The sequence below is a fragment of the Populus nigra genome, chromosome 8 (assembly GCF_951802175.1).
Source record: "Populus nigra chromosome 8, ddPopNigr1.1, whole genome shotgun sequence".
NCBI classification, from domain to species: domain Eukaryota; kingdom Viridiplantae; phylum Streptophyta; class Magnoliopsida; order Malpighiales; family Salicaceae; genus Populus; species Populus nigra.
The window spans coordinates 21,077,264-21,138,211 of NC_084859.1; the positions used below are offsets into that span (position 1 = coordinate 21,077,264).

Sequence of the window (60,948 nt, forward strand, 5' to 3'; positions counted from 1 at the left end):
CATCAGCCCTCACACACCATCTTTCACCACTCTAAAGATAGCTTTAACATTGTCAATGGGCAAATCACTAATTCCTTCATTAATCTAGAAGTTTGTCTGTGCTTTTTAAAAATTAAAACAGATGGTACATAAGATATTAGTCCATATCTAATATACCAAAATATGTATATATAAAATTAAAGCATAAAAATATATATATAAAAAAGTTAGATACAATACTCAGCCGAACAAACAAATAAAGCTTTATTTATAAATCCCCAGTAGAGTTATTATTATGTCACATGTATACGGTATTGCAACAATCATCCTCCTAAATTTAGATTGTCGGAAATAATCTGGGTGGAAAGGACAATGAAATATTATTCTATATTAGTAGAAAAAATAATAATGAAAATCGTCATTTAATATTTTAGTCACTATAAATGGCTTTAACTGGTCTCAAAATCTAAGTAACAGGATTGATTGTCTAAAGGAAAAGTATTGACACTCCTACTATGTCCTACATGAGGTAAGTTGCATTATTTATTTATTTGATATAAACTAAGAAAATATTGTGTTTTCTAACTATTGGTTTATCTAAGATTTAAGAAAAATCTTTCTCAATAAAGAAATATTTATTTTATCAGGTTAAGAACTTAACAGTTCTAATGTCAATATAAAAAATAAAATGAATTGTTTTTTTTTTTAGTATCAGGAATATATCTTACATATAAATTTATAATCTTGTATATTAAAAGAAACAAAAAAAATTATTTTGATATTTTTGAAATGTAGGCCAAAATCTTTTGGGATTTTACAAATTTGTTGTAAAATCCAACAATATTTTTTTAAAACATACAAAAATATTTTAAATGCTCTTTGAAAAAATTACTCAAATAATTTTAAATTTTATTGGCCATATGCAAGCAAAATGTTTAGGCTTTGTTTGACAAAAACTCATTTTTTCTTGTAATAAAACTACCCAAAATAAGTCAAATGGGTGTTTACCAAACACATCCTTAATCTCGAAAAATCCCATAACAAAAATAGTAAACCAAACAGGGTACAATACCCTTTGACCCATATTTTTTTACCTGGCCCGACCGAGTTGACCTGACTGGGTTGACCAGAAATTTTTGGTTCCATCAGAAACCAAACCAAAAATATTGGTTGACCGAAAAACAACACAAAAGCAAAACCAAAGCAAAAAAAAGATAAAAAAAAATACAAAAACTTAAAATTTCTTGAACAAAACAGATAAAAAAAAATAAAGAACACGAAGAACACTTAAAACCGAACCAAGCAACGTGGGTTCCAAATCAAACCAGATTTGGTCACAACAAAGACACATATATGTTGGAAATCATACAATGATCAATAATCTAGCATCTAATCACTTCAATTATCACTAAAATATCATGATTTTATCAAAATAGATTTTAGTTCTAAACCAAAACCTTAGGATTAAAAGTCATTGAAATCATGTTATTGATGCAAATAAACACTAGATTATTGGTTAATCGTGCATAAGGAAGGTTTCTGAGCAAATAAATGAAACAAAACAAGTCAAAATCATGTAAATAAGATAATGTTCTTGGGAAAAAACAAAGAACAAATGAAGAACATTCAACAGGAGCCCAATAATGTCGCTCTCAAACCAGACCAGATATAGGCAAACCAAAGACATATACTGGTCGGAAATCATGTAAGAATTAATAATCTAGAATCCATTCATTTTTATTATCAATGGATCATTTTAATTTGGCCAAATGAGTTTCGGTTCAAAATCAAAACCCTAGGCTTAAAAACCATTTAAACACGTAATTGATGCGAATATACATTAGATTATTGGTTAATCATGCAAAAAAAAAAGTGTATGCATAAAGAAATGTACCAAAATTGGTTCAAATCTAGGGGCTAAGAAAATATTCTTCTCAAGAACATGGAGATTATTACCTAACCAAAAAAAAAAACTCAGTCAAGCCCAAAAATGGCAGCCATTGCCAAGCCCATAAATGAGAATTTTAGCTTCTAAAACATGCTTTTTTTATCTTAAAAATTCACAATATCATACACAAAAATATTTGAATAAAAAAACTAACAAAAAAACATCAAAATCAAGCAAAAGATACTAAATCCAAAAAAATAAACTCAAAACAGATTATATGTTCATGCAACATGTTTTCAAAATTGATTTTCTGAATCCATTTTATGGATGAACAGACCTAACCTAGGGTAAAATACTTTTGCTTTAACATTCATAGCTTAAGTTAGACAAAAAAAAAACAACATTATATATCAAAAACAAACTTAAACAACAACTTTAATGTATTAAAAACATAAAAAAACTTCAAAATAAACACCATTAAATAAAAACACATGAACAAAAAGGTGAATACAACATTACTTGTTAAGTATTCAAACCTCTTTTCGATACTTATAAACATAAATATAAAACAAAAGTAAATAAAAAAAATTAGAAGTAGGCCACAAATGACCTACTTTTGGATAAAAAAAAGTATACATAAAACAACTACTCTCTTTTTGTTTTCTTTTGGAAATTTTTACCTCTTATAAACTTGTATAGCTAAGAAATCTTTTTTTAGGCTCTTAGACCTCTATACTCATGTTTCTTATTGATATTTCTCTCCTCTCTCTTTTCTTTTTCTCATTTTCTCTCTTTATCTTCTTTTTTTTTCCTTTAAAGTTGGAGGGGTTTTTATAGGGTTTGCTAGGGTTTTGAATTCATTTGTAACCTCTTAATCTTGAAAGAAAGGTTGTGAGCCCTTGATAAAAACCCACTGATGAGTCTTAATGTGTGAACACACAAAAACCAAATTATTTTTTGCATGATGGTTGCACTGTCAAGATTAATTGAGTTGCTCACTTTCGAGGTCTCGTTGGAGCAATTGTGATGTCATCATCACCCGATACCACCTGAAGTTTGCAGAATGGATGCACACCTTTTATTTGGACCTATCCTTATTCAATTTAGAGGTTTATAACTCCACATTCATGCGTTTGAAGTTGTTAACATGATCAACATAAAATCTAAAAATTGAGTGATAGCTGATCAAGGATAAGATGTTAGAAACTTCTATAGATAAATTGGGATGTAAACATCTAATTTTCATGTAAATATGGTTGTAGAGGGGATTTTCTTCTTCCATTTGTAAAAAAACTCATGTCATTTGGATGTCTAGAATTTCACAGCGAGCTCTTGGAAGGTGTCAACCTAATCATTGTGAACTACTAAGAAAGAAAATGAACAGAGGCTGAACAACCCGTCTTTTGAGATAAACCCTCGAAATAAGATTTTTTAATTTGAGATTTGAAAAGGTTTCAATTTAGTACTTGTTTTTCCAATTATGGCAAATGCACCCTTAATTGAAATAAACCTTTTTAATTTTATGTAATTTTACCCCTGCCAAACTCAATTATCAACCCCTAAGTTGGCCCCCATTTCCATTTTGGTTTTTGATTCTGAATTTATGTATTTTGACCTTCAATTGACTAACAAACTTCTATTTTCTTCAATTTGACCCTTGATTTGATCAATTTCAACCCCTATATTCTCATGTCTTTTCCACTTTGATCCTCGATTTTGGATTTCTTCAATCAAGTCTTTAATTTCCCATCAAATTTTAATATTTATGCAATTAAGCCTCTGATTTAATCAAATTAACTCCTAAAAATTATAATTTGACCCCTAAACTTTAATTTCTTCTGATTAAATACTAAATTGACTTTAAAAATCAATTTTTCTTGCAATTAAGCTCTTAATAAATTTAAATAAACCTTGAAAAATTCTAATTGAGTCCTTAAATGTTTAATTTTGAAATTTACTCCTCAAATTAAATTTTCTTTGCTAATAGAACCTTCGTAAATAGAAAATACACTGCTAAATTTTTTAATCTTGTGTATTTGATCTTTCTCAACTAGTATTCAACAATTTCCTAGGCATTCTATTATATTCTTCTTATTGATATATATATATATATATATATATATATATATATATATATATTGTTTTCTTCCAGCATTTGTTTTTCAATTTTTTTTGTATTTTCTCTTTTTTTTCTTGATTTTTTGTTTATGTAGGGCCCAAAATGGGTAACAAAACACCGTGGAGCAAGAAACACTATATTGTGGATTGCTATAGTGCAATGATGTTTTTGCTTTTCATAATGTTAGTCAAAGATGTGCAAAGTAATTAAGGGCAAAATATTCATTTCAAAAAATTCAATTGATATTAAATAGTAAAAAGATTTAATTACCTTTAAAAAGGAAAAAATAGGCTTGCATAAGAGGACCTTTTGATCCTTTTGTTTTTTCAAAATAGTAAAATGGTGGTTTTACCTTAAAATCAAGCATTTACAGAGGGGCTTTGTTATTTTTTCATTGTTTTTTGAAAAGTCAAATGATGGATTCGTCCTTAAAAAAAAAAAAAAAAACTAATGTTGTTGTCACAATGGCATTTTCATTTTTTTTTATGGTTTTTTTTTATTATTATTACCGGTTTTCAGTTAGGGATAATTTGGTAACTTAACAAATACAAATATCATAAAAAAAAAGAAAAAAAAGAAGGAAGTGGTACATCTTGCGCATGTCAGCCAGTGGATTTACATTTCTTTGGATGAGAGTGTGCTGTCGTGTCTTTTGTCTAAAAATGACCAAGCATCATGCTGTCCAAAGCTTCCAATGGCGCCGAAGTTAATGGGGGCGGCCCGTGTGTTTTTCTTTTCTTTTCCATGCTCTTTAGTTTTTCTTTTTTTAAAAAAAAAAATTGTTAATTTAAATCGTTTTTTCTCAGCCTCAGGTTAAAGCGAATATAGGTTGAAGCCCAAACTTTTACTAAGAACTCGGTAAAATAGAGGTAAGGCCTTAAGCTAATCAATGGACGGACTGACATGGGCTAAAAGATTAATAACAAGTTTATTTAAAATGTAGTATAAAAATACGATATTATAACTTTAATAATCAAACGTCCAAATTTAAAATTCTCCATTCTTATTTTCTATTAGTAAAAACAAAAATACACATAAAATATTAATGAATTGTACTTATTTTAAATTTAAAAAGTTTTAATTTAGAAAAATATATTAAAATATATTATAAAATCATTCACTTAGTATGTGTTTAGTAATGTGATATAAAATATTTATTTGTACAACATGAGTGTGTCTACAACGCGTGAGAGAACAATATTTCCCCATCATTTTAAAAGTATTTGTTAATAAATAAAATCTACTGCTCAGATAAGTCGAGCAATATGCAAAATCTGTACTCATGCAAAAAACAAGTTCTCAATACTATTGGAGTACACTTATACAGTATAGTACAATATATTAAAGGATCCAGAAAATTCTTCAGAGGCCATGGAGCCTGCCCATGCTTAAATTGCTTCTGCAGGTGTACCATTATAAAGATGAATTTAATGAGTGAGAAACATCGAACTTGAAAACAGAAATCTTTTTACAAATCTAAGAAAACTATGAGATCCCCACTTGGAATTAATTTCTCAATTCATTCCTCTGTGTATTAGACTTATTCGAGATTGACTTGAAAAAAAATTTAGTTAATGGGATAGTATATCAACTTGGATTAATTGTTTTAATTAAAATGACAATGTCTTGTTTTTTTTTTCCTAGTTGACAAGGCCGTGTTTTAGATTAAGTCTGGTTGAGTTCTTCGAGTTGTTATAAACCTAGCTAGATCAAATAGTTTTATTAAATCAATATCTTATATAATTCAATTAAAAACCTAATATAGCTTCAAAATTTTCAAATCAATCCACCACACTCATTTAATTTTATCAAAACTATAATTGAAGCAAGCACAATGAACTTGAATATTAATGGAGGGCTTATGACCACAATCTAAGCTTCGGTTATTGCAATTTTCTCCCTTAAACAATGGAAACCCCAGTTTCCATGGAACAAAGTCAAATTCTATTTTAATTAATCCATGAGACCAAAAGGAGTTGAAATAACTTCAAACATAATTATCACAACCTAGCTCTTCTTGGCACATAATGTCAAGCTTGCTGTGCCCCTCTTTTACTTCATGGCAGTGCAAACTCTCATCTAATGCCATTTCTATGGCTAAAACCACCGATACAAACATATCTGTTGGGATTTTTGTATTGTTTAAAATTTGTAATTTAACCTGATTTTGAATTAGATTCCGAGTTAAAACAAAAAAAAAATTGATTAGTCAAAACCCAATAAACCCAATAAGATTTTTAATAACCTCGATCCAAATTTTATCAAGTACTAAAAATAATTGACGTATTAGCCCAGGATAGGATATCGACATGATAACAGAATCAACTAGATGCTTTTCCAATTCCGTCTCATGACATTGTAACAACTATGATTTTCAGTAATGTCAGTCAACGAATAGCTCCTGTTGATGTGATTTTGTACCATGGTGGTTTTAATTGATGCAATAAAAAGAAAGAAGAAAGGAGCAGGCAATCATGGTAGTTGCCCAACATAAAAAGTCTTGGGAGGGCAGCCCACCCACCTAAAGAATATCATGCATGGTGTTTCTTGCAGATTGCATGTGTACAAGCTAGAAGAAAAGGGAAAAACGATATGGAAGATCTAACATTCTCAGGGACTATAATGAAACTTGTAATCCTCAAAGACAAGGACAAATTGTATTACGACTACAGAGTACAGACAACCATGTTGGTTCAACAAACAAGAAATAAAGTAATGAATCACTCCACCACAAGAAATGTTCCGACATGAACCCTACAAGAGGCGGCGTGTGTTTATTTAAACACAGTTTGCCGCAAAAAAACATCATTTCTTAATTACAGTTTGAAGTGCAATTGACCACCTACACAAAGCAGTATGTTTTTCAAGGCAAAGGGCATCAAATCAAGGAGATTCTTAGTGAAGATCTCTCCTCTGTGTTCTTCTCTAGCTTCATCTTCTGGACGTCACTCGAAAACTTCCGCAGAAGTCCAACATCATTCAATGCATTGTGCCCTAGAAGGCCAGAATTCACTGAACATGAAGCAGAATTGTTTGTGCTTGCTCACTCATGCTGTTAACTATTCAAGATGCTTGTGTTCTTACTAAAGGCACTTGATAAGAGGTTCAAACTGATGCTCAGGGTTTTCAAGTGATCAATTCAAACTTCTCAGCTTCACTGTCAATAAAGCTTATCACGCACAATTTCTAACCTTTTGTCTTTAACTAACACTCTTGAATAAAGAAATGCAAGATCATAAGAATCTTCAACTAAGGACAAACTTCAGCAAATTCTTAAACGTACAAGACAAAGACCATCACTCGTATCTACATCATCTCTTTTTCTGAGGCAAGGTAAATGAATTTACGAAATGTAATTCAGAAGCTCTAGACCTGGTAAGCGAACACAACTGCACTACTATCGATCAAGCATTTTGAAGGCAGAGAAAGAATTGAGAAATACATACGCAAAGCACGTGAGCCTACCATTCAAGTCCACAGCAAAAGGCAGATGTAAAACTCAGCTGTTTGCCACAACCCAATACACTACCCCGGTAATTGTAGTCCCCCAACTCCTACCAGCTGGATCAAAATGCCATGACAGGAAGAAAGATAATTTGAAACGTTTTTCCACATCATATGCATAACTGATAGGAACTAAGAGTAGATGGCATAAATTTTCTACGAACAGGCAGACTTCCTTGTCGTTTCAACCGCTCAAAGGAGTTTGACAAGGAGCTGTGAGATTATAAGTGCAATGATGAAGATAAAATTATAGGAAATAATCACAACAGACATCTGGAAGGAATGAAGAGGACATTTCAACGGGCCAAGCATGTTATGCAAATCATATGATAGAGGAACCCAGAGACGGTATGAAACATAATAGCATTATAAAAATTACAGGCAGTACAAAACTCCCAATTAAAGTGAAGAAATCGGCAAAAGGATGACCAAAATAATAAACCAAAAAATTCAAAATGAAACTAGAGATTTTACTAGGCCTCAATTCCTATATAATTTACTGGAAAGTCATCAAAAGAAGAGACCCACTGCAAAAGCCAACAATGGCTTCACTTACATTCCACACCTGCTTCAGCAGCACGACGAGGCTTGCTTTTCCGCCTACTTCCATTATGACGAAAACCATTAGACTTGGTTGAGTCATCAGTACTTGATCTGGTTCCAACACCGTTTTCTTCCTTTACTGAATCTGGTTTCTCCCTTGCCTGTGAATATCGCTTCCTCTTCTTTCCATTTTCTGCTGCTGTTGGACTTTTTGAATCTTTGCTTGTGATGTCAGTTTTTCCTTTCTCTACATCTTCATCTTCAATTTTTTCAACTTCCTCCTCATCGATGTCATCTTTCAGCGGTTTTTGTGGCCTTCCCCTTCTCTTCTGTGCTGGAATTTTCTCTTCCTCGCCACTTCCAGTATCATCATGATTGCTAACAGTCAACTTCTTTCCTTTTCCTCTGCCTCTACCCATAATTCTATAACTCCGCGAAAGAAAAACTCATGCAGATGAAGAATATTTCTGTCAAATCAAAGAAACAAGAGTTAAGCTTTTAAAAAAGAAATTTCAATGGCAAGAAGCACACCCATGGTTTCACAACAGTGAACCATCTGAGCAGAGTTCATGTATCATGCCAGCCAACCAGAAACATGCATTACAAAGCTTATAGAGATTTCTATTCTATGATCAGTGGTGCTTCATAAAATGAATAATTTCAAGACTAACCAGCCCAACTCCACTGCTAACATTAACATAAAACCTTGCGTCTGAATCCAGACATGTTTCAAAGATGACTTCACACTACCTTCCAATTAATTAAATAATAAATGCATGACATCATTTATAGGATTCCAAATGCTTACATGGTTTCACTTATCTTATATTCATAACTTAGTGCAATAGCTCCCTTCCCTTTAATGACCTATTATACACGCATAATGGATTACACAAAGAGGCCATATGCCATTTTCTCGGCTCGAAAACCCCAAACAAGAACAGAACTACAGATATGAAGCTGATGACTCATTTCATGTTAAGAACATAGTCTTTACCCCCTATTTGGTTGCAAATACAATACAAAGGACCAACACAATCACAAAGGTTTTTCCTATCAAATGTGTGCTTGAAAGTTAAAATACTCAACTTCTAAAAGATCATCACTTTATCAGAATCAAGGGAGTAAAAACATAGTTTTCCATGCCCATTAACAATAAGTCATGTGACTTGCTCTTTTTTCATATATTTCCACTACAGCTAAATGCAGAATGAGGAACATCCATTTCTATATCCTCATCAAAGCAAACAGAACCTGAGGTATTTTAGACAAAAGGATTGAAACAGATATCACATAGCTTCCAATAGCCAGAAACATAATAACATAAATAACAGTGAAAGTGAAATCAAGAAGAGAAGGCACATCTATATACCAATAACTCAAAATTAAGGGTCACTAATTTGATATCTTGAAAACTGATGAATCAAAGAGTCCAGACTCACAATACTTTAAAAAATCGCACAAAATCTCCTTAAACCAGTTCAAAGCAAGATCCATGAAAAGCATAAAAATCTCAACTTTCACAATATATAGACATAGTAGAGCTAAATTAATCATCAAAAACAATCTCAAGTAGCTCCTCAAAAGCCACAAACATCAAAAACTAAAAAACCAATACAAATACACAACAAAACATCAAAAATATCTCAAAAACAGAACGGCTAAATGAAACCAACCTGATATTGAGCAAACCTTATTTGCAACTTCAACAAGAAACCCATTACTTTGAATTTGTTAAAGAAAGCAAAAGGCACTCAAAAAGACCAAAACCCAGATAGGTCTTCCTCTTATAGTGACAAAAGCAAAGATTTTTAACACTAAACTATGATCTAAAGAAGAAACACTTGATGCCCAGATCAAGAAACATTGAGATTCCAAAATCTGAAAAAAGAAAACTAAGTACAACTACAAAACATGACCGAAATGAAACACCAAGAGATGGAGGAAGAGACAGAGAGAAGAGTTGATAGATATACGTTGATTGGTTAGTCTATGTGTGTGACTCTCTGTATACTTTGCTGTGATGTAATCTCTCTGTGGGAGTAGGGAGGTGAGTGTAAGGAAAAATGAATTGGAAGGGTATTATGGTAAATGTGGGTCCAGTGTTTACTATGTTAGTTAGTGGACATACTTTTATTAACTTCAAACTTCTTCTGTCTGATGTTTTATTCAAACTTCAAAAACATGGAGCTCTTGTCTGCCTTGTTTCAAAACGTGAACAGGCGGGCAGGTCGATCCATCTTAGATTAGTTCAGATTAAAAAAATAGAAAAACAAAATAGTTCATCCGGTTAAAATCTTGGGGTAGATTCTGTGTCATGAGTTCATCCGGTTAAAACTATGCTTATCTATGCTATATATCTTTCTTTTTTTTAATGTTTGCAAGATTTAGAGATCACCCATAACACGAATTTTATCCTAAATTAATCTTTAAATTGAATTTTAAAACTATGCTTCTCTATGCTATATATCTCTTTTCATGTGCTTGTTCCCTTAAAATCCAAAACACCCCCACCAGATTCTTTTAATTTTCTTTGATTTGTCATACTAAAATAATAATAAAAAAAGAAATCTTGGAGAAGTTGGTTTAAATGATAATGAAAACAACCTTTGTTGTTCGAGAGTTAACTTCATAAAAATATTTTAAGATTTGATCTCGACATTAATACTGTGAAATCTCTCAAAACATAATGTTTTTTTTTGGATAGTATATATAATCAATTTATTGTATAAACACATTAGTAGTATCAAAACAAATTTAAAAGAGAAAAAAAATATGACATCCTCCCAAGAATTTGTGTGTATATCCATCAATAAAAATAAATCTAATAAAGTTTTAAACACTTCATCTGTATCTAAGAAAATTCTCCCAACTTTTTTTAAATAGCGTTTGTTTACTGATAATTGTGACAATGAAAAGTGAAAACATGCCCTTTTTTAAATATTAAACCCTTTTTTTGTCATTTGCTTAAAGATGAAGTCATAATTTGTCATAATTGTAAAGGCTTTTTGATAGATTAAGCAACTAAAAGGATTCCTATCCCCGATCTCTGCATTCAAGCAACTTCAAATAACTCAGAATTCTATAAGCAATATCTCCTTCTTCTTCTTGTTTTTTTTTGTTATTTTCGATTAGGAAATTGATTAGAAAAGAATTTAAGAAGTTTTTAGAGTTTTTATTTTAATTTGATGATGAAACGATTTAAGAGTTTTTATTGATGTTTAGGGTGTTAATTTTGACTAAAAACGAACATATTAAGAAGTGGAATTATAGGTTCTAAAGGAATAGATTAATTGTTTAAGGAATTGCAAATTTAAAAACTGGCTGATTGGGATTCTGAAAATTTTGATCAATTAACTGACCAGTTGGCTAAACTGGTTGATATATTGATTGGTTGTTATTAATCGATTGGTTGGTTTAAATCGGCCAACTAGTTGGCTTGTGGTAGTGATTGATCAAATTGGTCATTTTGGTCGATCGATTGACCTAACAGTAAGGGTTAATCAAATCTATTAGGTTTGATCAGTTTGAGTTATATTCAAAATCGATCAGGTGAATTAGTTTGTCTTTAAAATTACATTTTGGTCTCTAAGTTTAGAATTTTAATCTTTTATATTATCTTGCTTTGAGTTGTTTTTTAGTGTTTTCCGTACTCGTTATAGGTTTTGTTGATATTTCTTTTAACGATCTTTAGTAGTCTCCAGTTCTATATCCGTTTATATTTTGCTTTAATTTTCTGGGTGAGTGAGATAATCTTTAATATGCATGTAATATAAATAATATATGTATGTTGATTATATGACGAGTACAAATAGTTATTTCTTGAATATATATATATATACACACACGCGCGCGCGCGCGTGTGCGTATTATGTATACCTAGCTAGTGAGAGAGGCATCAGCCTTTGGCAACTGATCCTCCCACAATGATCACTTTTGGTCATAGTTTTGAAACCCGGCCTAGCAGGTCGACCTGAGACCTGGTTGTCCGTGTCTGGAACCGGGCCAGGTTTAAGAAAAAATAGGGAAAGGCAAAACCCGGCATGACTTGGTGGGTTGACCCGACAACTGGTTGACTCATAAGACCTAGTAAAAAACCCAGTTGCAACCCGTTGACTTTTACTTCTTTTTTTTTTACTAAAACAATGTCGTTTTGATTTTTTAAAAAAATTGACCCGAGCGACCGGGTCACAACCCGAAACCCAGGCTTTGGACCGGGTTGAGTTTAAAAACTATGCTTTTGGTTGTCATCTGATCTCTGACATGTATTCCATTATTTTATATTAATATGTTTAGTATGTAAATCTATATCAAGATATATATGACTTGTAAACTATGAATATCTAAGATGTATATTAATTGTTATTCTCTCACTAAGTTGGTTGAACTCACCTCTCTATTTTAATATTATTTCAGGTTTTTAGCTTTAGTTAGTAGGTTGAGCTTTGATTGAGAGTTCCTGCCACTTTATTTGTTGGTATGCCTTGCTTGTTTTCGCGAGACTTTTCTTTTTTTTATGATTCAATGCTTTAAATGCTTTATGTTGTTTCATTAAAGTTTAGATTTTTTTTTCAAAGATTGAATTTTATTTAATGTAATAAGTATTTTGGATTTTGAATTGTTTTATTGGTTTTGAGGAATATTTAACATAATATTAGAACCTTATTGACCAAATAATCACGAGTCTGAATTTCATAACCTCATTCTAATTGATATAAATTCACTTGGGGATATGTTAAAAAATAATATAAATAATATCTTATATGTACTTTTAAAAATTTTATGATAGGGCAAGCTATTCTAGTTTATGGAATCCAAAGTTTATTGAATTTTTTGTTGAACCAAAAAATGTGTCGTGGTATGATGTGTCGGTGTCCTAATTTGGATGTGAATGTCCAACTCGAGAAGAACTTAATCCAGTCATGCAAGCTCATAAATATTATGATGGGAGGAATGAAAAATAAATTTATTGTTATATAATAAATAAAAGATATTTTGTGATTTAATTTCTGTTTTTTTTATATATTTTATAAGTTAATTTTTGTGTTTTAAAATATTAGATAGGCCAGAGAGATATTGGTTGGTTGAACATGAAATTTCCCTAATATAAGTACAAAACTATATATTTATCCTCTAGTTACAAGTCTATCCCAATCAGGCACCTTTTGCTCCTCTCCTTTGATTTATTCTTACTCTTTAATATATGCCAGGAAAAAACTAATAATTATGAAGTTGTATATAGAGGATAGCTTAACAAATCAACAGCTTAAGAAAGATTTCTGGGTTCAATACCAAGAAAACAGAAGGAAAAAAAAACTTATCTGAGCTAGGAGAAGAGGATGTACCCTTTATAGAAGGTTTTTTTTTTTTTATTAAAAAAAAAGAGAAATTCAAATATGTTTACTACACATTTTTTACAATCATAATGCACAAATTTTTCTTTCTTTTTCTTTTTCTTTTTCTTTTTTATTTTGTGCCCACAGATCATAATTTCTAAAAGTGTCCTTAAGATTAATAAAGCAAGGAATTGTAAACAAGAAGTAAATTCTCTCTTAATCTTGAATGTAATTAATTAATCAAGAGGTGTCCAAACCCATATGAAATTTAATTAAGAATTAAACTCATCGATCACAAAGGGAATATTAATTTGTCAAATATGAGAGGTGTCTGAACCTATAGTATCTAGCAATAGCCACATATTTTAGACGTGATTGGCAGACAAAAGTCTGCACCTAGCTTGACATTTTAAGTAAAGGATGACAGCCAAATTTGTCGAAAGATTGATAAAGAAAGTCTTAATCTTGACAGCTCTGTTCACCATGTACAAGGGTGCATGCATATTCTATTTCATAATAATTTCAAGACACTTCTAACCCAACCTTTTGACTTTCGTTTTAGCTAGCCCTGGCATGGGTGGATCGACTCGGGATAAAGCTTGGATTATTAGTTCAGAATATTGATTTTTAAATTTTTTTTTAAAATAATCATAACATTTTGTTTTGATAAAAAGATTTTTTTTAAAAAAAGTTAAGAATAGATTTTAAATAAGTTAGGGATGGTTAGACCGGATTATAAGGTTAACACTAATTCAACTCTTTTTTTTTCAACTTGAGACTATTTTAAAATTACCAAGTTCCAATTCAACTTTTACAAATATTAGCTAGTATCAAGAAGGAAAAGTTATTCTAACAAAATTCAAGAGGAGAAAATGTGAAAAACTATGATTTGAGAAATAATTTTGCTTAATTTTATGTTTAGTATTCTATCTCTTACTTTTTTCAATCAAGTGTATACCATATATGTTGAAAGCAATTAATTCATATAGAATTTGGTAGATGATTGAACGAAAAACAGAGAGTTGAATACTCCAACAACAAGCATCAAGAATTGAAATACTCCAACGAAAATAATAAATTTTGGGTGCTTGATTGGTTACAAAGAGAAAGTTACAATACTTGTTTGAAGAAAATCAAGAAAGTTTGTGATTAAAAGTCCATAAAAGAAATATATCTTGAAAAACACTGAAACTCTAATTATGACACTATTAATATAATAAAAAAAATTCCATAAAATAAATCCAACAACATAAAAAAAACTTCAATAATAAACTGAATATCAAAACTTTGATATTCCTCCTTTGTCTTTGTCTATCTTTTTTTTTTTTCATTTTCATCTCTTCTAATGTGCAACTCATTTCATTTTTTTAAAATATTATTATTTTGAATAGCAATATCCTATAATTTTTTTTAAAATATTTTGCCAATTCTTATTTTTAAAAAATGCTAATAAGTAGAAATACCATAAAAAAGGGTGGAGTCCTTTTTCTTTTATCTTGTTCTTAAATAAAAAAAATGAATTCACATTTTTCATTAAAAAACAATCCCCATAATTTATTTTTCATAAAAAAACGTTCTCTTTTTTCACTACCAAGGAAAAAAAAAACCCTGTTCTATGATAAATTTTGGTAACATTTTATGCTTGTGGACCTCACTACTAAAACTAAATAATGCACATGCTATTAAATGGTCAAGGAAAACCACTAATATATGGACCCCTAGGCCCTATCCTTTGAGCACAACATTGATGAAACATGATCTCTCCATTCTAAAATTGACCACACATTTTCTTGCTTCTTTCCCGGCAACTCAGAGCTCTGCTACTCTTTCAAGTTCTGTCAAATCACCTAAATATTTCACTAATAAAATCATGGGCATGATTACAAGATTAATATTGATGTAATGCTACAGTAGCGTCACAGGATTAATAGAACATATAAAGCGTGCAGATGTTTTACTGTTTTGATAACTGTGTATGCATAGTGCTTTTACTGTAGAAAATGACGGTGTGGTGGAAAAATTGTTCTTGGTCTTTGGGTTATTAACATAAACATGTTGAAGCTGTCTGTATATCTGGTGTTATTTTGAAAAAAAAAAACAATTATAATCCGTGATGAAACATGAGTTTCATAACTAAGTATATGTATATATTGTTTGTAAGAATAAAACCACATCAAATGTTTAGCCAATACATTTATTTATTAACAAAATAAATAAAGTAAAGTTTAAGAAAAGGTTTAAACATGTTAAATTTTTTTAACAAAAAATAAGTATTATTTTTTTTATTTAATTATTGAATTAAACTGGAATTTCGCTGGAGTGTTATATAGACTCTGTTTTATGTTATGGGTCAGCAAACTATTATCCGACCAAGTTTTTTTCATGCCCGGATTAGGTATAGAAAATGCTTTTTTTTTTTAACTTTTAGTTAATTATATATATATATATATATTATTTTCTACTTAGGTCAGCTTAATATTTATTCAAACAACCAAGTAAGTTATTTTAGAAAAAAATATTTTTTTACACTTTCAGAATTTATAAAACATATATTTTCTTTACATATTCATCATGTTGTGAAAGAACATGTAGCAATTATTAATGAATATTATAATAATAAAAAACTAGAATAAATATAAAATTTAATGTGATTCAGCAATGTATTTATATCCACATAAACGATGAGTTTTTATTTTTATTATATCAAAATATAATTATATGATAAGTATTCATAATAGATCCTAAATTATCCGAGTAATCGAGGTAATATATGATAAGTATTCATAATAGATCCTAAACTACCCGAGTAATCGAGGCAATTCAAAGAATTCTAACCGTTCAATAAATATTAATAATTTTTTATAATATGTTTTTAAACAAAACAGATCAAAAAAATCCCCACAGCCACAAACTACGGCACAATTAATATTCTTGCAAATGATAAACATCCTAAGATATTACTATAAAATTTTGAGATTCATGCTGCAGAGTATTAGAGTATAATCATATATTTTGGCTAAATTCCTATGTTGATATATACACGAATAACAATGGTTTTTTTGTTGTCAATACTAAAGATGCCTGGGAACATTTTTCAGTCCATATTTCTCTTTCAATCTTTCTTTTTTCCCCAGGTATTTTGTCTAAAATAATTCGTCACCAACAAATTAATCGTGTTAAATTTCTTAAAGCCTACTTGATCATGACTTGAAAAAAACAACAACTATATTTTTTGTTCTTTTTGTACCTCATAGAACATTGAGTGAAAGTTACTTTAGGTTTGCGAAGTAGTACAATTTTTTTTTTATATTTCATATATATTTATAAATAGTGGAGTATCTAATCTATGAATCTCTTTAAATTACTGTATCTAATCTTTCATGATTTGGTAAGTAAATGGAGAATTGCATTTACCGTTGTGAATGCTAATTGGGTGTTTAATATTATGGTGTAGGATATTTTTTAAAAATATTTTTTATTGAAAAATATATTAAAATAATTTATTTTAGATTTTTTTTTATTTTTGACACATCAAAATAAATAAAAAAATACTAAAAAAACCATGAATTTAAGCTAAATGTACTTTTAAAATATAATTTCAAACGCAAAAATTAATGTTACTTAAACCGAGTCTTGTATTTTAAATTCTGATAGAACTGCAAGTTAGTTTTGTACCTATTTTCTTGAGGAAATTTTACTGAGTTTTTGGATTGGGATAAAATTTGAGAGATTCAAAGTTACAGGCCCAACTCGTAAGGAAATTAATGAGCATAGCTTGTGCTCAAAGCAGCAAGCTTTCACCTAATGACTTGAACATATATATGATTCTAAGAAGTTGAAAAGAAGTGAGAGAAGAAATAGAAGATGCATGGTCTTAACTTGACCTGTCGAGTTAAGTAAATAAAATTGACTTTTATATATATTCAAACTAAATTTTAACAAAATTGACCTGCCGAGTTAAGTTAATAACCACGAACAAACTTTTTTATGAAAATCGAGCCAAGGTGGTCTATAAACTTGAAATTCTTTTTTTCTCGGCCTTCTTTATTAGGACTAGCTACATTATGATAAATAACTTAAGAAACAAACATACTATTTACACGGGTCAAGTCTATGAGAGTTACACCGTTTAAGATTGAAGCACTGGTTAGAAATTAGTTATTAAGCACATATTTTGAATAATAATTATTTGATTCTACTTGTTGCTCTTGAACATGGAAAAGGAAAAAAAAAAGAAAAAGGATGCAAGTATTTGAAGCCTTGTTGTGCATGTTGTAACACATGATGTTTAATTTTCTTTCCAACCAGATAGAGACTCAGTACCTACAATCAATCTGTTACTCAATTGGACAAGTTGAAGAAATCATCATTTGACGTGAAATTTAGAATACGAACCCAGAAGATGATCTAGACATGTCTGAAATGATAGGAACTACAGATTATTCAATACATGGTAGATAGGTTACATTCATTGGGCTTAGTTCCTGGATATATATATGTGTACAAAAAGGATTTAGATTGTGCTGATAAATAATGAAGAATGAGGAGGAAAAGAAACTTGAACAGCTCCTTCCAGCATCTGCACAACTTTTTCATTCCAGGTCTTAAAGATGGATCATCCTAAATGCACCAAATTGCAACCATCACAAACCTCTCTATCCTTTTCATGTCTTCAGTATTGAATATGTGCACAGATTGTTTTGGCTTTTGCTTACAAGTAGAATATTGAATTGCTCACAGTAAATAATTAATACAGATATCAGTATTCTATATATATACAAAGCCTACATAATCTATTCTTGACAAGGAAAGCTTAAGTTAAGGATATGCTGCGTAATGGTTACAGAATTGAAAAAGCAAAGTTAACATACACAAATAATTTTCCTTTTATTTCCTAGCTGTTACATGCTTGATTGTTGGCAGATTTGTGACTTATGAGATCTGCATCATGATTCAAGGAATCATCCTTTATATTCAGTTGCCTCTTCATCTTCTTCTACTAAAAGGTCTAACTTTCCTTCTTTAAGGCAATCACACGCCCAGTCTGCAAGAACTATCTGATGTTCTTGCATAGCATTAATCTCAAAGTTCTTTCTACAGCATACTAGCTCCAGCAAAAGAATGCCAAAGCTGTAGGTATCTACTTTGGTTGTGACAGGCAGGTTCTCGAACCATTCAGGAGCTACATACCCTATGGTCCCCCTTATTGCTGTAGTTGTTTTAGTTTGGTCCGTCTTCAACAGCTTGGCTAGTCCGAAATCAGAAATCCTTGCATTAAGAGATTTGTCGAGGAGGATATTTTGAGGCTTGATATCACAATGGATTATCTGGGAGCTGCATTCTTCGTGGAGGTAAAGGAGCCCTCTGGCTACACCGAAAGCAATTTGCATTCTTCGGTGCCAACTAGGCCTTGAATCTCCAAAGAGAAAATTGGCCAAAGCGCCATTGCTCATGTATTCGTAGACCAGAAGGCGATGTTGCCCTTCGTTACAGAATCCAACAAGTTGGACCAAATTCTTGTGATTTGTTCTTCCAATAACGTTCACTTCTGTATTGAACTTCGGTAAGTAAGCTCTTTCATTCCATGCTGTCTGCCGGTCACTGAGCTTGCGAGAAAGAAACAACTCTTTCTCTAAAGTAAAGCAAATAACGCTCTCGAGAGAAAGCAGCAAGACGCTGACTGGCTCACGATCTCAGCAATCTGAACCTGTGTCTGATTGTGCAGCATTCCTCAGATACCTTCACGGCGGTCCGAGATACTTGAACGGGAAGTGCAGATGGTGCATAAATTCTATACGTCGCCCTCCCCGGCCATCTTTTCTAATTTCTTTACTGCAATGAGCGGTTTGTCTTCGTCGGCTAGTGCCCCTCTGTAAACAATTCCAAAAGCACCCCTACCAAGTTCTTCCTTGTATCCTCCTGTAGCTGTTTCGAGCTCATTGTAAGTAAAATTCTGCAGATTCATGTCCGGCATGACATGGTGTTGTGGAATCATTTTTTGTTTTCGTCGGTTCCATCGAGAAAAGAACACAGAGATTCCTAGCAGTGAGAGAATGATTAGAAAGATGTAGCAACCTAATGTTATGATCAGAGTTGATCTATCATTCTTCTTCGAGCTTGAACCTGTAGTGGAGTTGCCTTTCCTTACTTTTATCAAAGCCTTTCCACCTGTGCTTGGATCTATTCTCCCATTCGAGAGAGGAATTCTCTTCTTCAAACAATCTCCATTGTTAAAAATGGCAACAGCACAATAACAGTCACTTAAGCAAGCCTGTCTGCACCAATCCTCGTCCACTGAACCAAACATTTCATAATCATTAAATGGCCAGTTTGTGTTAGGCATTTCCTTGATCTCAAAGCTATCTATTTCTTGCGATGGATGGTCACGATCCTGTGAAATAAAGTTTTTCTTGCATCCCTTCCTCTCATCATTTGGATCAAAGAAAGTGTAACCCGGAGGACACTTGGATTTAGATTGTGCTTATAAATGACGAATGTAGAAAGACAATGGTTTCTGCAAACTGTAGTTTTTCATGTGTGTTGTATTCTTCTCCATAAAGGAGGAAATATATATACGCACAGTTACAAATTCAAATAGGCAACAATCTCCTCCGAAGCAGCGGAATATATTTTTTCCTATATTAACATACAAGATTGATTTGTTTCCTATATGTAATTGGATTCCTATTATGAAACAACTACTATATTTATAATAGACTTCTCATGCCAACACTCCCCCTCAAGTTGGAGCATAAATGTCGATCATGCCCAACTTGTCAATTATTCCATGAAATACCTTTCCTGAAATTGCTTTTGTAAGTATATCGGCTAACTGATGTTCTGATTGAACAAACAGAAATTTGATGAGGTTCTGATCTAACTTTTCTTTGATAAAGTGACGATCAATTTCAACATGTTTTGTGCAATCATGTTGGATAGGATTTTATGCAATTGTAATAGCTGGCTTATTATCACAATGCAGACTCATAGGGTGTGTGTATTGTGCCCCTAAATCTGTCAGGATGCGTTTGATCCATAATAATTCGCATACACCATGAGCTATACCTCGAAATTCAGCTTCTGCACTTGATCTTGCAACAACTTTTTGCTTTTTACTTCGCCAGGTAACGAGGTTACCCTCCACGAAGGTGAAATATCCAGACGTAGATTTTCAAGTTGTTTGATCTCCTGCCCAATCGGCATCTGTATATCCCATAATGCTAGAAACACCGGTTTTTGAGAATAATAATCCTTTTCCTGGAGCACCCTTCAAGTATCTTAAGATGCGGTTCACCGCATCCATATGTTCTTCGCTGGGGGCATGCATAAATTGACTTACAACGCTGACAACATAAGCGATATTTGGCCTTGTATGTGTTAAATAAATTAACCTACCAACTAATCGTTGATAACGGCCAATATCTGTTGGAACTTGATGGGGAAGAATTCTGAGCTTGTGATTAGTTTCCATAGGTGTTGATGCTAGTTTGCAAGCAAGCATTCCAGTTTCTGTCAATAGATCTATCACATATTTTCGTTGTGATAGCGAAATCCCTTGAGCTGATCTTGCTACTTCAATTCCTAAAAAATACTTAAGTTGTCCAAGGCTCTTCATTTCTAATTCAGCAGATAAATATTCCTGCAACAACTGCATTTCACCGGGATCGTCGCCTGTCAATACTATATCATCAACATACACAATTAAAGCTGTTACCTTCCCTCCTTTGTGTTTTATAAACAGAGTATGATCAGCACCACTTTGCTTATAACCGAATGTTTGCACTGCAGAGGAGAACCTCCCAAACCAGGCTCTAGGAGATTGTTTCAGGCTGTATAACGATTTCTTTAATTTACACACTTTGTCTCGATTTAAAAAACTGCACTTTACGCCTGGTGGTAAATCCATGTACACTTCTTCCTCCAGGTCTCCGTCGAGGAATGCATTCTTAACGTCAAATTGTTTCAATGGCCACTCCCTATTTGCTGCTAGAGATAGAAGAATGCGTATTGTGTCAAGCTTAGCCACTGGTGCAAAAGTCTCTTGGTAATCCACCCCGTATTTCTGTGTATACCCCTTCGCAACCAACCGTGCTTTATATCTGTCAATGCTGCCATCTACTTTGAGTTTCACAGTGAATACCCATCGACAGCCGATTGTCCTCTTTCCTTCAGGTAGTAAGACAAGTTCCCACGTAGAATTCCTTTACAAAGCTTTCATCTCTTCATTTATAGCCGTGGCCCAATTAGGTTCTGTCAAAGCTTCCTGCATGCTACTAGGAATGGAGACATTGGATAATTGATTCAGAGTAAGTGTATATGATTCAGATAACCTATGGGTAGAGACATAATTGTTGATTGGATATTTAACAGTGACGCTAGGATCAGGTTCATATTGTTTCTTTGGGATACCTTTATTTGATCTTTGTGAATATCTTGGAACTAAACTTTCAAGAGGGACAAGAGTTTTATCAGAAATAACAGTGGACTCATTAGATGTGGGATTTAAGAGTACCTGAGGTTCAACATTCTAAGTGGATTCATCAGGTAATGGTGTTAACAGAGGCAACTCAATATTTATCGGTGACTCCTCACAAGTGTGACTTCTTCCAAGCATTTCAGTTACTGCTTCTAGTTCTGAAACATCATCTGTCCCCCTGGTAACTCCTCAAGTGTACTACTGTTGCTAAGCCTCTCAGTTATTTCTTCTAGTTTAAAAAACTCATTATTGCTATCATCATTGCCACCCTCTAGCAACACATTTCCTTGACTAAAATTCTACCCCTAAAAAGTAATGGTTGGGAGTCCTTTAGAATAATATGGTTCAGATTCACGGAAGGATACATCCATGGTTACGTGTAGCTTTTTGGTTTGAGGATCATAACATCTGTAGCCTTTCTGTAAATCTGAATAGCCAACAAACACACATCGTTTGGCACATGGATCAAGTTTAGTTCGCAAGACTTTTGGAATATGGACATAGGCTGTGCAAGCAAAAATTCTGGGTTCAAGATTCAGGAGATATGGAATGGACAGTAGGGACAGTAGTCGTTGTAGAGGTGTCTGAAAATCTATCACTCTGGAGGGTGTCCTATTGAGTAGATAAATTGCAGATTTCACAGCTTCTCCCCAATAGAACCGGGGCATGTGCATGCCAAAGAGGGAAACACGAACCACCTCTAGTATTTGTCTATTCTTTCTTTCCGCCAATCCATTCTACTGTGGAGTATAAGTACAAGAAGTTTGATGACGAATGCCATAGTGATGTAGATACTTTTGAATAGAGGTATCTAGAAATTCCATGGCATTATTAATTTGCCAACTACAAACCTGTTTCTGATATTGAGTTCCCACCATGCTATGAAATTCCTGAAAAGTTGTAAAAACATCACTCTTTTTGTGCATTAAAGATATCCAAGTCATTCTCGTACATTCGTTTATAAACGTGATGAAGTAACTGGCTTTGGAAATGGAAAGGATTTTTGCAGGGCCCCATACATCAGAATGTATAACAGCAAAGGGTTCTGAACTTTTATTCAAACTTGGTAAATATGAAATACGGTGGCTTTTGGCCATTTCACAAATATTGCAATTAAATTCTGAATCATTGACTACTTTAAAAAGATGTGGCTGTAGTTTTCTAAGATATCCAAAAGAAAGATGTCCCAATCGTCGGTGCCATAACCATATAGCTTCGCGATCTGTATCCAAACTCCTCACCTAAAATGCATGACTGAATTTCTGTCCTTCAGTCTCTGTTAATTCCAAGTAATAGAGTTTGCCTCATTTAACACCATAACCAAGAATCTTCCGGGTCAGAATGTCCTGAAAAACACAAAATGAAGGCCAAAAAGTTACAGTACAATTAAGTGCAGAGGTAATTTGGCCGACTGACAAAAGGTTATATTCAAGAGAGGGGACAACGAGGACTGAGTTTAATGTAAGAGTTTTAGACAGGATGACAGATCCTTCTCCAGCAGTAGGAGAGATACTGGCATTAGCTGTAAAGATAAAGAAGTATGTAGATGAATTAAGGGACTGTAGCTGACCAGAGTCTCTAACCATATGATCTGATGCACCTGTATCAATAATCCAAGTATTATCCTTAGAAGTAGCAGAGAATACATTTGCCTTACCACAAATACCTGGGTGAGCCACATTAGCTGTAGGTTGTGATTTGTCTTCAACCGTAGGTTGAACTTCATTGGTAACTGTTGTCACCATAGCTTTTCCTGCAAACTTCTTTCTTGGTTTTTTTTGAAAAATCCCACCACTCCGGATAGCCAATGATCTCGTAACATCTTTGTTTTGAATGGCCTGATTCACCACAATGTCCACATATAAAATTTGTATATCTTCCAGCGGTTTGATTATTGCGATTCTTCCCAGATGACAGCCCTTGTCCGGTTTGATTTGCTATCATAGCAGAGTGCTCAGGAATTGAGCTAGAACTCCCCATAGTCTGTCTTTATTGAAGTTCTCTCCTCACATATGCGTAAGAACTTTCCAAGTTCAGCTTTGGGTCTTTTCGCAATATTTCTCCACGAACTTGGTCAAAATCAGAATCAAGTCCACTTAGAAATATGTGAACTCGAAGTCGAGTTATTGCTGAATGTAGCTGGACTACTCCTTCAACTGTTTCTTCTTGAGAAGCAGTTTTGTGATCAATTTCTTGAAAGAGAGCAATAAGGTCATTGTAATATGCTGACAATGATCTACCATCTTGCTTGATAGAGAAGGACTTTTGATTTAATTCAAAAAGACGGGTCTCGTTTGATCCATCATAAAAGGTTTTTGATACAGCCTCCCATATTTCCTTGGCTGTGGGGAGACGAATAAACCGCTGCATGAGTAAAGGACTCATTGAATCAATAAACCAGCTTTTCACTTTTTGATTTTCAGTGATCCATGTTGTAAACGTGGGATCTTCATGGTTGAGTTTCTTCATTTTGCCAGTAAGATATCCAGCTTTGTTACGAGCGCCAATGCGCATCTCCATAAGTTGAGACCATAATGGATAATTAGTTTAATTCAAGATGATACCTATAGGGAATGTAGAGTTGTCTTGGTGGATGATAATTGGTGTGTTATTTGGTGGAACTGGAATAATACTGGTGGGATTAGCCATGTATTATTTATAAGTATTTAGCTTAACGAATAACAAAAAGAACCGTGTGGTATGAGATTCGTGGTTTGAGCAACTCTGTAATTCTACAACCTTCGCTCTGATACCATGTAGAAAGACAATGGTTTCTGCAAACTGCAATTTTTCATGTGTGTTGTATTCTTCTCCGTAAAGGAGGAAATATATATAGGCACAGTTACAATTCAAATAGGCAACAATCTCCTCCTAAGCAGCGGAATATATTTTATCCTATATTAATATACAAGATTGATTTGTTTCCTATATGTAATTGGATTCCTATTATGAAACAACTACTATATTCGTAATAGACTTCTCATGCCAACAATGAAGGATCAGGAGGAACAGAGATTTGAACAGCTCCTTCTAGCATCTGCACAACTTTCTTCATTTTAGGTTTTAAAGATGAATCATCATGAATGCACCAAATTAAATTACAACCATCACAAACCTCTCTACCTTTTTCATGTGTTCCATTGCCTCTTCATTGTCTTCTACTAAAAGGTTAACTTTCCTTCTTTAAAGCAATTATATGCCTAGTCTGCAAAAACTATTTGACCTTCTTCCCTTACATCAAGCTCAAAGTTCTTTCCGCAACAAACTAGCTCTAGGAAGAGAATGCGAAAGCTGCAGGTAACCTTGGTTGTAACAGCCAAGTTCTTGAACCATTCAAGAAGTACATACCCTTTGGATAATAATGCGAGATGCATTCTCCATGGAGGTAAGGTAATGGAGCCCTTTTGGAAGAAAATTAGTGTAGTAATTTATTATGGATAGTAATGTTAAATTGAAAGGATAAAGAATAAGAAGAAATTTTTAGAGTAAAGTATGTTTTATTAAGTTTTTTTTTTCTACGCTTATTTTATGTTTATGATTATAAATCTATTTACAAAAATAGAGTTTTAGACAAATAAAAAATTAAACTAAACAAAGAATAATTTAATATGATAAGAAAACGTAATTTTTCTGACATAATTGGTCATACAGTTCTCAACCAGTAGATTGGTTTCAGCTCTATTTCAACCGGTCGACTAATTTTTCAATTTAAAAAAAACCAAAAATTTAATTTATTTTCAACATTCCCCATTAAATTTGATTTTTGATAACTCTTAGCATATCTCTAAACTTGACAAAAATATCATGTTTTAGTGGCCTTGTCAGAATATTTGCAACTTAGTCTTAGGTTTTAAGACTTAAATTTTTTTAATTGCCTCTCAACTTTTAATTTTATGCAATTATATTCTTATCAAACTCAATAATCAACCCCAAAATTTAGCACATTTCCCAATCAGGTCATTGATTTATGAAAACTGACTATCAATTGACTATCAAATCTTCAATTGTCTTTAATTTGGCTTAAAAAACCAAACTCATTTATTATCTAAACTAAACCTAAAAAATAAATATTATTATTTAAAATTAAATTATGTGGAATAATAAATTATAAAACCCTTTTGCTTAATGCTAATAAATATATGATTTTACTTGTTACTCTTTAATATGGAAAAAAGAAAAGAAATAAGCGCATGAAACTTTAACGTGCACGGTACAATTAACACATGAATCAATCCAATTTGAAAGTCACATTGCCATCGACTACGTGTCATACATAAACAAGACAACAAATGCAACGACTAGTCTTTTATATTGGTCTAAAATTGTCCTTTACGCCAAAATAAACCTTTCCTTCCTATCATTATTATAATGGACTGGTCCACTTTTGTCTGCAATTACTAAATTTCTCAAGATATTAAACAAACCATTCACATCAAAGATATTAAGCCCGAACTCGCACATGACCCAGCCAGGGTACTGTTGGCATATTGTCATTAATGGGCAACAACCTTTGCAGCCTACCCTAAGAAGTAGGGTTGCCATTGTCAAAAGGCTACAATGGTAGTTGCACCAACCATTGACAAAATGGTGCAACCCATTTGCAGCCACCATTACTGAACATAAGTTGGAGCTGGTGGCACCATTCTTGTCTATAAATAGGCACCGAGAGAGAGAGAGAGCAGAAAGAGAGTGAGTGAGTGCAGAATGTGAGAGACCAAGAGAGAAAGAGCTGCTGTAGTAAGTGCAACAATGAGAGCTGGAAGTTGAGTTAGAGTGAAGTGATCCTCCTCCTCCATGTATTTGTATTGTATCATTTCTCTATCTCTAATAATATGGACCTCTCTCCCGTGGATGTAGGCGATTTGCCGAACCACGTTAAATATTGTGTGCTAGTGTGCTAAGCCTCCAATAGGCAACTATCAGAACACCACCGGTTCGCGCATAGGAGAGTCAGAATCCTCAACAATTGGTATCAGAGCATATGGTTTAAAGTGGTGTTTGATTTTTGCCCAAAAAAATAAAAGTTGTCAAAATTATGTTTTGACCATACCACAGTGTAGAGGAGAAAGAGACGAAGCCACTGGTGAAAACGGTGCCAAAATCGAACGTCGAACATGACTGCATGCACCGATACGCGCCGACGAGGTGGCTGTCCATGCGCGCAGACGCGCCTCATGCGTCTTCTTCACTTAGATGGGCTGACCCGACCCGAATACCAGACAACCCGAAGTATGTGCATGACCCGAATAAGGATGATGTCAGCATGACATAATTATGATGTCAGCATCCAGCCAGCTGACACGTCAGCAAAGTGGGACCCACCTGCCACGCCATCAGCCGCGAGCCTAGCCGAGAAGGGCCGAGCTGAGTGTGAGCCAAGCCACGAGCCAAGGGATAGGATCCTATGTAGCGGATTCTACGTGCAACCGGATCTAAGATTGAATCTGGGCTGTTGATTAGGCTAGAATTGTTTTGATCAAATCTTAGCCGTCTAAAATGCGATTTGGACGATTTCAGACTTTTTTCCAGCTAATTTGATCATTCCGGATGCAATGGTACGTTATGATTGTTGATATTCACACTGAAAGTGGTGGTGGTGAATTATTGAAGAGAGATTGCCCGATCAGAGGCATCTGAAGGTCATCATGGTGGTTGTTGGAGATGAAGAAGAAAAAGTCTCACATGTTATCCCAATTACATGTGTTGAACTATTATGTGGGGAAATTATAATTGCCTTGAGGGAAGGAAAAATTGGGACACTCTAGACACCCGATCATGTGGACAATTAGAGGTGTGGAGTGAAAATTGACGAAGACCAATCTTGACGAATCTAAGCACTGGTAGTCTCGCCAGATGTTGAGAAATCAGGTATAAAACCTGGATATTCCAGATCACTTGTAAAAGGAAAGCCGCAACAAATCTAGCAAATGGTTGTATATATGGAAAGACAATACGATGGATAGATATGGCCTAATAAGTTCTGTCTAGGAGATTGGGTTTTAAGCGGGACCGGTGTGACCCCTCCAATCTTTCCTGGGAACTTGCTCAGTGGAAGGATTATCCATACGGTACTATTTTTGTATATATAGCAGTTTGTAATGAAACGGTTGAAGACTACCAAGATGACGACACAAGGAACAGTTGAGTTCCGTATGTTAAAGGATTTGATGGAGTGGTGATTTCTCCAAAGAAGTTAGATCCGGTGACTATGATTTCTCGAGGGGAGAATTGATGAAGACCCTGATAATGGAAGAGAAATACAGCAAGGAGATAAAAATTAGCAACCCTATTTTGACTTGGACAGGTGTTGTGACAGGATGAGCTGCTGTCAAACATAAGCAAGGAATATGGAGAAATCTGGAGAACAGAAATTGCACGAGGACACACCGGGATTGTGCAGGAGTACCCGTAGGATCCAATGAGGTACTGTAATGAGACAACAGGTACAAGGAGAAGAAGAGTTCCCAGATGAAGCTCAGAGCAGAGACTGTGTGAAGGTTGTACAACAGGAAGTCTTTTGTGCTTTTGATGAAGACAATAGGCGAAGACCTTTCCAATGCATGCAAGGATGGAAAGAGAGTTGTTGTAGAAGCACTTAATTGAGGGGGTGAAAACGCCTGTGATAAAAGGCGACCGCCTATGATGAAAGACGAAAACACCAAAGAGAGTTGGTAGGTGGAGTTGTCAGTAGAAAGGCACAGAAGCTTCAAACATAGAAATCGAGATGGAGGATTGAGGAGTGTACCACAACTCTCTCTTTCTATGTGATCAGTGGCAGTGATCTCTCCCATAGTCCACATGGTGGTAGAGAATTTTTGGAGCCACTTTGAAGCATCTCAGTTGAAGGAGGATGCAACCACCTATGAAAGGCGAAGACACCTTAGAGAGAAGATGTGAGGGCCATGATAGGAGCCCCAGTTCAAACCGCCTTATGAAAACAGGCGAAGACACCTTAGAAAGAAGGTGTGGAGGCCATGATAGGAGCCCCAGTTCATACCGTCTTATGACAACAGGCGAAGACACCTTAGAGAGAAGGTGTGAGAGCCATGATAGGAGCCCCAGTTCAGACTGCCCCATGACAACGGGCGAAGACACTTTAGAGAAGGTGTGTGGGCCACGATATGAGCCCAGTTCAGAACGCCCCAGAGCCAATGTGATGGCTAGATATAAGTGGACGAATGTATGGATAGCCAATGAAGTGGCTATGATGAGTATGAAGACAAATGCAGGATTGACTTTCATGGATATTGCCCCCATGCTAAAAATCAATGAGCTAGAAGACATTTGCCTTGGACAATAAGTGGGTGACTTGTGGAGCATTAAGACGCGACTGCCATGTAGGAGCAGAGGGTATGCGCAGGTTCCTGGAACAAGTTGACTCTTGTCAAGGTGGTGAGCTCGGTGAAGGCATTGTAATACTCAAAGTATCAAGACATATATGGATCAACCTTTAATGGGCTACCCCCATGGGTAAAGGTGGAGAGCTACCTGAATTCTTAGGACTAAGAGTGAGAGACTCACGGAGAAGTAAGGCGTGGTTCCTAGAGTGGAACAGAGGGCAGACGCAACTCCTGGATGAGTAGACTCTTGGAAGAGTGGGAGCTTCTGATCATATTGAGATACTCAGATAATGACTATCGCACTTGGAAATAGAAATTTTCGTTTGAGGGGGTGTTGTAAGCCTTGGTGTAAGGCTTGATGAATCATTCCGGACCGAGCATGGTTGATAAGCTTGAAGGGAAATGTTGTGTCCTAGAGACAAGCGTTAACACTCTTCAGATGTGATGTGGCAGACCATCTGGTTGTAGTGATCCTTTTGTGTGAGAAAAGGTGTGCTTTGGTGACTCTGGTGATTGAAAGGTGTGGCAAGTACTTGTAAACTTGGCCACAGACGCTCTCGGAATGGTAAACTTGGAAGAGTTGCAGGATGCAAGCTTGTGCTGAAGAAGCAAGAGGAAAGTTGCCCCACATAAATGACAAATGGGGTGATTGTTGGGATATTGCCATTAACGGGCAACAACCTTTGTAGCCTACCCTAAGAAGTAGGGTTGCCATTGTCAAAAGGCTACAATGGTAGTTGCACCAACCATTGACAAAATGGTGCAACCCATTTGCAGCCACCATTATTGAACATAAGATGGAGCTGGTGGCACCATTCTTGCCTATAAATAGGCACAGAGAGAGAGAGCAGAGAGAAAGTGAGTGAGTGCAGAATGTGAGAGACCAAGAGAGAAAGTGCAGCAATGAGAGCTGAGAGTTGAGTTAGAGTGAAGTAATCCTCCTCCTCCATGTATTTGTATTGTATCCTTTCTCTATCTCTAATAATATGGACCTCTCTCTTGTGGATGTAGGCGATTTGCCGAACCACGTTAAATATTATGTGCTAGTGTGCTAAGCCTCCAATGGGCAACTATCAGAACACCACCGGTCCGCGTATAAGGGAGCCACCAACAGGTATGTTAAAGATTAGGGAGGTTAATTATTTTATTTTTTTTAAAAAAATTAAAAATATATATATATATATATATATATATATATATATATATATATATATATATATATATATATTTTGATAAGTTAGTGAATTACCTGTCAAGTTAATCTAATAATCACAAACAATTTTTTTTTTATGGAAATCAAGTTAAGATAGTTGTATTTCAACTAAATTAGTTGAATTAAGTTGGGTTTAATAACTGAGGTATATGATCTTGGAATTTTTTTTCCCGACCATCTTAATTAGGACTACATTACGATATATAACTTAAGAAACAAACATACTGTTTACACGGGCCAAGTCTATATATGAGAGTTACACCGTTTAAGGTTGAAGTACTGGTTAGTAATTAGTTATTCAGCACATATTTTGAATAATAATTCTTTGATTCTACTTGCTACTCTTGAACATGGAAAAGGAAAAAAGAAGAAGAAGGATGCAAGTATTTGAAGCCTTGTTGTGCATGTCGTAATTACACATGATGTTTTTCTTTCCAAGCTGATAAAGACTCAGTCCTTACAATCAATCTGCTACTCAATTGGACAAGTAGAAGAAATCATCATTTGACTTGAAATTTAGAGTACAACCCACAAGATGATCTAGACATGTCTGAAATGATAGGAACTACAGATTATTCAATACATGGTAGATAAGTTACATTCATTGGCCTTAGTTTCTGAATATATATATACATATACGTGTATAAAGAGGATTTAGATTGTGCTGATAAATGATGAAAGATCAGGAGGAATTGAGACTTGAACAGCTCCTTCAAGCATCTGCACAACTTTTTTCATTCCAGGTCTTAAAGATGGATCATCCTGAATGCACCAAATTGCAACCATCACAAACCTCTCCACCGTTTTCATGTCTTCAGTTGCCTCTTCATCTTCTTCTACTAAAAGGTTCAACTTTCCTTCTTTAAGGCAATCACATGCCCAGTCTGCAAGAACTATCTGATGTTCTTGTATAGCATTAATCTCAAAGTTCTTTCTACAGCATACTAGCTCCAGCAAAAGAATGCCAAAGCTGTAGGTATCTACTTTGGTTGTGACAGGCAGGCTCTTGAACCATTCAGGAGCTACATACCCTTTCGTCCCCCTGATTCCTGTCGTTGTTTTGGTTTGGTCTGTCTTCAACAGCTTGGCTAGTCCGAAATCAGAAATCTTTGCATTAAAAGATTTGTCGAGGAGGATATTTTGAGGCTTGATATCACAATGGATTATCTGGGAGCTGCATTCTTCGTGGAGGTAAAGGAGCCCTCTGGCTATATCCAAAGCAATTTGCATTCTTCGGTACCAGTTAGGCCTTGAATCTCCAAAGAGAAAATCGGCCACAGAGCCATTGCTCATGTATTCGTAGACCAGAAGGCGATGTTGCCCTTCGTTACAGATTCCAATAAGTTGAACCAAATTCTTGTGATTTGTTCTTCCAATAACTTTCACTTCTGTATTGAATTCTTTGTCGCCCTCTCCGGCCATCTTATCTAACTTCTTCACTGCAATGAGTGGTTTGTCTTCGTTCGCTAGTACCCCTTTGTAAACAGTTCCAAAGGCACCGCTACCAAGTTCTTCCTTGAATCCTCCTGTAGCTCTTTCGAGCTCACTGTAAGTGAAATTCTGCATATTCATATCTGGCATGAGTCGGTGTTGCGGTATCATTTTTTGTTGCTGTCGGTTCCATCGAGAAAAGAACACATAGATCCCTAGCAGTGAGAGAACAATTAGAAAGATGGAGCTACCTAAAAGCACCGAGCCTGTTGTGATCAAATTCGATCTATCACACTTCTTTGCACTTGAACCTGCAGTCGAGTTGCCTTTCCTTACTTTTATCAGGGCTTTTCCAAAAACACTTGGATCTGTTACCCCATTCGAGAGAGGGACTCTCTTCATCCAACATTGTCCAGCAGTGTTAAAAATGGCAACAGCACAATAACAGTCACTTAAGCAAGCCTGTCTGCACCAATCCTCGTCCACTGAACCAAACATTTCATAATCATTAAATGGCCAGTTTGTGTTAGGCATTTCCTTGATCTCAAAGCTATCTATTTCTTGCGATGGATGGTCACAATCCTGTGAAATAAAGTCTTTCTTGCATCCCTTCCTCTCATCATTTGGATCTAAGAAAGTGTAACCAGGAGGACACTTGCAACTTGGTCTTTGGTCATCTCCTAATCTGCAATAGCTGTTGAAACCGCAAGCTCCACCGCCTTCTTGTCCCGTAATTTTCAAGCAGATATTTGATGGTATGGAGTTTGACAAAGTCGTCCAGGCCATAGCCCTGCTTCTGCTACTGGAATCAGTCTTTGGATGAACATATTGCCTAAAAACTCCATCATAGTCCAGGGTTGCCCTCAAGTAGAGATCTTGCATTGATACTGAATTAGAGAATACAGGATTAAGTACCGTACCATTTCTAGCTACAAGGTACATATAGCCAGACTGGTTAAAGATCACCTGATAACCGCTACCTATAGAACTTTGGGTTGACCAATAAGCAAAATTTGAGGTAGTTAATGGATAGTGTGTGGTGTACAAGATGAGATTCCCATCAGCTTGTAGAATGAACTTGTATCTTCCTTCTGAATAATTCTTTTCCAGGTAGGGAGCAATAAGTTGAGCACCCAAATTCAGATTTTGTGACGGCAACAGGGTATCTGTTGGTTCATCAAAACTCTGCCACAAATTGGCACCAGCTTGGCTTGCTACCACGAAGTTTCCCGAGTCAAGCATGGCTGCATAGGCGGCTCCACTTCCACCCGATTGTGGACGGATCCATATTTGTCTGCCTGATTGATCATTTAGAACCAACTCACCATCTGCCGTAAGTTGTACTCTTGATCCCCCCTGAACTAGATCATTTCTATTAGCTGACCAGACTATGGTTCTTTCGGGTATTTTGTTGAACCATATGGCAAGTAGGTAGCCAGCATCACCAACTTGTTGGAATCCAAAAGAAAAATCCCCAGATGGTGAAGTCCAAGAAAGGTTATCACTTGCAGCAGTGAGAGATGACCCCAAAGATATGTTTCTGTAAGTCTGACCATTGATGGAGAATGGCAGAAGCAGAAGAAGAAGGAAGAAAAAACAATATGGTAGTTGAAAATCCATGATGTGAAGATACTGTTTTTTAAGACATTGCATGATTTAGGGCACAAGCCCTCTTCTCTATTTATGCTGGGTATTGCCGTTGGAAGGAAATATGAGTCTCCAACTATCCGCGTATGAAATGAAGATGGCAATCATGACTTTCTTTATGTGACTGATTTTTCCCTTCTCATAAAGAGATTTCAACTAATTTCGAATCTTTTTAATGCATGAGAATAAACTATGTTAAAAACCTTCCGCGTATCACATGATTTAAGCATATTTAGGATTGTTACATTAATTATTTTTTAAAGTATATTTATTTGAAAATATATTAAAATAGTATTTTTTTAATTTTTAAAAATTAATTTTGAATTTAGCATATTAAAATGATAAAAAAATATCAAAAATATTAATTTTAAATAAAGAAAAAAATAAAAAAAATTAAATTTAAAAAAAAATACTTTTTAAACATAAAAACAAACAGTATTTTTATAAAGAATTTTTTTATTTTTAAAATTTTTTATTTTTGATAAATAAATTTTACCTAACATCAAATTTTCCCAGTTGTTAAACGGTCAATGCATTCATCTGCCAACCCAAAACCAAACTTTGGTTAGTTTTTAAAATAAACTAATTAACATTTCCTTAATTAAATTTAATCAACTTAATAAATTTATAAAAAAACTGAAATAAATTATCATTTGACTGGAGGAAAAAACATAACAGCTTCCTGTTTACTTCCTCAGAAAAGCTTATCCCAGCATTAATGAGTCAAACATTAGGTGATTGTAATTTTCAATGGTCAACTATTCCAATATATGTTAACGCGAAGAAAGGACTGTGTGATAAACCCATGCATAAAAAGACATGTTATTAGAGCAATAGATAATGTCATTGAAATTAATCAGAAGCTTCCTTCTTTTGACCACTTCAATTATAAAAGTTTTCTTTATTGAAAATCTCTAAAATCCTAACAATTTATATATTCTAGATTTTTTTTTAGAAAATTCCACTAAATCTTGGAGAGGAAAAAATAATAATTGAAAGCATGCGTTTTAAGCCTTATTGCCCTGAAATGATAGGAACTACAGATTATTCAATACAAGGTAGATAGGTAACATTCATTAGCCTTAGTTTTTGAATATATATATGTGTACAAAAAGATTTAGATCGTGCTGATAAATGATGAAGGATCAGGAGGAACAGAGACTTGAACACTTCCTTCTAACATCTGCACAACTTTCTTCATTCCAGGTCTTAAAGATGGACCCTCCTGAATGCACCAAATTGCAACCATCACAAACCTCTCTACCCTTTTCATGTCTTCCATTGCCTCTTCATCTTCTTCTACTAAAAGGTTCAACTTTCCTTCTTTAAGGCAATCACATGCCCAGTCTGCAAGAACTATCTGATCTTCTTGCATCGCATTAATCTCAAAGTTCTTTCTGCAGCAAACTAGCTCCAGCAAGAGAATGCCGAAGCTGTAGGTATCTACTTTGGTTGTGACAGGCAGGCTCTTGAACCATTCAGGAGCTACATACCCTTTCGTCCCCCCGATTGCTGTCGTTGTTTTGGTTTGGTCCGTCTTCAACAGCTTGGCTAGTCCGAAATCAGAAATCCTGGCGTTAAGAGATTCGTCGGGCAGGATATTTTGAGGCTTGATATCACAATGGATTATCTGGGAGCTGCATTCTTCATGGAGGTAAAGGAGCCCTCTGGCTACACCGAAAGCAATTTGCATTCTTCGGTGCCAACTAGGCCTTGAATATCCAAATATGTAGTTGGACAAGGAGCCACTGCTCATGTACTCGTAGACCAGAAGGCGATTTTGCCCTTCGTTACAGAATCCAACAAGTTGAACCAGATTCTTGTGATTTGTTCTTCCAATAACTTTCACTTCGGTTTTGAATTCTGTGTCGCCCTCCCCGGCCATCTTTTCTAATTTCTTTACTGCGATGAGCGGTTTGTCTTCGTTGGCTAGTGCCCCCCTGTAAACAATTCCAAAAGCACCCCTACCGAGTTCTTCCTTGAATCCTCCTGTAGCTCTTTCGAGCTCTTTGTATGTAAAATTCTGCAGATTCATTTCTGGCACGAGACGGTGTTGCGGTACCATTTTTTGTTGCTGTCGGTTCAATCGAGTAAAGAATATATCAAGATTATGTTTTTTTTATTATTTTTTAAAAAATTATTTTTAATATCTGTACATTAAAATAATATAAAATAATATAAAATATTAAAAAATATTAATTTTAAAAATAAAATTTAAATCTTTTAAAAACACGAATTAAACCACGTTTCGAAACTAGCATGGCAAAGACTTGCTTTATGTTATTGTGATTTTTTCCTTTTTGATAAAGAGGTTTCTACTAATTTCGAATTTTTTTTCATGCATGAGAATAAACTAATGTTAAAAACCTTCAGCCTATGGAAAAGACTTTCTTTTTGTCTTTATGATTTTTTCTTTTTGGTAAATAAATTTTAACTATATCCAATTTTTCCGGTTATTAAACGGTCAATGCATTTATCTGCCAACCCAAAACCAAACTCTGGTTAGTTTTTAAAATAAACTAATTAAAATTAACTTGGTCGGATTTAATCAACTTAATAAAAAAGCCCCGTGACCCAATCTTGTTTAATTTTAAAAAATTAAAATAATATTATTTTAATTTTTTTATAAAATAACAAAATAATATTTTTATAAATTGATTCGTGCTATATCACTAAATCCTGGTCGGTAAAAATATATCAAGATTAATTGTGGTAGCGGTTGCTGTTTAAAGTATTTTTTACTTAAAAATATTTCAAGATTATGTTTTTTTTTGTTTTTTTAAAAATTATTTTTGATATTAGCGCATTAAAATGATACAAAATACTAAAAATTATTAATTTTAAAAATAAAATTTAAATTTTTTAAAAACACGAGTTGGAATGTGTTTTCAAATAAGCATGACAAAGACCTGCTTTATGTTATTGTGATTTTTTTCCCTTGTGATAAAGAGGTTTCAACTAATTTTGAATCTTTTTTTCATGCATGAGAATAAACTAATGTTAAAAACCTTCCCCCCATGGCAAAGACTTTCTTTTTGTCTTTATGATTTTTTCTTTTTGATAAATAAATTTTAACTAATATCGAATTTTTCCGGTCAATGCATTTATTTGCCAATCCAAAACCAAACTCTGGTTAGTTTTTAAAATAAAATAATTAAAATTAACTTTGTCGGATCTAATCAACTTAATAAAAAAGCCCCGTGACCCAATCTTGTTTAATTTTAAAAAATTAAAATAATATTATTTTAATTTTTTTTAAATAACAAAATAATATTTTTATGAATTGGCTCAAGTTATATCGTTAAATCCCGGTCGGTAAACTATATAAAAAAAAAACTGAAATAAATTATCATTTGACTGGAGGAAAAAACATAGCAGCTTCCTGTTTACTTCCTCAGAAAAAGCTTATCCCAGCATTAATCATGAGTCAAACATTAGGTGATTGTAATTTTCAATGGTCAACTTTTCTAATATTAACGTCATCTAGATCAACTGATTGATCCATGAAATTTAAGATTCAGTCTTTTAATCAAGTTTTTAATCGATCGGGTTAATCTTCAGGCCAGGTTTAATATCTAGGAAAAAAGGACTATGTGATAGACCCATGCAACAAAGACATGTTATTAGATGTACGCCTTGGAGCAATAGATAATGTCATTGAAATATATCAGAAGCTTCCTTCTTTTGACCACTTCAATTATAAAAGTTTTTTTTAATTGAAAATCCCTAAAATCCTAACAATTTATATATTCTAGATTTTTTTTTCCAGAAAATTCTACTAAATCTTGAAGAGGAAAAAAAAACCTTCCAATTTATATATTCTAAATCTCGGAGAAAGAAATAATTCGTAAAAAGTGACTTATTGTTCAATTTAAAAACAAAAATTATTAGTTAAGATTTTAAATTTTTATTTATATCATTCCTTAAAAATATTAGATAATATCACAAGATATAATGTTTTCACTTCTAGGATTTAGAATTGTGCTACAAGTTTTTTTTAATTAAAAATATCTTAAAGAATAATTAAAATAAAAATTGATTTTCATTTTTTTGCTGAGAAATTATATTTAACATCCTGAATTTTATAATATAACATCCTAAAAGAAAATCAAGAAAAAAATATATAATTATATTCGGTTTGCCTTTATATTCATATTAAATCTTTTATTTTATTTATTACTCGTGAACATGAAAAGAAAAAATAATAATTGAAAGCATGCGTTTTAAGCCTTATTGTGCAAGGTCTAACACATGATGCCTGAAATAATATAGGAACTACAGATTATTCAATACAAGGAACTACAGATTATTCAATGCAAGGTAGATAGGTAACATTCATTGGCCTTAGCAACAGGATATATTAAAAGGATTTAGATTGTGCTGATAAATGATGAAGGATCAGGAGGAACAGAGACTTGAACACCTCCTTCTAACATCTGCACAACTTTCTTCATTCCAGGTCTTAAAGATGGATCTTCCTGGATGCACCAAATTGCAACCATCACAAACCTCTCTACCCTTTTCATGTCTTCCATTGCCTCTTCATCTTCTTCTACTAAAAGGTTCAACTTTCCTTCTTTGAGGCAATCACATGCCCAGTCTGCAAGAACTATCTGATGTTCTTGCATTGCATTAATCTCAAAGTTCTTTCTGCAGCAAACTAGCTCCAGCAAGAGAATGCCGAAGCTGTAGGTATCTACTTTGGTTGTGACAGGCAGGTTCTTGAACCATTCAGGAGCTACATACCCTTTCGTCCCCCTGATTGCTGTCGTTGTTTTGGTTTGGTCCGTCTTCAACAGCTTGGCTAGTCCGAAATCAGAAATCCTGGCGTTAAGAGATTCGTCGGGGAGGATATTTTGAGGCTTGATATCACAATGGATTATCTGGGAGCTGCATTCTTCATGGAGGTAAAGGAGCCCTCTGGCTACACCGAAAGCAATTTGCATTCTTCGGTGCCAACTAGGCCTTGAATGTTGAAATATGTAGTTGGACAAGGAGCCACTGCTCATGTACTCGTAGACCAGAAGGCGATTTTGCCCTTCGTTACAGAATCCAACAAGTTGAACCAGATTCTTGTGATTTGTTCTTCCAATAACTTTCACTTCTGTACTGAATTCTGTGTCGCCCTCCCCGGCCATCTTTTCTAATTTCTTTACTGCGATGAGCGGTTTGTCTTCGTTGGCTAGTGCCCCTCTGTAAACAATTCCAAAAGCACCCCTACCGAGTTCTTCCTTGAATCCTCCTGTAGCTGTTTCCAGCTCATTGTAAGTAAAATTCTGCAGATTCATTTCTGGCATGACATGGAGTTGCGGTACCACCTTTTGTTTTTGTTGGTTCCATCGAGTAAAGAACACGTAGATTCCTAGCAGAGAGAGAACAATTAGAAATATGGAGCTACCTAAAAGCACCGATCCTGTTGTGATCAAAGTTGATTGATCACTTTTCTTTGCACTTGAACCTGCAGTCCAGTTGCCTTTCCTTACTTTCATCAGGGCTTTATCACCAATACTTGGATCTGTTACCCCATTCGAGAGAGGGCTTCTCTTCTTCCAACAGGTTCCACTGCTATAAGTGGCAACAGCACAATAGCAGTCACTCAAGCAAGCTTGTCTGCACCAATCCTCGTCCACTGAATTAAAATATTCATAATCAGTATATGGAAAGTTTGTGTTAAGCATATCCCTGATCATAAAGTTATCTATTTCTTGCGATGGATGGTCACAATCCTGTGAAATAAAGTTTTTCTTGCATCCCTTCCTCTCATCATTTGGATCAAAGAACGTGTAACCAGGAGGACACTTGCATCTTGGTCTTTGGTCATCTCCTAATATGCAATAACTGTTGTAACCGCAAGCTCCACTGCCTAGTGATCCCCTAATTACCACGCAGATATTTGAGGGTATGAAGTTCGGCAAAGTCGTCCAGACCATAGCCCACCTTCTGCTACTGGAAGCAGTCTTTGGATAAGCATATTGCCTAAAAACTCCATCATAGTCTATGGTAGCCCTCAAGTAGAAATCTTGCATTGATACTGAATTAGAGAATACCGAATCAAGCATAGTGCCATTTTGGGCTGCGAGGTACATATAGCCAGACTGGTTAAAGACCACCCTATAACCGCTTCCAATAGAACTTTGGGCCGACCAATAAGCAAAATTTGAGATAGTTAATGGATAGTGTGTGGTGTACAAGTTGAGTTTCCCGTCAGCTTGTAGAATGAACTTGAATCTTCCATCTGAATAATTCTTTTCCAGGTAGGGAGCAATTAGTTGAGCACCTAAATTCAGATTTTGTGTGGGCAACAGTGTGTCTGTTGGTTCATCAAAACTCTGCCACAAATTGGCACCAGCTTGGCTTGCTACCACGAAGTTTCCCGTGTCAAGCATGGCTGCATAGGCGGCTCCACTTCCCCCCGATTGTGGACGGGTCCATATTTGTCTGCCTGATTGATCATTTAGAACCAACTCACCATCTGCCGTAAGTTGTACTCTTGATCCCCCCTGAACTAGATCATTTCTATTAGCTGACCAGACTATGGTTCTTTCGGGTATTTTGTTGAACCATATGGCAAGTAGGTAGCCAGCATCACCAACTTGCTGGAATCCAAAAGCAAATTCCCCAGATGGTGAAGTCCAAGGAAGGTTATCACTTGCAGCAGTGAGAGATGACCCCAAAGATATGTTTCTGTAAGTCTGACCATTGGTGGAGAATGGCAGAAGCAGAAGAAGAAGGAAGATAAAACAATATGGTAGTTGAAAATCCATGATGTGAAGATACTGTTTTTTAAGACATTGCATGATTTAGGGCACAAGCCCTCTTCTCTATTTATGCTGGGTATTGCCGTTGTAATAAAATATGAGTCTCCAACTATCGGCGTACGTATCAAATGAATAAATTAATGAAGTAAAAGTAAAGCATTAGAAAATTGTAAGTCTGATCAATTGTCAAGTTTTCCAATATTAACGTGAAGAAAGGGGTGTTCAAAAAAGGGCAATTATTAGCAATAAGTCTTAGAGCGATTACTAATGCCATTGGAATAAACGGAGTGGCCACCATTAATAATGGAACTAATCAGGAGTTTCCCTTTTCTTCTGACCACTTCAACTATAAAGGATTCACTGTTTCTCTTGATTTAGGATTGCGTGTGCTATAAATTTTCTTCGTTGAAAATCTCTAAAATCCTGGTCTTTCTGAGAAAATCCAACTAGAACTTGGAGAATAAAATGCAAAAATTAAGTGTTTTCACACTCAATATCGTTAAATAACTGGTTCCTAAAAAGTTATATATTCTTGTCTTTTTTTTGACGAAATTCTAATAAATCTAGGACAAAAAAAAACTTGAGAAAAAAAAAACAACAGTTGTTAAAGAATAAATTCAATTCAAAAGCTGAAGTAAATTAAAAAAAAATTAAATAATAATTTAGCTAATAAAATTTTAATGTCATATCAAATAACTAGTTTAATAAAAAAAATGTAAGACATTGATGATAATTTAAGATATAATTTAGATTATTGTATAAAAAATATTACTAATGAAATTAAGCAGAAGTTTTTTTTTTTTTTACCACTCCAATTTCACAGTTTTAGCTGCTTGGATCTAAAATTCTGCTGCAACTTTTTTTTGTATATAAAAAATCTCTAAAATCCTAATAACAAGTTATATAAAAAAATATTACTAATGAAATTAATCAGAAGCTTTCTTTTTTTTTACCACTCCAATTTCACAGTTTTAGCTGCTTGGATCTAAAATCCTGCTGCAACTTCTTTTTTTATAAAAAAAATCTCTAAAATCCTAATAACAAGTTATATAAAAAAAATATTACTAATGAAATTAATCAGAAGCTTTCTTTCTTTTTTACCACTCCAATTACACAGTTTTAGCTGCTTGGATCTAAGATTCTGCTGCAACTTCTTTTTTTTATATATATAAAAAATCTCTAAAATCCTAATAACAAGTTATATAAAAAATATTACTAATGAAATTAATCAGAAGCTTTTTTTTTTACCCACTCCAATTACACAGTTTTAGCTACTTGGATCTAAGATTCTGCTGCAACTTTATATATATATATATATATATATATATATATATAAAATCTCTAAAATCCTAATAACAAGTTATATAAAAAATATTACTAATGAAATTACTCAGAAGCTTCCTTTTTTTTTTTACCACTTCAATTACACAGTTTTAGCTACATTGATCTAAGATTCTGCTGCAACTTTTTTATATAAAAAATATTACTAATAAAATTAATCAGAAGCTTCCTTTTTTTTTACCACTTTAATTACACAATTTTAACTGCATGAGTCTAAGATTCTGCTGCAAATTTTTTTGTTTTATATATATATAAAAAATCTCTAAAATCCTAATAACAATTACTAATGAAATTAATCAGAAGCTGAGTATTACAGTTGGAAGAAATATTGAGTCTCCACCTATCCGCGTATCAAATGAAGATGGCAATCATGACTTTGTTTATGTGATTTTGATTTTTCCCTCCTCATAAAGAGATTTCAACTAATTTCGAATCTTTTTCATGCATGAGAATAAACTAATGTTAAAAACCTTCTGTGTATTGAGATTTGAGATTAGTAATTATTTTTTAAAGTATTTTTATTTAAAAATATATTAAAATAATTTTTTTTATTTTTTAAAAATTAATTTTAACATCAACATATTAAAATGATCTGAAAACATTAAAAAATATTAATTTTAAATAATAAAAAATAAAATTTTTTTAATTTTTTTCAAAAATATTTTTAAAACACAAAAATAAATAGAATTCTTGTGAAAGAGTTTCTTTTTATCTTTATAAATTTTTCTTTTTGGTAAATAAATTTTAACTAACATCAAATTTTTCCAGTTATTAAACGGTCAATGCATTTATATGCCAACCCAAAACCAAACTTTGATTAGTTTTTAAAATAAACTAATTAAAATTAACTTAATCGGATTTAATCAATTTAATAAAAAAGCCCGTGACCGGATTGAAAATATAAAAACCTTGTTTAATTTTAAAAAATTTAGAATAATATTATTTTTATTTTAAAAAATAATAATAAAATAATATTTTTATGAATTGGCTCGAGTAATTATCCTTCAATGCAAGGTAGATAGGTAACATTCATTGGCCTTAGTTTCTGGATATATATATGTGTACAAAAAGGATTTAGATTGTGCTGATAAATGATGAAGGATCAGGAGGAACAGAGACTTGAACACCTCCTTCTAACATCTGCACAACTTTTTTTTTTTTTTTTGATAATCATCGAGAGTATATTGAGAAGGCCATAAAGCGAATAGTCAAAGAGAAATACAAGCGATATAAAAAAGAAAAAAGAAAAAAGAAAAAAAAATTGATCTACTACAGCAAACAACAAGAAGACTACCTAAGATTTCTTATTACACCATAATTTGATGCCATCAGAAGATCTTAAGAGGTCATTTCCTGTATAATTAAAGTTTGAATCTTAGTATGCAACCAAATAGAAGCCCGATGAAGGATGGTGGAGAAACAATCAAACAAGTTTATAGTTCCCTCCTCAAAAACAATTTTGTTCCTCAGCAACCATATACCCCAAATAGTACTACTTGAAATTAATCTCCAAGCTGATCTTTGGAATTTGCCATGAACCATTTCGGGTCACTGTAGAAGAAGCAAGTCAATTGTTCTCGGTAAACAACATTGGATACCCCACCAATCCAAAACTTTCATCCAAACACTCCTAGAAAAGTTACAATGTATAAAAAGATGCTCTGAGGTTTCCAAATTTGAGCTGCAAAAGACACATGAAGCTTGTGTGGCAGACAAAACAGTCTGTTGATGGAGAAAAGCTCTTGTACTAACTTTGTCCTGTACTGCCAACCAGAGAAACACCTGAACTTTCGGAGGAGCCCCTTTAATCCAAACATTGGCTTCGAAGACTCTATCAGTCGCAGAGGAGGTATTGTCAATTAGGGTGCAACACGATTTAACTGAGAAGCTGCCATCAGAATTGCATGGCCATATAAGTTTGTCATCTTTTCCTTGACGAATTATCGTTGGCTCCAGCATTGAGAGCAAATGATGATATTGTTGCTCTTCATAAGATAAGAGCTTCCTACGCCAAACCAGATTCCATCGCCATTGATCATTCACCCATTGACCCATCTCATTAACCAAACCATTCCGAAAAGTAGAAATTTGGTAAAGCTTAGGGAAAATGCTACGTAAATCATTTGATCCTATCCACACGTCAGACCAGAAAAGGATGGAGGATCCATCTCCAATCTTGAAATTAATGTTTTTACGCAATAATAAGCCGATGACACTGTTTGGGTCCAAGATTGACAAAACGTCTTTCCAAAATGGGGAAATATGACCATGCAATTTTGGGATTCCATTCTCGAAAGTTGGGGAGTAAAGATGGGTTGTTACCTGTTTCCATAAGGCTTGTTCTGGTAAGCTTAGCCTCCATATCCATTTGAAAAGCATGGATATATTTTTTGACATTAAAGAACCCAACCCGAGGCCTCCTTCTTTTCTAGTTTTCACAACAATACGTCACTGCACCTTGCAGATTTTCTTTTGCTTCGCCACTCCAGACCACAAGAATCTTCGTTGAATAGATGTTAGTATATTGCAGACTCCTTTGGGCATAAGAAAAGAAGACATATAATATACTGGCAATGAACTCAAGACACTTTTGATTAAGCAGATACATCCTGCCATACTAAGCATACGACCTCTCCACATGCTCAACTTTCGTCTGAAATTCTCAATAATAGGCTTCCATGTAGACAATCTTTTAGGATTGGATCCTAAAGGCATGCCTAGATTAGAGCAAGGCAAGAAATCAAATCTGCAAAAGACTGAATGTGCCATACTAGCACAAGTATCTTCCCCAACATTTATGCCAATTAAAGAGCTTTTATGGAAGTTAATGTGCAAACCTGAACAAATAGCGAACCACAACAGGATCCTTTTAACTGTTTTGACCATATGAAGATTAGCAGGCATGAAGATCAAAGTGTCGTCTGCATGTTGTAGGTGACTGAGGCAAAAGCTGTCTCCAAAAGGGATACCTTTGAAAAGATCATTTGAAGCTACTCTTTGAAACAAAACAGATAATCCCTCTGCTGCTATTAGAAAAAGGAATGGAGAAAGGGGGTCACCTTGGCGAATCCCACGACCCATTAGGAATTCCTTAGAAGGAGATCCATTAATCAGCACTGATAATTTTGCAGTGGAGATGCAAGTGTTGATCCAATTAATCCATTTTTCACCAAAACTCATATGCCTCATAACCTGCTCTAAATAATCTCACTGCACACTATCGAAAGCTTTGTGAAAATCCACCTTAAAGATAAGGCTCGGCACTCTGTCTTTTCAAGGAATGAACTGCTTCTCTGCACAACTTTCTTCATTCCGGGTCTTAAAGATGGATCCTCCTGAATGCACCAAATTGCAACCATCACAAACCTCTCTACCCTTTTCATGTCTTCCATTGCCTCTTCATCTTCTTCTACTAAAAGCTTCAACTTTCCTTCTTTGAGGCAATCACATGCCCAGTCTGCAAGAACTATCTGATGTTCTTGCATTGCATTAATCTCAAAGTTCTTTCTGCAGCAAACTAGCTCCAGCAAGAGAATGCCGAAGCTGTAGGTATCTACTTTGGTTGTGACAGGCAGGTTCTTGAACCATTCAGGAGCTACATACCCTTTCGTCCCCCTGATTGCTGTCGTTGTTTTGGTTTGGTCCGTCTTCAACAGCTTGGCTAGTCCGAAATCTGAAATCCTGGCGTTAAGAGATTCGTCGGGCAGGATATTAGGCTTGATATCACAATGGATTATCTGGGAGCTGCATTCTTCATGGAGGTAAAGGAGCCATCTGGCTACACCGAAAGCAATTTGCATTCTTCGGTGCCAACTAGGCCTTGAATATCCAAATATGTAGTTTGACAAGGAGCCACCGCTCCTGTACTCGTAGACCAGAAGGCGATTTTGCCCTTCGTTACAGAATCCAACAAGTTGAACCAGATTCTTGTGATTTGTTCTTCCAATAACTTTCACTTCGGTTTTGAATTCTGTGTCGCCCTCCCCGGCCATCTTTTCTAATTTCTTTACTGCGATGAGCGGGTTGTCTTCGTTGGCTAGTGCCCCTCTGTAAACAATTCCAAAAGCACCCCTACCAAGTTCTTCCTTGAATCCTCCTGCAGCTGTTTCCAGCTCATTGTAAGTAAAATTCTGCAGATTCATTTCTGGCATGAACGTAGATTCCTAGCAGAGAGAGAGCAATTAGAAAGATGTAGCTACCTAATAGCACCGATTGATCTATCATTCTTCTTCGAGCTTGAACCTGTAGTGGAGTTGCCTTTCCTTACTTTTATCAAAGCCTTTCCACCAGTGCTTGGATCTATTCTCCCATTTGAGAGAGGAATTCGATCTCTTCTTCAAACAATCTCCATTGTTAAAAATGGCAGCAGCACAATAGCAGTCATTCAAGCAAGCCTGTTGGCACCAATATTCCTCGTCCACTGAAACAAAATCTTCATAACCATTCCCCGGCCTGTCTGTGTTAGGCATTTCCTTGATCTCGAAGCTATCTATTTCTTGCGATGGACGGTCACAATCCTGTGAAATGAAGTTTTTCTTGCATCCCTTCCTCTCATCATTTGGATCAAAGAAAGTGTAACCCGGAGGACACAGGCAACTTGGTCTTTGGTCATCTCCTAATCTGCAATAACTGTTGAAACCGCAAGCTCCACTGCCAACTTGTCCCGAAATTCTCATGCAGATATTTGAAGGTACGAAGGAAGGCAAAGTTGTCCAGTCCATAGCCCGGTTTCTGCTACCCGAAGCAGCAGTCTTACGGTAAGCGTATTGCCTAAGAACTCCATCATAGTCCAGAGTTGCCCTCAGGTAGAGATCTTGCATTGATACTGAATTAGAGAATACTGGATAAAGTACAATACCATTTCTAGCTTCAAGGTACACATAGCCGGACTGGTTAAATATCACCTGGTAACCGCTACCTATAGAATCCTGGGTAGACCAATATTAAGCATAATTTACTGTAGTTGATGGATAACGTGTTGTGTACAGGACGAGATTCCCGTCTTCTTGTAAAATGAGCTTGTATCTTCCTTCTGAACAATTCTTTTCTAGGCAGGGAGCAATTAGTTCACCACCTTTATTCATATTTAGTGTGGGCAACAGTGTATCCGTTTGGTGATCAAAACTCTGCCACAAAATTAATGGCACCAGCTTGGCTCGCTATCACAAAGTTTCCTGTGTCATGCATGGCTGCATAGGCGGCTCCACTTCCACCAAAAACACCTGGACTCCATATTGTGTGCCTGATTGATCATTTAGAACCATCTCACCATCTCTAGTAAGTTGTACTCTTGATCCCAACTGAAATATATCATTTCTATTAGCAGACCAGACTATGGTTCTTTCAGGTATTTTGCTGAACCATATGATTCTGTAAGTCTGACCATTGGTGGAGAATGGCAGAAGCAGAAGAAGAAAGAAGAAAAAATAATATGGTGGTGAAAATCCCATGGTGTGAAGATTATGTTGTTCAGGAAATTTCAGTGCTCAAAGCAAGCGCACAACCATTTCTCTATTTATGTTGAGTGTTGTAGGTGACAGAAATGAGTTTGGAAGGCGGCAAAGGCTTTGTTTCTTTCTGATTTTTTGAACTAATAAAATGGAATCATATATATTCTGCAGGCCTGAATAATGTATATCAGCTTTAATCTTTGAAGTCCCAGTGTTGTGATTTCATGTAGAGGACACTTTGTGAATGAATTAATGGGAGTCTGAAATAACGTACTTTTCAGGATAATAAAATATATCATATATTTTTAAAGAAACATCTATCTATCTATCTATCTATTATTAATAATGGGAGCCTCATTGCATTTCTTTATTCTATTTTGCATCTTCTTTATTTTTTTTAGTATTTATTTTTATCTTGTATTATCTCACGAGTTTTTTATTCCAAATACTGTTTCATAGTTTATTAATGGTTAATTTTGCAATACCGAAGCAAAATGATCCAATGCAAATTAAAAAAAAAAAGTTTGAAGGACCGATTAAAAAAAAGATACAAATGAAAAAAGAAAAAGACCTGACGTGGTAAAACATTTGAAAGACTCAAAAAAAAAAAAAAAAACATGAGATGGTTCTTGCATAATAATTGTAATTTTTCTATGCTGTCAAACTGGAAAGGGGACGAGTGTTTGTCCTATTGAAGAAAGTGATGTCATCCTTAACATTAGGTGAGTGTAATTGCTCGATTTATCCTTAAATTTAAATAAGTGACATTAATTAATTAATTAATTAATACTCTCTTGGTATTGTATGGATTCAAACTATACATTCAATGAATGAGTTGAAAATTAGTTTCGTCCTGGTGGGGGTTGGTCCACCGTAAGTATTCATGACGTGTTTTTAAAATGTATTAAAAAAAAATATGACTTAGAGCTAAGAAAAGATTCATTTATCATTATTATTATTTTTAAAATCTATCCATCTTCATCTTGTTTTGGTAATAGAAAAAAAAATATTTTTTTTATTGATTACTATATTCATGGCCCTAAAGGTGATGAAATATTCAAATATCTTTATTTAGATAAAATTCATACATTTTTATTTATTATCAGATTAAGTTTGATAACTATTACTTATACATAATAAAATATTCAAATATAATTTTTCTAAAGGGAGTTTGCATTTTTATTTTGTTTTGATTAGTTGTATTTACTCTTATTTTTTTATGTTGGAGCATTTGAACTTCTTTTTTTGCATATTTTTTTTTAAAGAAAAATAATGGTGAAAAAGTGTTAGTTATTGTCTAAAGAAAACATAATAAAAATAATTGAAATAAAAAAGACATAACTCTTTATAATTCTTATTTTAAAATGATAAAAATTCATTTTAAAAATAGATTTATTTTTATATCTTCTTATATGTTTTTTCATCCAAATACATTTATGTTTTTTTGACAACGAAACTAAATTTAAACTCCTGTCCAGATTGGTTAATGATTTGAGAAGAAAACCTACTTACAACAAAATCTAAGTTTGTGAAATTAAAAAAAATAAAATTGAAATTACGTGTTTTAAGCTTTATAGTGCAAATTAAGTCTAACACATGATGCGTGGAATGATAGGACTTACATATTATTCAACACATGGTAGATAGGTTACATTCATTGGCTTTAGCAACTGAATATATGTGTACAAAATGGATTTAGATTGTGCTGGTAAATGATGAAGGATCAGGAGGAATAGAGACTTGAACAGCTCCTTCTAGCATCTGCGTAACTTTCTTCATTCCAGGTCTTAAAGATTGACACACGAATCAATCCAATTTGAAAGTCACATTGCCATCGACTACGTGTCATACATAAACAAGACAACAAATGCAACGACTAGTCTTTTATATTGGTCTAAAATTGTCCTTTACGCCAAAATGAACCTTTTCTTCCTATCATTATTATAATGGACTGGTCCACTTTTGTCTGCAATTACTAAATTTCTCAAGATGTTAAACAAACCATTCACATCAAAGATATTAAGCCCGAACTCGCACATGACCCAGCCAAGGTACGTTAAAGATTAAAAAGGTTAATTATTTTATTTAAAAAAAATTAAAACAATATGTAAAAACAAATATATATATATATATATATATATATATAAAAAAAACTAGATTTTGATAAGTTTGTGAATTATCTGTCAAGTTAATCTAATCATCACAAACAATTTTTTTTTTTTATGAAAATCAAGTTAAGATAGTTGTATTTCAACTAAATTAATTGAATTAAGTTGGGTTTAATAACTGAGGTATATGATCTTAGAATATTTTTTCCCGACCTTCTTAATTAGGACTACATTACGATAAATAACTTAAGAAACAAACATACTATTTACACAGGCCAAGTCTATGAGAGTTACACCTTTTAAGGTTGAAGTACTGGTTAGTAATTAGTTATTCAGCACATATTTTGAATAATAATTCTTTGATTCTACTTGCTACTCTTGAACATGGAAAAGGAAAAAAGAAGAAGAAGGATGCAAGTATTTGAAGCCTTGCTGTGCATGTTGTCACACATGATGTTTTTCTTTCCAAGCTGATAAAGACTCAGTCCTTACAATCAATCTGCTACTCAATTGGACAAGTTGAAGAAATCATCATTTGACTTGAAATTTAGAGTACAACCCACAAGATGATCTAGACATGTCTGAAATGATAGGAACTACAGATTATTCAATACATGGTAGATAAGTTACATTCATTGGCCTTAGTTTCTGAATATATATATACATATACGTGTATAAAGAGGATTTAGATTGTGCTGATAAATGATGAAAGATCAGGAGGAATAGAGACTTGAACAGCTCCTTCAAGCATCTGCACAACTTTCTTCATTCCAGGTCTTAAAGATGGATCATCCTGAATGCACCAAATTGCAACCATCACAAACCTCTCCACCGTTTTCATGTCTTCTGTTGCCTCTTCATCTTCTTCTACTAAAAGGTTCAACTTTCCTTCTTTAAGGCAATCACATGCCCAGTCTGCAAGAACTATCTGATGTTCTTGTATAGCATTAATCTCAAAGTTCTTTCTACAGCATACTAGCTCCAGCAAAAGAATGTTGAAGTTTGGTAACTAAGCTAGAACAGATTACTTAGCAGTAATCTACTGCATGATTATCTAGTTGTTAGCTGAGATTACTATCTAGATTAGGATATGTTTTAATTCTTTTGTTAAGTTTATCTAGGATTAAACTAACTTGTAAACATCTCCTTAAAATAAAGGAGAAGTTGGCTGGTACGTTTCTAGAGTTTGTTTTTCTTTGTAATTCTGTTTTCTTTTCCTATAAATAAAAGGGCATGGGATGGCAGTAACCAATAACTCAATTCTGCTCTTTGTTCTTTATACTTAAAAACTAAGTTCTGTGTTCTTTCTGTTTTTTGTTCTTTCCATCGTGGACTTAGTTCTTTGTTCTTTTCTCTTTTATCAGCAAACATAAGGTTGTTCTTTATATTACTACAATTGGTATCAGAGCTTCCTTAGGATCTTTGAAGGGTTTTTTTGTGAGTGAGAAACACGAGAGTATAGTGAGGATAAATCAAAGTTTTTACTTTGAGGGTTGGTGAGTGAAAAACACGAGAGAATAAAGTGAGTTTTTTTTTAATGGATTCTGCAAGTTTTTCACCAAAAACACCATTGTTTACGGGACAGAATTTTGGTGTGTGGGCTGTAAAAATGGAAACCTATCTCAAAGCTCTTGATTTATGGGAGATAGTGGAAAGTGATAGGCAACCTACTCCTTTAGGTAACAATCCCACAATTGCACAGATGAAGTTCTTTAATGAAGAAAAGGCAAAGAGATTCAAAGCTCTTTCTTGTCTTCATAGTGCTGTAAGTGAAGACATCTTCACAAGGATCATGGCATGCAAATCTGCCAAGGAAACATGGGATAAATTAAAAGCAGAGTTCCATGGTGATGAGAAGTCAAGAAGGATGCAGATTCTTAATCTGAGAAGACAATTCGAAGGTCTGAAGATGAAAGAAAATGAGAGCATCAAAGATTTCTCTTCTCAAATTTTGAAACTTGTGAATCAAGTAAGACTTTTGGGAGAAGATTTTCCAGACTCTAGAATTGTAGAGAAAGTCCTGGTGAGTCTGCCAGAAAAGTTTGAACATAAAATCTGTTCTTTAGAAGATTCTAAAGATTTTTCTGAAATTAGCTTGCAAGAACTGGTAAATGCATTGCAAGCTGTGGAGCAAAGGCAAGCATATAGACAAGAAGGATCAAGTGAAGGAGCTCTTGTAGCAGTTTACAAGGATAAGAGTCGGGCTAAGAACAATTTCAGAAATAATCAAGAAGGAAAAAGAGAAAAAGGAAGGAGCTGGAAATCTGCTAACTGGCAACAGAACATCAATAACAGCTTCATGAGGGGGAAAGAGAAGAAAGAGCATTTTCCTGCTTGCAAATACTGTCAGAAAACTAATCATCTTGAAGCATGGTGTTGGCTCAAGAATGCTCAATGCCGAAACTGCAAGCAATTTGGGCACATCCAAAGATTTTGCAAAAATAAAACAGAAGCTGGACAACAAGCTCAAGTAGCTGATTGTTCAGAAGTCAAAGAAGATCTTTTATTCATGGTCACAATTCAGGACATGTGTAATTCAGCAGAGCAAAAGGACTCATCATGGCTCATTGATAGCGGCTGCACTAACCATATGACAGCAGACTTAAGCTTATTCAAAGACTTGGATAAAAGCTACCTATCTAAAGTCAGAATTGGCAATGGAGACTTTGTGAAGGTTGAAGGAAAAGGAGCAATTGCAGTAGAAACACTGTCAGGTACAAAAATTCTTAAAAATGTTCTTTATGTGCCTAAAATCAACCAAAATCTAGTTAGTGTGGGTCAATTGATTGAATCTGGCTATTCAATAGTCTTTAATGATGGAGTGTGTGACATTAAAGATAAAAGTGGAGTACTTTTACTTTCTGCAAAAATGATGAACCGAAGCTTTAATGTTAACTGGAAGGAAGTATGTTTGAGTGCCAATACCTATGAGAACAATGAATCTGTTCTTTGGCACAAAAGGTTGGGACACTTCAACTATGCAACTCTAAAAAGAATGGCTGACCAGCAGATGACTCACGGGTTACCAGATATTCAAGAACAGCAAATTATTTGTGAAGCTTGTCAGCTGGGAAAACAAACCAGAACTGTGTTTCCTGACAATGCATATAGGGCAGTGTCAAAACTCCAGCTTGTACATACAGATGTGTGTGGACCTATGCACAATGAATCATTAAATGGTTCAAAGTATTTTCTTCTATTTATTGATGATTTTAGTAGGTACTGCTGGGTTTACTTTCTAAAATCCAAAGCTGATGTGTTTGCTGAGTTTGTTAAGTTCAAGGCAGCAGTTGAACTAGAAACAGGAAACAAATTAAAGATATTGAGATCTGACAATGGAGGAGAGTATACCTCTCGACAATTTGAAGCATACCTTGCTAAAGAAGGGATTAAACACCAGCTGACTATTCCCTACACACCACAGCAGAATGGTGTAAGTGAAAGAAGAAACCGAACATTGATGGAGATGGCAAGATGTTTGCTATATGAGAAGAAGCTGCCATTGAATTTCTGGGCAGAAGCAGTAAACACAGCATCATATCTTATAAACCGAATGGCTTCAAGAGTTTTAGCAGATAAAACTCCTTATGAACTCTGGTATGGTTTTAAACCTAGTATTGATCATTTAAAGGTGTTTGGTAGTATTTGTTATGTTCTGAAACCTGAAGTTGGAAGAAGAAAACTTGATCAAAAGGCTGATATAGGAATCTTTATAGGCTATAGTACAACATCTAAGGCTTATAAAATTTATGATCTGAATTTTAACAAAGTTGTGGTTGCTAGAAATGTCAAAGTTGTAGAAAATGCTACTTGGGATTGGAAAAATTCATCAGGTGAAGGATCAAAACAGATACAACAAACTGAGTGGGATGCTGCAGAGAATATTGATGATCAACCAGTAAAGGGAACAAGATCTCTATCAGATATCTATAGCAGGTGCAATGTAGCTGAGGCAGAACCTGTAGATGTTGAAGAAGCTATGAATTCTCAAGTTTGGATAGCAGCAATGAAGGAGGAGCTTGCAATGATAGACAAAAATCAAACATGGATGCTAGTTGACAGACCAAATCATAAGAAGGTAATTGGAGTGAAATGGATTTTCAAAACAAAATTAAATGCAGATGGTAAGATCAACAAGCATAAAGCCAGACTTGTAGTGAAAGGATATTCACAAGAGGCAGGGATCGACTTCACAGAAACTTTTGCTCCAGTTTCCAGACATGAAACAATGAAGCTCCTACTTGCTCTAGCAGCACAAAACGGTTGGTATATATTTCAATTGGATGTTAAATCTGCATTTTTGAATGGTGTGCTAAATGAAGAGATTTATGTTGAGCAACCTGCTGGTTTTGAAAAATCAAATTCAACAAACAAAGTTTATTTACTGAAGAAGGCATTGTATGGATTGAAACAAGCTCCTAGAGCTTGGTATAGCAGGTTGGATAATCATCTTTTAAGCTTGGGATTTAACAGGAGCATGAATGAGGTAACTTTATATGTGAAGCATGCTGATGGACATAAACTCATTGTATCAGTTTATGTTGATGATTTGCTAATCACAGGGGACAAGGAGCAGCTTGTAGAGGAATTCAAAACCAATATGAAAGACATGTTTGAGATGAATGAACTTGGTTTGTTGACATATTTTTTAGGAATGGAAGTAACTCAGTCTGATCAAGGTTACTTTCTTTGTCAAAAACGTTTTTCCTTGAAAATACTGGACAATTTTGCAATGAGCAAATGCAAGCCAGTAAGCACACCTATGATACAGGGGCAGAAGCTAATGAAAGAAGATGGATCTCCAAAAGCTGATGGGAAAGTCTACAGGAGTCTAATTGGGAGTTTGCTATATTTAACAGCCACACGTCCTGACATTCAATTTGCTGTGAACTATCTTTCCAGGTTCATGCAAGAGCCAAGTCAAAACCACTTTGTGGCAGCTAAGAGAGTATTAAGATATTTGAGAGGGACTGCAGGTTTTGGCATACATTTTGTGAAGTCCAGCTCAATCAATCTTGTTGGATTTTCAGACAGTGACTGGGGAGGAAGTGATGAAGGAATGATGAGTACTTCAGGCTACTGTTTTGCTGTGGGAAAGAGTGTGTTTTGCTGGAATTCAAAGAAACAATCGGTGGTGGCACATTCTACAGCAGAGGCTGAATATATAGCTGCTTATGTAGCAGCAAAACAACTTATATGGCTGAGGAAGATGCTAAGTGACTTAGATTGCAATCAACAAAATCCCACAACATTGTTTTGTGACAACACATCAGCTATAGCCATTTCTAAAAATTCTGTTTTTCATGATAGAACCAAGCACATGAAAATCAAATATCATGCAATCAGGCAGTTTCAGCAAGAAGGAGAACTGGAACTATGCTACTGCACTTCTAAAGATCAACTAGCAGATTTTTTCACCAAACCGTTGGCTAAAACCAGGTTTGAAGATCTGAGGGCAAGAATTGGAATGACTAGCTTTGGAACCAAGGAGGAGTGTTGAAGTTTGGTACCTAAGCTAGAACAGATTACTTAGCAGTAATCTACTGCATGATTATCTAGTTGTTAGCTGAGATTACTATCTAGATTAGGATATGTTTTAATTCTTTTGTTAAGTTTATCTAGGATTAAACTAACTTGTAAACATCTCCTTAAAATAAAGGAGAAGTTGGCTGGTACGTTTCTAGAGTTTGTTTTTCTTTGTAATTCTGTTTTCTTTTCCTATAAATAAAAGGGCATGGGATGGCAGTAACCAATAACTCAATTCTGCTCTTTGTTCTTTATACTTAAAAACTAAGTTCTGTGTTCTTTCTGTTTTTTGTTCTTTCCATCGTGGACTTAGTTCTTTGTTCTTTTCTCTTTTATCAGCAAACATAAGGTTGTTCTTTATATTACTACAAAGAATGCCAAAGCATTAGGTATCTACTTTGGTTGTGACAGGGAGGTTCTTGAACCATTCAGGAGCTACATACCCTTTCGTCCCTCTGATTCCTGTCATTGTTTTGGTTTGGTCTGTCTTCAACAGCTTGGCTAGTCCGAAATCAGAAATCTTTGCATTAAAAGATTTGTCGAGGAGGATATTTTGAGGCTTGATATCACAATGGATTATCTGGGAGCTGCATTCTTCGTGGAGGTAAAGGAGCCCTCTGGCTCTATCGAAAGCAATTTGCATTCTTCGGTACCAGTTAGGCCTTGAATCTCCAAAGAGAAAATTGGCCACAGAGCCATTGCTCATGTATTCGTAGACCAGAAGGCGATGTTGCCCTTCGTTACAGATTCCAATAAGGTGAACCAAATTCTTGTGATTTGTTCTTCCAATAACTTTCACTTCTGTATTGAATTCTTTGTCGCCCTCTCCGGCCATCTTATCTAACTTCTTCACTGCAATGAGTGGTTTGTCTTCGTTCGCTAGTACCCCTTTGTAAACAGTTCCAAAGGCACCGCTACCAAGTTCTTCCTTGAATCCTCCTGTAGCTGTTTCCAGCTCTTTGTATGTAAAATTCTGCAGATTCATTTCTGGCATGACATGGAGTTGAGGTACCATCTTTTGTTTTTGTTGGTTCCATCGAGTAAAGAACAAGTAGATTCCTAGCAGAAATAGAACAATTAGAAAGATGGAGCTACCTAATTAAAAGCACCGATCCTGTTGTGATCAAAGTTGATCGATCACTCTTCTTTGCACTTGAACCTGCAGTCGAGTTGCCTTTCCTTACTTTTATCAGGGCTTTTCCATCAACACTTGGATCTGTTACCCCATTCGAGAGAGGGACTCTCTTCATCCAACATTGTCCAGCAGTGTTAAAAATGGCAACAGCACAATAACAGCCACTTAAGCAAGCCTGTCTACACCAATCCTCGTCCACTGAACCATACATTTCATAATCATTAAATGGCCAGTTTGTGTTAGGCATTTCCTCGATCTCAAAGCTATCTATTTCTTGCGATGGATGGTCACAATCCTGTGAAATAAAATCTTTCTTGCATCCCTTCCTCTCATCATTTGGATCAAAGAAAGTGTAACCACGAGGACATTTGCAACTTGGTCTTTGGTCATCTCCTAATCTGCAATAGCTGTTGAAACCGCAAGCTCCTCCGCCTTCTTGTCCCGTAATTCTCAAGCAGATATTTGATGGTATGGAGTTTGACAAAGTCGTCCAGGCCATAGCCCTGCTTCTGCTACTGGAATCAGTCTTTGGATAAACATATTGCCTAAGAACTCCATCAAAGTCCAGGGTTGCCCTCAAGTAGAGATCTTGCATTGATACTGAATTAGAGAATACAGGATTAAGTACAGTACCATTTCTAGCTACAAGGTACATATAGCCAGACTGGTTAAAGATCACCTGATAACCGCTACCTATAGAACTTTGGGTTGACCAATAAGCAAAATTTGAGGTAGTTAATGGATAGTGTGGTGTACAAGATGAGATTGCCGTCAGCTTGTAGAATGAACTTGTAACTTCCTTCTGAATAATTCTTTTCCAGGTAGGGAGCAGTAAGTTGAGCACCCAAATTCAGATTTTGTGAGGGCAACAGGGTATCTGTTGGTTCATCAAAACTCTGCCACAAATTGGCACCAGCTTGGTTTGCTACCACGAAGTTTCCCGAGTCAAGCATGGCTGCATAGGCGGCTCCACTTCCACCCGATTGTGGACGGATCCATATTTGTCTGCCTGATTGATCATTTAGAACCAACTCACCATCTTCCGTAAGTTGTACTCTTGATCCCCCCTGAACCAGATCATTTCTATTAGCTGACCAGACTATGGTTCTCTCAGGTATTTTGTTGAACCATATGGCAAGTATGTAGCCAGCATCACCAACTTGCTGGAAACCAAAAGAAAAATCCCCAGATGGTGAAGTCCAAGAAAGGTTATCACTTGCAGCAGTGAGAGATGACCCCCAAGATATGTTTCTGTAAGTCTGACCATTGGTGGAGAATGACAATATAAAAACCTTGTTTAATTTTAAAAAAATTAATATAATATTATTTTAATTTTTTTTTAAATAACAAAATAATATTTTTATGAATCGGCTCGTTATATCGTTAAATCCCGGTCGGTAAACTATAAAAAAAACTGAAATAAATTATCATTTGACTGGAGGAGAAAACATAGGTGGTTGTAATTTTCAATGGTCAAACATTAGGTGGTTGTAATTTTCAATGGTCAACTCTTCCAATATATATTACCGCGAAGAAAGGACTGTGTGATAGACCCATGCAAAAAAGACATGTTATTAGCTGTACGCCTTCGATTATAAAAGTTTTCTTTATTGAAAATCTCTAAAATCCTAACAATTTATATATTCTAGATTTTGTTTTGAGAAAATTCCACTAAATCTAGGAGAGGAAAACCCGTTCAAAAGGTGGCTTGTTCCAAGAAATTATATATATATATATATTCTGGTCTTTTTTGAGAAAATTCTATTAAATTACGGAGAAAGAAATAACTCGTAAAAAATGAATTATTATTCAATTTATAAACAAGAATTATTAGTTAAGATTTTAAATTTTTATTTATATTATTCTTTAAAAATATTAAATGATATCACAGGACATAATGTTTTCACTTTTAGGATTTAGGATTGTGCTACAAGTTTTTTGTATTGAAAATATCTAAAAAGAATAATTAAAATAAACCTTTAAAGATTGATTTTCACTTTCTTGCTGAGAAATTGTATTTAACATCTTGAATTTTATACATGCGTTAATATATAACATCCTAAAAGAAACTCAAGAAAAAATATCTAATAATTATATAAGGTTTGCCTTTATATTCATTTTAAATCTTTTATTTTACTTATTACTCGTGAACATGAAAAGAAAAAATAATAATTGAAAGCGTGCGTTTTAAGCCCTGAAATGATAGGAACTACAGATTATTACAAGGTAAATAGGTAACATTCATTAGCCTTAGTTTCTGGATATATATATATATATATATATCTGTGTGTGTGTGTGTGTGTGTGTGTGTGTGTGTGTACAAAAAGATTTAGATTGTGCTGATAAATGATGAAGGATCGGGAGGAACAGAGACTTGAACACTTCCTTCTAACATCTGCACAACTTTCTTCATTCCAGGTCTTAAAGATGGATCTTCCTGAATGCACCAAATTGCAACCATCACAAACCTCTCTACCCTTTTCATGTCTTCCATTGCCTCTTCATCTTCTTCTACTAAAAGCTTCAACTTTCCTTCTTTGAGGCAATCACATGCCCAGTCTGCAAGAACTATCAGATGTTCTTGTATAGCATTGATCTCAAAGTTCTTTCTACAGCATACTAGCTCCAGCAACAGAATGCCAAAGCTGTAGGTATCAACTTTGGTTGTGACAGGCAGGTTCTTGAACCATTCAGGAGCTACATACCCTATCGTACCCCTGATTGCTGTCGTTGTTTTGGTTTGGTCCGTCTTCAACAGCTTGGCTAGTCCGAAATCTGAAATCCTGGCGTTAAGAGATTCGTCGAGGAGGATATTTTGAGGCTTGATATCACAATGGATTATCTGGGAGCTGCATTCTTCATGGAGGTAAAGGAGCCCTCTGGCTACACTGAAAGCAATTTGCATTCTTCGGTGCCAACTAGGCCTTGAATATCCAAATATGTAGTTTGACAAGGAGCCACTGCTCATGTACTCGTAGACCAGAAGGCGATTTTGCCCTTCGTTACAGAATCCAACAAGTTGAACCAGATTCTTGTGGTTTGTTCTGCCAATAACTTTCACTTCTGTATTGAATTCTTTGTCGCCCTCCCGGGCCATCTTTTCTAATTTCTTCACTGCGATGAGCGGTTTGTCTTCGTTGGCTAGTGCCCCTCTGTAAACAATTCCAAAAGCACCCCTACCGACTTCTTCCTTGAATCCTCCTGTAGCTGTTTCCAGCTCTTTGTATGTAAAATTCTGCAGATTCATTTCTGGCATGACATGGAGTTGCGGTACCATCTTTTGTTTTTGTTTCTTCCATCGAGTAAAGAACACGTAGATTCCTAGCAGAAATAGAACAATTAGAAAGATGGAGCTACCTAAAAGCACCGATCCTGTTGTGATCAAAGTTGATCGATCACTCTTCTTTGCACTTGAACCTGCAGTCCGGTTGCCTTTCCTTACTTTCATCAGGGATTTATAACCAATACTTGGATCTGTTACCCCATTCATCAGAGGGCCTGTCTTCTTCCAACAGCTTCCACTGTTATAAGTGGCAACAGCACAATAGCAGTCACTCAAGCAAGCTTGTCTGCACCAATCCTCGTCCACTGAAGTAAAATCATCATAATCAGTATATGGAAAGTTTGTGTTAAGCATATCCCTCACCATAAAGTTATCTATTTCTTGCGATGGATGGTCACAATCCTGTGAAATAAAGTTTTTCTTGCATCCCTTCCTCTCATCATTTGGATCAAAGAAAGTGTAACCAGGAGGACACTTGCATCTTGGTCTTTGGTCATCTCCTAATATGCAATAACTGTTGAAACCGCAAGCTCCACTGCCTACTGGTCCCCTAATTACCACGCAGATATTTGAGGGTATGAAGTTTGGCAAAGTCGTCCAGGCCATAGGCCACCTTGTGCTACTGGAAGCAGTCTTTGGATAAGCATATTGCGTAAGAAGTCCATCATAGTCCAGGGTTGCTCTCAAGTAGAAATCTTGCATTGATACTGAATTAGAGAATACCGAATTAAGCGTATTGCCATTTTGGTCTGCGAGGTACATATAGCCAGACTGGTTAAAGATCACCCTATAACCGCTTCCAATAGAATCCTGGGTAGACCAATAAGCAACATTTGAGGTAGTTGTTGGATAACGTGTTGTGTACAAGATGAGTTTCCCGTCAGTTTGTAGACTAAACTTGAATCTTCCATGTGAATAATTCTTTTCCAGGTAGGGAGCAATTAGTTGAGCACCTAAATTCAGATTTTGTGTGGGCAATAGTGTGTCTGTTGGTTCATCAAAACTCTGCCACAAATTGGCACCAGCTTGGCTTGCTACCACGAAGTTTCCAGTGTCAAGCATGGCTGCATAGGCGGCTCCACTTCCACCCGATTCTGGACGGATCCATATTTGTCTGCCTGATTGATCATTTAGAATCAACTCACCATCTGCCGTAAGTTGTACTCTTGATCCACCCTGAACTAGATCATTTCTATTAGCAGACCAGACCATGGTTCTTTCAGGTATTTTGTTGAACCATATGGCAAGTAAGTAGCCAGCATCACCAACTTGCTGGAAACCAAAAGAAAAATCCCCAGATGGTGAAGTCCAAGAAAGGTTATCACTTGCAGCAGTGAGAGATGACCCCAAAGATATGTTTCTGTAAGTCTGACCATTGGTGGAGAATGGCAGAAGCAGAAGAAGAAGGAAGAAAAAACAATATGGTAGTTGAAAATCCATGATGTGAAGATACTGTTTTTTAAGACACATTGCATGATTTAGGGCACAAGCCCTCTTCTCTATTTATGCTGGGTATGGCCGTTGGAATAAAATATGAGTCTCCAACTATCTGCGTACGTATCAAATGAATAAATTAATGAAGTAAAAGTAAAGCATTAGAAAATTGTAAGTCTGATCAATAGTCAAGTTTTCTAATATTAACGTGAAGAAAGGGGTGTTCAAAGAAGGGAAATTATTAGCAATAAGTCTTAGAGCAATTACTAATGCCATTGGAATATTAAACGGAGTGGCTTGTTTCAATGGTCACCATTACTAATGGAATTAATCAGGAGCTTCCCTTTTCTTCTGACCACTTCAACTATAAAGGCTTCACTGTTTCTCTTGATTTAGGATTGCGTGTGCTACAAATTTTCTTCATTGAAAATCTCTAA

The 60,948-nt window shown here is 34.8% G+C and overlaps 5 protein-coding genes and 2 pseudogenes across 6 annotated transcripts; all 7 read right to left on the reverse strand.

Annotated features, from left to right (window-relative positions):
• Window positions 1-7,784: 7,784 nt before the first annotated feature.
• LOC133700377 (uncharacterized) lies at window positions 7,785-10,152 on the reverse strand. 2 transcript variants are annotated; one of them, XM_062123885.1, is made up of 2 exons: window positions 10,010-10,152; window positions 7,785-8,500 (listed from the first exon to the last, which is right to left on the reverse strand). In XM_062123885.1, exon 2 carries the CDS (start codon window positions 8,450-8,452, stop codon window positions 8,039-8,041), a length of 414 nt encoding a protein of 137 aa, XP_061979869.1. In that variant the 5' UTR covers window positions 8,453-8,500; window positions 10,010-10,152; the 3' UTR covers window positions 7,785-8,038. The 2 variants fall into 2 exon arrangements, with proteins under 2 accessions (XP_061979869.1, XP_061979868.1); XM_062123884.1 differs by having other exon boundaries at window positions 9,710-10,149.
• A 20,725-nt stretch (window positions 10,153-30,877) lies between these two features.
• On the reverse strand, window positions 30,878-33,507 carry LOC133701421 (G-type lectin S-receptor-like serine/threonine-protein kinase LECRK3). The gene has a single exon (XM_062125332.1). It carries the CDS (start codon window positions 33,480-33,482, stop codon window positions 31,053-31,055), a length of 2,430 nt encoding a protein of 809 aa, XP_061981316.1. The 5' UTR covers window positions 33,483-33,507; the 3' UTR covers window positions 30,878-31,052.
• Window positions 33,508-34,563: 1,056 nt separating this feature from the next.
• LOC133702028 (G-type lectin S-receptor-like serine/threonine-protein kinase LECRK1) lies at window positions 34,564-35,541 on the reverse strand. Its single transcript, XM_062126208.1, has one exon. It carries the CDS (start codon window positions 35,539-35,541, stop codon window positions 34,594-34,596), a length of 948 nt encoding a protein of 315 aa, XP_061982192.1. The 3' UTR covers window positions 34,564-34,593.
• A 2,225-nt stretch (window positions 35,542-37,766) lies between these two features.
• Window positions 37,767-40,254, reverse strand: LOC133700403 (G-type lectin S-receptor-like serine/threonine-protein kinase LECRK3). The gene has a single exon (XM_062123917.1). The coding sequence runs from the start codon at window positions 40,238-40,240 to the stop codon at window positions 37,847-37,849; it is 2,394 nt and encodes a 797-aa protein (XP_061979901.1). The 5' UTR covers window positions 40,241-40,254; the 3' UTR covers window positions 37,767-37,846.
• A 2,379-nt stretch (window positions 40,255-42,633) lies between these two features.
• LOC133702029 (G-type lectin S-receptor-like serine/threonine-protein kinase LECRK1) lies at window positions 42,634-47,025 on the reverse strand (annotated as a pseudogene).
• Window positions 47,026-49,643: 2,618 nt separating this feature from the next.
• On the reverse strand, window positions 49,644-57,351 carry LOC133702030 (G-type lectin S-receptor-like serine/threonine-protein kinase LECRK2; annotated as a pseudogene).
• A 772-nt stretch (window positions 57,352-58,123) lies between these two features.
• On the reverse strand, window positions 58,124-60,532 carry LOC133702031 (G-type lectin S-receptor-like serine/threonine-protein kinase LECRK2). Its single transcript, XM_062126209.1, has one exon. The coding sequence runs from the start codon at window positions 60,515-60,517 to the stop codon at window positions 58,124-58,126; it is 2,394 nt and encodes a 797-aa protein (XP_061982193.1). The 5' UTR covers window positions 60,518-60,532.
• Window positions 60,533-60,948: the final 416 nt, after the last annotated feature.

Bases quoted from the DNA above. Each gene is read 5' to 3' on its own strand.
- LOC133700377 (XM_062123885.1), bottom strand. From the start codon at position 8,452: ATGGGTAGAGGCAGAGGAAAAGGAAAGAAGTTGACTGTTAGCAATCAT.
- LOC133701421 (XM_062125332.1), bottom strand. From the start codon at position 33,482: ATGCAATGTCTTAAAAAACAGTATCTTCACATCATGGATTTTCAACTA.
- LOC133702028 (XM_062126208.1), bottom strand. From the start codon at position 35,541: ATGGTACCGCAACACCGTCTCGTGCCAGAAATGAATCTGCAGAATTTT.
- LOC133700403 (XM_062123917.1), bottom strand. From the start codon at position 40,240: ATGGATTTTCAACTACCATATTGTTTTATCTTCCTTCTTCTTCTGCTT.
- LOC133702031 (XM_062126209.1), bottom strand. From the start codon at position 60,517: ATGGATTTTCAACTACCATATTGTTTTTTCTTCCTTCTTCTTCTGCTT.